Source organism: Bos indicus, chromosome 11, assembly GCF_029378745.1.
Source record: "Bos indicus isolate NIAB-ARS_2022 breed Sahiwal x Tharparkar chromosome 11, NIAB-ARS_B.indTharparkar_mat_pri_1.0, whole genome shotgun sequence".
NCBI lineage: Eukaryota > Metazoa > Chordata > Mammalia > Artiodactyla > Bovidae > Bos > Bos indicus.
The window spans coordinates 47,489,567-47,561,655 of NC_091770.1; the positions used below are offsets into that span (position 1 = coordinate 47,489,567).

At 44.1% G+C, this 72,089-nt stretch overlaps 1 pseudogene; it reads right to left on the minus strand.

Moving 5' to 3' along the window:
* Positions 1–30,536: 30,536 nt before the first annotated feature.
* Positions 30,537–33,830, minus strand: LOC109565561 (thioredoxin-dependent peroxide reductase, mitochondrial pseudogene; annotated as a pseudogene).
* Positions 33,831–72,089: the final 38,259 nt, after the last annotated feature.

Below are 72,089 nucleotides of genomic sequence, written 5' to 3' on the forward strand. Positions count from 1 at the left end.
TGAGATCTGCTAAGTCTGCTAAGTCACTTCAGTCGTGTCCGACTCTGTGCGACCCCATAGATGGCAGGCCACCAGGCTCCCCTGTCCCTGGGATTCTCCAGGCAAGAACACTGGAGTGGGTTGCCATTTCCTTCTTCAATGCATGAAAGTAAAAAGTGAAAGTGAAATCGCTCAGTTGTGTCCTACCCTCAGCGACCCCATGGACTGCAGCCCTCCAGGCTCCTCTGTCCATGGGATTTTCCAGGCAAGAGTACTGGAGTGGGGTGCCATTGCCTTCTCTGAAATGAGATCTAATTAAACTTAAAAGCTTTTGCATAGCAAAAGAAACCATAAACAAAATGAAAATAACAACTTCAGAATGAGAAAAAATTTCTGCAAATGAAGCAGCAGACAAGGGATTAATTCCCACAATATACAAACAACTCATGCGGCTCAATTAAAAAAAAAAAAACCAAAAACGACAATGAAAAAGTGGGCAGAAGACCTAAATAGATATTCTGCAAAGGACATACAGATGGGCATTTATATTTTAATAAGCTCCTAGGTAATTTTTTATGCACAATTAAAAGCATGTCAGAAGCTTTTTAAAAATGCTGATTCTCTGCCTCACTTCTACAGAACTTTTTTTTTTAATTGAAGTATAGTTGCTTTACAATGTTTCAGGTATAGAGCAAAGTGATTCAGTTTTATGTAGATATATAGTGCGTGTGTGTTAGTTGCTCAGATGTGTCCAGCTCTTTGTGATCCCATGGACTGTAGCTTACCAGGCTCCTCTGTTCATGGAATTCTCTGGACAAGAATACTGCAGCAGATTGCCATCCCTTCTCCAGGGGATCTTCCTGACCCAGGGATTGAACCCAGGTCTCCTACATTGCAGGCAGATTCCTTAATCTCGGAGACACTAGGGAAGCCCTTATGGACATACATAATATATAAATATGAATATATACATATATTCTTTTCAGATTCTTTTCCATTATAGGTTATTACAAGATAGTGAATATAGTTTCCTGTGCTATACAGTAGGTCCTATTGTTTATGTATTTTATATCTGGAGAAAGGCCTATGTATCACTTTGTTGTTTTTTGAAGTTCTCTCTTATGATTTTTTAAATGTGAACTATTGACCTGAATTAATTGTCTAAAAGTGTCTTCAGTTCATGTTTCAGAGTGTTAAATAAGAAGGAATAGCTTCACGATTGAGATGTGAGCTCAGATGAAGGTAACTGGTATGGTGTCCTGATTCATCTGTGACTCCTCCCCGTTCAGATATCACCACCTACACAATACAAGGCAATGCCGTGGGACCCTATGGGCATGGGCGGCTTATCCAGGTGAAGTGACATTCTCTGGCACCAGAAACTTTATCTTCACAAAAAGAGTGCTTCTTCTAAAATGTTCAGCTTTCATAAAAGGCTATTTCTGTCACCCGGTTTTGTTTCAACTCTTTTCCTCATCTATAAAGTGGGCTTAACAGCAGTCCCTAGTCTTATAAGTTTGTTGTGAGAATTTAGACAAGACAAAAGCAAGTTACACACACACACATCCACTCATGATTCATTGCACAGAAAAGTTTTTTATTTCACCCAGATGAATCAATTCTTACAAGAAAAGTCACTATCTTCGACTTCCCAGGAGGCTCAGTGGTGAAAGAATCCACTTGTGAATGCAGGAGATGCAGGAGACACAGGTTCAATCTCTGTGTCGGGAAGATCGCCTGGAGGAGGAAATGGCAACTCACTCCACTATTCTTGCCTGGAAAATCCCATGGACAGAGGAACCTGGTGGGCTGTGTTCAAGCTCGAAAAGAGTCAGACACAACTGAGCACATGAGCATCAATAGTCTTCAAGAATTCCTGGAAAGTTAAAGTGTCACTTGACAGGAGGTGAGCAAATGTTGGAGAAGGCAATGGCATCCCACTCCAGTACTCCTGCCTGGAAAATCCCATGGACAGAGGAGCCTGGAAGGCTGCAGTCCATGGGGTCGCTGAGGGTCTGACACGATGGAGCGACTTCACTTTCACTTTTCACTTTCATGCGTTGGAGAAGGAAATGGTAACCCACTCCAGTGTTCTTGCCTGGAGAATCCCAGGGATGGGGGAGCCTGGTGGGCTGCTGTCTATGGGGTCACACAGAGTCAGACACGACTGAAGTGACTTAGCAGCAGCAGTGGCAGCAGCAAAGTAAATGTCTTTTTGTTTTAAGTGTCATTCTAGTAACTTTGGACTGGCAACTTTGCTCTCAGTCATCACCAACATTTTAGAATCAATCTTTCTTTTTTTTTTTTCCTTCTTATTTTGGCTGCACAGCTTGTGGGTATCTTAGCTCTCCAACCAGAGATTGAACCCAGAACCATGGCAATTGAAGTACTGAGTCCTAACCACTGGACCACCATGGAGCTCCCTAGTCTTAATCTTTTGATCGTGATCACTAGGAGCTGATATTGGTTCACTGAGAATAAGCCACTTTCTGATAAGATTGCTTATTGAATTGTTAGGTTAGTAGATGCAGTGTATCTTAATATTTAGCAAGGCATTTGGCAAGCTGTTTTGGGGTTTCTTTTGTTTTTTCATTTTTATGAGACTATTGTGAATAAAACAAAAGCATGAGCTTTTAATTAAATTCTCCAAGCATATCTAAAAAATAATTGTTGATGGCTCTGTGATCTTTCTACAGTGTTGTACACTCTCAACCTTACCTTAACTTAGAATCCCTCAGAACCACCAAGGCAGCATCCTACTCAGTGTAAAAATACCATAAATAGCTGTTAAATGAATGCTTCCAAGGGATAGAATTCTTTTTTTTTTTTTTTTTGAGATATATTTTATTTATTTATTTTATCTGTGGCTGTGCTGGGTCTTTGTTGCTGCTTTCGGGCTTTGTCTAGTTGCAGCAAGCCGGGGCTACTCTTCATGTGGGTGTGAGGACTCATTGTGATGGCTTCTCTTGTTATTGAACACAGGCTCTAGGCGTGAGGGCTTCGGTAGTCACAGCATGTGGGCTCCATAGCTATGACTTGTGGGCTGTAGAGCACCAGCTCAGTAGTTGTGGCACACAGGCTCAGCTGCCCCAAGGCATGTGGAATCTTCCAGAACCAGGTATCGAACTTGGGCGCCCTGCTTTGGCAGGCAGACGCCTAACCCCTGGACTACCAGGGAAGTCCACCAAGAGATAGAATTCTGGTTAACTTCCCTTCACTGCTCTCTTCTTGGCTCCCTTGTTGACTTATAGCTTAGACAATAGTGATGGGTGATAAGGTCAAGGTCACAAATGTTCTCCCATGAAATTAATAGGTAGAAAGATGACCTTTTTTTGCTCAATGAACAGGGGCATAAATGCAGTTGGGGAGATCTGATCTAGCAACATTCTCATAAAATCAGTGTTTGCTTGACCACAAAATCAATTCTAGCCAGTGATGTTCTTGGCAATTGAAACATTTAAAGGTCTTAGCATGTTTAAAGTCATCAGATCATCTTTAGGTAATGATTTCATTGCAGTCAGCACCAGTAAGCCTTTATTGGATCTTACTATAGTGGATTGAACTGTGACCTCTTAAAAGTCATATCTAGCAGAGCCTGTGGTGATGGTGGTGCTTTAATAGGTAAGTCGTGTCCAACTCTTTGTGACCCCATGGACTGTAACCCTCCAGGCTCCTCTGTCCCATGGGATTTCCCAGGCAGGAATACTGGAATGGGTTGACATTTCCTAGTGACTTTTTTCTTTTAGTTATTTTATTTTCAGTTTTAAAATTTCTATTTGGTTCTTCATTTCATCTTCTATTTCTTTGTTGAGGCATTTTTCATTTGCTTCAAGTATGCTTATAACTGCCTGCTAACATAACATGTGTGTGCTCAGACATGTTCAACTATTTGCATTTCCATGGACTGTAGCCTGCCAGGCTCCTCTGTCCATGGAATTCTCCAAGCAAGAATACTGAAGTGGGTTGCCATTTCCTTCTCAGGGGCTCTTCCTGACCCAGGGATCAAATGCACATTTCCTGTGTCTCCTGCATTGGCAGGTGGACTCTTTACCACGTAGCCACCTGGGAAGCTCCAGGACCTGTGTGTGTGACTTTATTTGGGAAAAAGTTCTCTTCAGATATTATTAAGTTAAAGGGATTTAAAAGTGAGATCATCCTGGATTGAGGATGAGTCTTAAATCCAACACCAGGTGTCCTTATAAGAAGGGAAGGCAAAGTGAGGACAGAGCCAGAGATTGCCACCACCAGCCAAGGGAATCGGGACTGCCAAGAACCACCAGAACCCCAAAGAGACAACGAATGATTTGTCCATAGAGTTTTTGGAGGGAGTACAGCTCTGCCACCATCTTGATTTCAGACTTCTGGTGCCCAGAGAGAATAAAATTCTGTTGTTTGCAGCCCCCAGATTGAAGTGGTTTTCTGTAGCAACTCCAGAAAACTAGTCCAGTCACCGTGGTATTTAATCAGAGCTATGGTGACTGGAATAAGGACTGGTCTGGCAAATAGGATGGAGGTCTTTAAGAGAGTGCCAGAGAGGAGAGGGAAAGAGAAGGACATTGATGGAGCCCTGCTCTGAGCCAAGCGCCAGTGGGTTCAATCTATCCCCTCATCAGTCTCACAATGTAACTCCCAGTTACGGCTTCCTTCCTTCTTCTCCTCAGACAATCTCTCCTGAGCATGCACTGGGTGCACAGCCCTCCTCTGAGGCACTTGGGATAAACCAGAGGGACATAGGTAACACCTCTGCCTTCATGGAGTCCATGTTCCAGTGGGGAGGAGGGAGGAGTTCATTGAAAGCAGAAAACTAGACTATGAAACAAAAACCAGAGTGTTTGTTGTTGTTGTTTCAAAAATAATTTTCAGATTTTTGAAAATTTTATTTTATTCATTTATTTTGACTGTGCTGGGTCTTTGTTTCTGCATGGGCCTTCATTAGTTATGGCGAGCAGGTGGCTGCCGTCTAGTTGCAATGCATGGCCTTCTCATTACAGTGGCTTCTCTTGTTGCAGAGCACGGGCTCTAGAGGGTTTGGGCTTCAGCAGTTGTGGCACGTGGGCTCAGCAGTTGCAGCTCCTGGGCTCTAGAGCACAGGCCAATAGTTGTGGCGCACAGGCTAGTTGCTCTGCAGCAAGTGGGATCACCCTGCACCAGGGATCAAATCCATGTCTTTTGCACTGGCAGGTGGATTCTTTACCACTGAACCACCAAGGAAGCCCCTAGATATTTGTTTGTAATACCCAGCTTGGATGAAGACATCAGTCACCACAAACAGTCATAGAAAAGGCTTTGACTTAAGGAAGTGTTAACGTCAAGGGTGAGTTAAGAGACCCTTACTCCACCCTGGAGGAAAACAAAAGTCAGAATTTGCTTCAGTATTGGTTAATAGCAAAAAGAACTTGGAGAAAACTTCCAAAATTTACCTAGACTTACTTTTCTTACTAACCTCTCTGGGACTGTCGCCTAGTCATCACAATCAATGTTTTAGTTTTTACTAGCAAAGGCACATTTAAAGGAAAAGTGTGAGTTTTTTTCTGGGGCAAGGGGCCCTGCAAGAAACCTGGGTGGTTGAATCATGAAGCATGACTATCCTATTGGTGGTAATTTACTCTAATTGAGTACAAAATACCTAGAAGGAATTGAAATGTCTCTTGATTGCTACTTTGTAAGCCCAGAATTTTAACAGATGGTGAAAAGCAAAGAAATCATTTTCAGTTTTACGAAGGGAATTAACAGGAAGACAATAGGCTTCTCTTGAGACAGAATCCTTTGTGTGTTCATTTTGCTAGAATTCAGCTCTTCCTCAAAGGAAAATATAGCACCAATTACAAACCTACCGCTATTTATACTGAAGCCAGTAAATTCCAGTGATACATTTATTTATCAGGAACAGGGATGTTTTGGTTGCATGGCTGCAGGTGTAGACAGCGCTGCAGCCCTTGGTGATGAAGAGTTCATTTGCTATTGCCGACTTTGCTTTTTATCCAGTGAACTCTGTTATAAAGCGATGTCTCGAGAGATTTGTTATTTGAAATTGTGCGGTGCATGAGAAGGTACAGAAAGCAAGCCCCATCTTTATTCCTGGGAGAATCTGTATAGGAGTAACGCAAATAGACAGATTCAATTCAGGAGCAGTGGAGGCTTCTTGTGATGGCTGGCCAAGAAGAACAATCCAGAAGCCACTGTGCAAAACCTCCTGTGTCTTAATGGCCTGAGATCTTGCATGGAAACCACATCCAGGGCCGTGGATTTACCCAAACAAATAGTCGGAGGCCTTCCAAAGCTGTAGCCTAACTGCTGTTTACACTGTAAATAAGAAAGACATAAACAGCTCTCTGATGAGCTGCTGTCACATCTGGGCTGCTTCATGGGAACAGAGGCGTGTTCGGGAGGCTTGGCTGGCAGCAGCTGCATTTCCCCAAGATTGGCCCTCCTGGTAAAACTTTGGAGATGTAGCCGATAAGAGATCTGGACAGGAGCCTTCTTGGCACTCTCTAGAAGGCTGTTCTCGAAAACAACACAGGGCTGAATTCCCTCATCAACTCTTTCCGTCAAACTAGCCATCTGGGAGTGTGTTGTTTAGTCACTAAGTCCTGTCCGACTCTTTGTGACCCCATGGACTGTAGCCTTCCAGGCTCCTCTGTCCATGGGATTCTCCAGACAAAAATACTGGAGTGGGTTGCCATTTCCTTCTCCATAGGATTTTTCCAACCCAGGATTGAACACCCATCTCCTGCATAGGCAGGCAGATTATTTACTGCTGAGCTACCTGGGAAGCCCCTGGGAGTGTGTAGCAGGAATGAACGCTCATACTCAGCATCTGGCCTGGCGCTGAAATCCTGGACACTCCCTTTATCACTTTGGTTGTGCCACTAATCTGCAAAAGCCCAGAGATTAGTCTTCCAGCAAAGGGGTGTGTCAATATGCCAATACTTAACAGAAAGAACATTCTGCAGAAAGCTCTATGCTCCTTGGTATGGAAGATGAAAATAGAGACAGTCCCTGCCCTCAGAGCTGTCAATCTGGTTGAGAGGATAGATTGGTAAGAATTCAGCCAGGGGAGGAAGATGAAGGAGGGTTTCCAGCCAGGGAGGGTGAGCCAGGCCCTAACCCTTGGGCTGTGATTTGCAGTCTGTGAACCATTTTTGTGGGACATGTTCTGTTCCTCCTTTGATTTCTCATGGCATTTATTGTTCATAACTGGTGTTCCCAGGCAGCTTAGTGGTAAAGAATCCACCTGCCAATGCAGGAGATGTGGGTTCAATCCCTGGGTTGGGAGGATCTTTGGAGAAGGAAATGGCAACCCACTCTAGTATTCTTGCCTGGGAAATCTCGTGGACAGAGGAGCCTGGAGGGCTATAGTCCATGGAACACAAAGAGTGGGACACAACTGAGTGAGTGAGCATGCAGGCATGTGGTTCCCAAACTGTGTGCCGAGGGACCCAGGGCACGGCAGCAAGTTCACAGGGTGCTGCTGATGTTTTAGATTTTCTCAGAGAACCATCTGTCCAAATGCATGCAAAGTGCTAGCTCAAGGTATTGCGGTGTCCATGTTAGATTGTGCTGCATTACTTTGGATGATCTATTTGTATAGTTGCTGTGATTTTTCTTTTACAATGTTCCACAAGACAATCAGTTTGTAACAGGAAATAAGGGTGGCAGTATTGTGTTCAACCAACCTGATTCCAAGGTCTGAAAGGTTGTGCAGAGAATTGTAATTATTTAGTAATGAAATGCAAACACTATTTTTTCTTTTTGTCTTTTGAGTGTTAATTTTGCAAGTGGCTACTAAATTATTAAGCCGTAAGTACTTATTAAGTTGTTTGGACCTAATTGCTTAATTACTTAATAAATGGAATTGTTGGTATTTCTTCTGGCTTAAGGGCACCTTGAAAAAATGGCTAAGACACTGAGGGTTCTGTGAACAGAGAAAGTTATGGAAGCTCAGGTGTACAGCATTTACTGTGTGATTTCTTTCTTTCTTTCTTTCTTTTTTTTTTTGGCCACACCACGTTGCATGCAAAACTTCCCTGACCAGGGATTGAACCTGAGCCCCCTGCAGTGGAAGCCGGAGTCTTAACCACTGGACCACCAAGGAAGTCCAATGTGAATTCTTGTTTTCTCTCATCATGTAACATCTTGGGAAACAAGATGGGTTGGATGGGTTCTGTTTGCTTCTTTAAGCAGTTTCTCCTGGGAGTGGACTTGAGAAGAATAAGAGAATATTTTCTCTAGAAGATCCAAAGGAGCTTCGAGAAAGGAGAAAAACTGACCAGCAAGTGAATGGGAGAGAACTGGATGAGTTTAGACAGGAGGAGAACCCAAACAAGAGAAAGGCCAGGGGAAGAATTTATAAATAAAATTAAGTTTAATTAACTCAGCGGTTAGAGGATGGTATCACTTTTATGCAAAGGCATGTCCCCACTTCTCTGCTAGGCTCTTGAACAGTGTATGTTTTTCCTTATTTCATAATGAGGGATACATTTTAAGTAAACTTGTTTTATTACTATTAATAGATGTTTTAAAGTCAGTGCTAATGAGGGAATGAAAAGTGACTTCCATTTGTTTATTTGTTTGTTGTGTTTTGTTTTGTTTTTGTGCTTCATATCTAGAGTTTTCCATGCCTAGAACATTCTTCTTTGCTATTTAAACAAAGTATCATTTTCCCCACTGTTGACAGCTGGATGTAAAGATGAACTTGAGGGGAGTCTTGCCTGGATGAATTTGCCAGCTCCCAGTAAACAGGGATGCCATATGTTATGTTCCTTTGACTCCTGGAGAGTCTCGAATGCTAAATCACTATAGATTCTTCATGGAATGGACTCATGAGGGCCATGAATAGAGGAAAACTTGGGAAGTTATAACAATGGTTTAGAATTTAGTTCATCTTTTGTTGACCCGAGGAAGTCAAGTAACACTCCAGCAGAACCAGTGGGTGGCAACTCAGTCTCTCAGAGCTCAGTGTCTTCATAGCATTGTTGTGAGGTTTACTAGAAGTTGTGTGACAGGATGGTGTGCAAAATAAACATTCAATAAAGTTCCATCTGAAATCAACAAGACAATCGAATATGTGTTTCCATTGCCCCTGACTTGTGTCTTTTTCTCCTCCAGACTTCTTGGTGGTTGACTGGCCATGTGAGCTTTGTATGTCCTTCCTTGCTCTGCTCTCCGATAACTCTATTCCTTTGATTTCTACTTGTCAACCTACTCTCTGATCTTTATGCCCTGGGTCTTGCGTTTGTGTGTTTGATGCCTTCTGTGTGGGACCCTCCCCCGGCAAGTGTAGCAGCTGCCTTGGTAAGGATTTGCTGAGGATCAAGAAGGCTATGATTGTGACCACATCTTCAGAGAACATTCAAACATGGGAATCTCCCTCAAAGCCAGATTGTCTTCTGAACTTGGAAATTCACAATCAAGTAGTGATTATATTGTTGTTTAGTTGCTAAATTGTGTCCAACTCTTTTGCTACCCCAGGGACTGTCGCCTGCCAGTTTCCTCTGTCCATGAGATTTCCCAGGCAAGAATACTGGAGTGGGTTGCACTTCCTCCTCCAGGGGGTCTACCCACCCCAGGCTGTGTCTCCTGCATTGCAGGTGGATTCTCTACCACTGAGCCACCAGTGGTTATATAGGGGCTTCCCAGGTGGCTCAGTGGTAAAGAACCCCCCTGCCAATGCAGATGTGGAGATGTGGGTTCGATCCCATGGACAGAGGAGCCTGGTGGGGTACAGTGCATGGGGTCTTAAAAGAGTTGGACATGACTTAGTGACTAAACAACAACAACTGGTCATATAACTGATTCTAGAGCCAGACTGCCCATGCTCAAAAAAATAGATTCTGGTTCCGCTGCTGCTGCTGCTGCTGCTGCTGTTGCGTCAGTCGTGTCTGACTTCATGCGACCCCATAGACGGCAGCCCACCAGGCTCCCCCGTCCCTGGGATTGTCCAGGCAAGAACACTGGAGTGGGTTGCCATTTCCTTCTCCAATGAGTGAAAGTGAAAAGTGAAAGTGAAGTCACTCAGTCGTGTCCAACTCTTAGTGACCTCATGGACTGCAGCCTACCAGGCTCCTCCATCCATGGGATTTTCCAGGCAAGAGTACTGGAGTGGGTTGCCATTGCCTTCTCCGCTGGTTCCACTATTAATGGCATTCATTTAATGTTTCTGTGTTTCTGTTTCCTTTTCTATGAAATGAGAATAAAAATATCATCTACTTCATAGTGTTGCTGTGAGGATGAAATGCATAATACATGAATGTGCTAGAACGTGTGCCAGGCACAGAGGAGGAGCTCAGGCATTGGTGGCTGTCTCCATCAAGGGTCTGGTTTTAAGCCTGCACCACCATCTGCTGGCTGTGTGACCATAACTGGGTCCTTTCACCTCTCCTGGTCCCAGATTTCTTGTCTGCAAAACGTTGATGGCACCATGTATAATTGCTTTGCCAAGTTGTTGGGATAGGAGACTGGAAAAGTTCTGCACACAAGTAAGATTTCAATGCGTTCTTAGTGCCCCCTTCTTTTTCCATTATACTCAACAGAGAGCATGGGGAAGTTTTCTCTTCCTGAGAGAGAATGCTGAATGCTGGACAGGGTTCTTAAGTCCAGCCTAGGCACCCACCGGCCACCATGTTGGACTCAATCCAAGTAGCTGTCTCAGGGCTTCAGTGGTGTCTCAGCAGTAAAGAATCAGATGCAGAAGACACAGGAGACACAGGTTTGATCCATGGGTTGGGAAGATCCCCTGGAGGAGGGTATGGCAATCCACTCCAGTATTCTTGCCAAGAGACATGGACATAGGAGCCCATGGACATAGGAGCCTGCTGGGCTGCAGTCCCTGGGGTCGCAAACAGCTGGACACTTGAAATGACTGAGCATACACGCAGCCATCTCACCAGGGCGCCCGGGGAGACACATTACTTGCATCTTCCCTGGGTTTCTGAATGAGTCCAGAGCCTGGTTTTCTGTCTCTCCCTTTCTCAATTAGGGAAACAGTCGAGCACTGTCGATTCTTTTTTTCAGGTCTCAACAAGTCCTGTGCTGCCCTGAAGGGAGGAGGAGAAGAGAAGAGACAGGAGGAAACTCTCCCTGTAAAACTTGGCTTTGACTGAATAGCTTCCAGTTGCCTTGAAATCCAATCTTCTTTTGAACTTGAATTTGCCATCAGTCACATTCTTGGAAGGCAGTAAGCTCCAGCCCAGTCCTGACAGTCACAGGGGATAATTCCTTTCCAAGAACCTGGAGTGGTAGAAGCGGGCTGACTGCTAATGTTTCCTTTCACCTGCTCAGGGAGACTGAAGTGTCAGGGGTTTCAGCCCTGAGAGACCCTAGAGACATCCTATTATCTGAGTTTAGGAGAAAAAGTGATCTCTCTCTACCTGCTATCTCTAGAACTGAGGGATAGTTTAATATCTCTTTTATACTTCATTATCAAACTCTCAAATGCCTGGCTTCTTCACCCCAACCAACAAAACCTGACTTGAGACTGTTTGCTTAATTAATTAAACAAATGAATTAATTAATTCTGATTAATTAGTTAATTCAACAAATGTGTATAAAGTACCTACCATGGGTTCTAGGCATTGGAAGAACAGTGGACAAAATATCTGCTCTCCATGAAGTGCACCCCCAGCACTTAGACAAAAAGCAACCAAAGTCAAGATGGATATCTATCAGAGATAAATGCCTGGGTCACAAGCCAAAACATATAGGTTTGAGAGAGAGAGCTCTACCATGTAAAAGACGTTTGACACTGGGTATACCACTTAGGTTCCCTGAAACTCAATCTCTCATCTATAATGGGCATTGTGTGGCCTGCTCATCCCTTGTCCATGCAATGATAAAATGAAGGGAAATAAGTGAAATTATTTTATGCTGCAATATTGCATGCCAGTTGGTGGCATACAGATCTGCTGTACCAACTCAAACTTTTTGGTCAGTTATAGAGGGAACATTTATCGAGCATCTACTATATATCACACATTTGGAATACCAAGATGAATAAGATATGGCCCCTTCTGGTAGATATGTCTCCTTCTGGTAGAGGAGACACACACAGAACAGGTGGTTATACAAGTGTGTGATGAAAGCAGCAATGCAGCCATCCGAGAGAACCCATGGTTACCCAGGGTAGCCGTGGATAGCCCCATCCTCGGGAGAGGAAGATGATGGAACACGAGTTGAGTCTTAAAAGACACATTAAAAGTAGCCAGATAAAGAGAGTGGCATGAGAGGGGGACTTTCCTGCTCACAACATTCCTGTGAACAGAAGAATGGAAACCATGGCAGCTCAGTTTCATGGTTCTCAGGCATTGAGTAGTGGCAGGAAGTGATGGAAGAATAGTTGTTAACAGGAAGCAGCTTCTGGAAGGCCTTATCTACCATGATGTGTTGGAATTTTTTATCTAGACAACAGGGCAACATTGCAAGGCTTTGAGCAAGAACATCAGAGCATCATCTCTAGGTTTTAGTTAATGGCAATTGTGTGATGGATTGGCTAAAGGGATACTTGCAGAAGTAGTGAGATAAGAATATTGCTGTAATTTCATAGCACAAGGAACTATACTCAATATTTTTGTAATAGACTATAAGGGAAGAGAATCTAAAGTATGGATAGTGTGTATAACTGAATCGCTGTGCTGTTACACCTGAAACTAACACAATATTGTAAATCAACAATTCTTCCATAAAAAAGAAAGAATATCACGTATACTTACAGCAGGGTGGTGGCCTGAACTCAGGTGACAAAGAAAGGTTACGGTGGATTTGTGAGATATTTAGGAGGTGAAATTACAGGACTTGGTAATAGCTTGAATGGAGTGAGTGAGATCCAGAGATGAAATGATGCCCCAGTTCCTAGGATGATTTCCTAGGTGGAGGGTGCAACAGGAATCAGAAAAGAGAGACGGTGGGGCAACCCAGGTGGGTGGCCAATTCTCCATGCTCCCAATGCAGGGGGCCTGGATTCGATCCCTGGTCAGGGGGACTAGCTCCCACATGCCATGACTAGGAGTTCACATGGCACAACTAAAGGCTTCTAAACACGGCAATGAAGATCAAAGATCTTGAGAGCTGCAGCTAGAACCCAGCACAACCAAATAAATACATATTTTTAAAAAATACTAAAAGAAGAGAAGGTGTTAAGGGAGAGAAGACAAGTTCTATTGGATTGGATTTCTGGGTGGAGCAAGAAGTCCAGAAGCTGGTTACATACAGGCAGCCCCAACATGCTCTGTACGTGTTAATGTCAGTTGCCACGTATAGTCAATACCTAGTCCTTCCCTGCACCTCTCAGCTGCCACAGCGTATTAACATGAGTAATTGTACAAGGCAATTACTCTACTTCTCTGCCAGCTCTTGGGTCCACAAATCACTACAGAATAACAAATGTGCATCATGATCCAGGACCAATCACATCATAAGATTAAAAAGTAGGTCAAAGTTCAAGCAATACAGACATCAAGTGCAAAGCCCTCAGTCATGCCAACACACCCCTCTGACCCTCTGCTCCCATCCTCACTCCCTCCCCTGGAAGAGTTTCCTGGGGGAAAAAAAAATGGGACTTCAAGCCAAGTCCTGAAACACATGGCTGGACTGTGACATCTTCCACTATCTTCAGAGTGAAAGCTAGAAATCTGCCAGGCTTGCTTCGCAGAGATTTTCCTGTTGTGCAAATAATGATTCTTGTCATACATGACCTGGAGACCACCCCTGGCACCTCAGAAACACAAAGGAAAACAGAAAGGACAGAGGCATATGTCATAGTTCCTCTTCTTGTATCCAAAAGAGTGTTTGATGACTCTTTGGACTGAGGAAAGAAGAGAAAGAAAGTGGGGCTGTAATGCTGTAGGAACGACACTAGCCTGGGAGCCTCAGTTTCTTCATCTGAAAAATGGGGCTATTGAGCCACCTCATGGGCTTTATTGTAAAGCCCAAATGAGATCCTGTGTGTGAGAGAACTTTTTCAACTGTGAACGATTGTTCAAAGCTGAGAGGCAATAAGTAAATCTGGATAAAAGAGAGAAGAGGTGGAGAATGCAGGATCTTGATAGACAAACAACACAGCACAGGGAAGTATGTTCAACTATCTTGTAATAACCTATAATAGAAAAGAATCTGAAAGAGAATACACACACACACACACACACACATACACACACGGCTAAGGGGCTTCCCAGCTGCCATTGCAGGAGATGTAAGAGATGCAGGTTGGAATCCAGGATCAGGAAGATCCCCTGGAGAAGGAAATAGCAACTCACTCCAGTATTCTTGCCTGGGGAATCCCATGGACAGCGGAGCCTGGCAGGCTATGGTTCATGAGGTTCCAAAGAGTCAGACACGACTGAAGTGACTTAGCGTGAACACACACATAATGACTAAATCACTCTGCTGTACACCTGAAACACTGTAAATCAGCTATACTCCAATTTTAAAAAATTAAAATTAAAAAAAATATATATATTACAGGGCTCTGGTTTCCTACACAACTCAGAATCAGTTACAACAGCTTCAGGAACTTCTTGGGTTCCTACTACATGCTGGGCTCTGTACTATGATTACTGTGTATGTGGGTGCTCAGTCACTCAGGCATGTGACCCCACAGACTATAGCCCACAGGCTCCTCTGTCTGTGGGATACTCCAGGCAAGAATACTGGAGTGGGTTGCCATCACCCCTCGCCAGGGGATCTTCTGACTCAGGGGCTGAACCCGCATCTCTTGCGTCTCCTGCATTGGCAGACGGATTACTAGTTTCCATCTGTTTCCTGCTTGAAGCAGGCCAGCAAAAGCACTACAGTACAGTTCAGTTCAGTTCAGTTCAGTCGCTCAGTCGTATCCAACTCTTTGCAACCCCATGAATTGCAGCACGCCAGGCCTCCCTGTCCATCACCAACTCCCAGAGTTCACTCAGACTCACATCCATCGAGTCAGTGATGCCACCCAGCCATCTCATCCTCTGTTGTCCCCTTCTCCTCCTGCCCCCAATCCCTCCCAGCATCAGAGTTTTTTCCAATGAGTCAGCTCTTCGCATGAGGTGGCCAAAGTACTGGAGTTTCAGCTTTAGCATCATTCCTTCCAAAGAAATCCCAGGGCTGATCTCCTTCAGAATAGACTGGTTGGATCTCCTTGCAGTCCAAGGGACTCTCAAGCACTACAGGGCTGTCTTATTCACTGCTCTGAGAGTAACAGCTCAGCTGTTAGCAGCAGCTGGTGCCTTTGTGGGAATGGACTGATCAGAAACCAGGGGACAGAGTATTTGACATTTGGCAGGGAAGAGGCAGAGGTTTGCAGGATGGGCTGCTTCCCAGGAGGCCAAGTGAGAGCACCCACGGCATGGCAGGAAGGGAGCCTTGGGATCCATCAAATGTGGGTCAAAGCTCAGAGTCCCCACCAACCATCTCTGTGACTTCGGACAAATGAGTCATCTGACCTCTACTGACCTTACTTTTCTCTAACACTGGGATATTAACAGCACTCTTCTCACAGTGATGCTATGAAGCTTACATTCAATAATGTATGGACCACCCTTCCAGGCCATGGAGGAGGCATCATCTGGTAGTGTCAGAAAAGCCTGCCTCCAGGGGGCTCCTGATCAGCTCAGGCCCAGTCCCCAGGATCCTGCATGCCTCTGCTAGGGATAATCTGAGCTGTCCTCAATGCAGAATTATATGCTGGGAACCATAAAAGATAGCCCAGGGCCAGACAGACACCTCTGCGCTTTGACCACAGTCTGTATTTCTTTTCTTCCATCTCTCCTGCCCACTCATCTTCTCCTCTTCTTTTGCTTCTTCCTTCCCCTGTTCCTCCCCTCTTCCTTCTTTCTTTCAAAAAATGTTTACTGAGCACCTACTACAAATGAGACATCATTTTAATTTTTATTTACTGCCCCCCGCCTTTTTTTTTTGGCCACACCACAAGGCTTGAAGGATCTTAGTTCCCCAACCAGGGATTGTACCTAAGCCCTGTGAGTAAAGGTGCTGAGTCCTAACCACTGGACCACCTAGGGAATTCCCCAGGCATTATTTTTAGAGCTGAAGTTGTAGCAATGAATAAAACAATGTCTCTATCCTCTAGGGCCTTAAATTCTAGCTGGGGGAGAAAGAGAAAGAAGCAGAGTAGATACTAATTAGGACTGTGGGGAAACAGCTAAAGAAGGGAGATGGGCAGGGACTCAGAAGGTGGGAGAGGGGGCATTTTAAGGAGATTTGTGGGGGACGAACTCATTGAAAAGGTGAGCCAGGTGGTTCAGACGGTAAAGAATCTGCCTGCCATGCCAGAGACATAGGAGACATGGATTCGATCCCTGGGTCAGAAAGATCCCCTAGAGAAGGGAATGGCAACTCACTCCAGAATTCTTGCCTGGAAAATCCCCATGGACAGAGGAGCCAGTCAGGCTACAGTCCATGGGGTCACAAAGAGTCGGGCATGACTGAGAGACTAACATTTAACGTTTAAGCAGAAGCTTGCTGTGAGATTCATTTTCTTGTCATCAGCAGCAACCTGGTAGTGGCAACATGAAAACCCACTCATCCATTCTGTGTGTAGATACAGTTTGGGGTGCAAAGTACACACCCTCATATGTGTAAATGCATATGCGTATGAAGGTGTTGGGTAGGTGGGGTCCCCGACAACCCCATTGTGGGTGCAGCCTGGACCCTATGACTGTCCCTCCAGCTGACTGACAACACTGCCCCCTCCCTGTCTCCTTCCCCACCAGCTTGGGCATGTCCCTCCCCTCCTGCTTGTAACTGCAGACCCACCACCGTGGGGACAACCTCGTCTCTCTTCTCTTAGGTTGTCATTGCAGGGCTGGGGGCTGTGAGGGCCTCTGGTGACTGGATGGAAGAGAGAGGCAGAAACATAAACTTTAGAGTCATTCTCCTACCTTCTCTCATGGCCACATCACTGCCAAGGGGCCTCCATGGATGACATCCACCACCCCTTCTTGCTTCCCACCTTTGGAGAGACCCATTCTTGTTTTCACTCCCAGGCTCCCTTCCCAGCTCCCGGGCTAAAGTTCTTGGGAGATGCAAGTATCTGTTTTTTCTCTCCAGAGAATCTTTCAGCCATCTCTCCATCATCACCACCAAGATATATATTTGCCTTTCCTCACAGAGGCAGAGGTGGGAAAGAAAGAAGATGGGAAGGAGGGAAGGAAGGAAGAAGGAAGAGGAGAATGAAGAAATGGAGAGAGAAAGAGAGGGAAGAAGGAAAGAAAGAAGGAGGGATGGAGAGAGGAGGAGGAGAGAGGAAATGGAAGAACTGAGCCTTCACAGCCCATGGGGTTACCATCTCTATAACCGGCCACCTCCAGCCTCAGGAACTCTGAAAGGACTGGGGTTTGGCTTGGGGCCATGATGCATGGAACCTCTTCTAAGGCCCCCTGCCATCTGTTCTGTAGTTAAACAGGAAGAGAGAAAACCTATCAGAGGCAACAGGTGGCAGAGAAGAAGAAGGGGACCGTACAGGTCAGGGAACTAGTAGGGGGTAGTGATCGAAGGAGCAAAGCAAGATGGCCAGGGCCTTGGGGCGAGGGGTGGGGAGGTGCAGAGGGTAGTCCCGGAAGGTCTCTTCTGTCAGAATCCTCTCCAGTTCTCTCCAGCTCTGGCCTTGCAGGGGGCCCTGCCAGGGGCCACAGGACCCCTCAGCAGATGCTTGGTGGGTGAGCAGGACAGCCAGCTCGGTGGGCTCAGTTCTCAGCCAGAGGGAGGCCCGCCAGCCCCGTACACCCACCAAAGGCGTTGAGTCTCCCACGGGGAGAGGAAAGAATTGCCAAACTCATTTCTTCTCTGAAGTCAAAGAAAACAGTATAAACACGGTGGGCTCTTTGAATTATCCACATGAAATGTTTAATGTGTTTAGCCTGGAGCAGAGGAGACTTAATAAGGAGATGTTCCCATAGTGATTTTGTTAAAAATTTTAATAATCAACTACCATTTATTGTATGGTATCCTATCAGCCACAAGGCTCCAGGCACCTTGCCATGTGCTCTTCTCTCTGAAAGCCCTGGAAGGATGCCCCACCCAGACTCACACACACACACACACACTAATACCACCAGTGTTCCAGGAAATTTCTCTGAGACTCAGAAACATTAAGGAACTTTTTTAAAGTCATAGAACTGGTAACAGAGTCAGAATTGGAAACCCAGGTGGGCTAACTCCAAACCAGGGACCTCCATCACTAAACTAATCTGTTTCTACTTACACTTCAAGGATGAATCAGACAAGTAGATTCAGTCCATTCAGTGCAGAATGAATAAATAAGGCAGAATGGGCCTCTTGAACCATCTATAGCTTAATTACTTTTTCCTAAAAATCTAAGCAATTCTGCAAGAGTTAGAGCTTCTTCAAAGGTTGAGATATTCCATTCAGAAGTTAGCACCTCATGCCCTGTAAGTACTTTAAAAATCAAAAGGATCTTTTGAAATATATTATGTGTTTTATTTCTAAATGATAAGGTATTACCATCACATGACAACAAAGGTACAGATCAAATGATAAAGAAGAATTTATCCTCGATCTCACCTCCCAATTCATCCACTCCTGCCTTCATAGGGAAATCACTAGAGACACATAGAATTTGCCAAAAACAAAATGAAACTAAGTATTTGAAAGCTTCTAAATAGAACTTCTCAAAAGATGGGATGTATATGTTTCAACCATTTTCATTAAAAAGAAGAAACAGACCCTGAATCATTACAAGATTAGGACTTTCCTAAAGAGTTTCCTTCATGGTTGCTTCAACTCTCCCCACTCCTCTCAACTGCCATCCCTTTTCTGCTTCCAGTGCAAGTCCTGCTTTCATTTGCCCCAAACATTAGACAAGGACCTTTCTCCTGGATACTCTAATCACCTCCTACCCTTTCTCTGCTTCTGTTCTATTGCCCTTCTCTCCAATTACCCTCTAATCTTTCAAAAACACGAATCCGACTGTTTCTAGAATAAAGACCTCAATTCTTAACATGGTCTCTGAAGGATATTCTTGGTTGCTTAGCAACCCTCTACCTCACTCCTATGAGAAATGTTATCAGTTAGGCTGTGTTGAGGGTTTCCCCTATGGCTCAGTAGGTAAACAATCTGTCTGCAATGCAGGAGACACAAGTTCAATTTCTGGGTCAGGAAGATCCCCTGGAGGAAGGCATGACAATCCACTCGAGTATTCTTGCCTGGAGATTCCCATGGACAAAGAAGCCTGGCAAGCTACAGTCCGAAGTGTCACAAAGAATCAGACATGACTGAGCAACGAGGCACACACACAGGCTATACTGAAACGCAAGCAACAGAGCAACTGACTCACAGTAGCTTAAGCAATAAAGACCTTTAAGCAACTCATATGTGTTCCTTGTTTAATGTAGTTGCTCTACAATGTTGTCAAAGACCCATGATCTTTCTGCTCTCATCTTCAGCATGTTGGCTGTTGGCCCTCCCATCTGTCACCTCATGAGTACAGGAAGGCTGCTATAGCACCAGATATTACAACCATATTTGAAAGTAGGAAGCCTGGGAATGTTGGTGAGTGGGGCATTGCTTCAAATGATAGTCTTCTTTTTTAAGAAAAAATTATTTATATTATTTTTGGCTGTGCTAGGTCTTCATTGTTTTGTATGACTTTCTCTACTTATGGTGAGCAGGGGCTACTCTTTGTTGCTGTGTGCAGGCTTCTCTTGTTACAGAACATGAGCTCTAAAGCACTTGGACTTTGGTAGTGGTCCACAGGCTTAGTTGCTCCTTGGCATGTGAAATCTTCCCAGACCAGGGATCAAACTCATGTCCCCTGATTGGCAGGCAAATTCTCATCCACTGCGCCACCAGGGAAGTCTGATCATCTCCTTTTATAAGCAAATATGCTAAGTCGCTTCAGTCGTGTCCGACTCTGTGTGACTCCATGGACAGCAACCCACCAGGCTCCTCCGTCCACAGGATTCTCCAGGAAAGAATAACTGGAGTGGGGTGCCATTTCCTTCTCCATATAAGCAAATAAATATCCCCCAAAAGCCTCCCAGCAGACTTTCTCTTACATGTCACACATCGGTACTGTGTCACTGGGCCCTTTATAAGTACAGTAGAACCTGGTAATGTGAAAATATGGCAAAGGAAAATGGCATTACCATGACTGACTTAAATCAGTCATGATTCATCAAGTGAACCACTGGGACATGGAGGGAAGTTTGGAGGAGACTTCTAGGAAAGTGATTATTTTTTAGGACAGCATCTGCACGTGATCTTGTTCTCTTCCTTAGGATGCAGTCTTGCATGGACATAAAGCTCTTCAATCATATAGCCATCTTGTTTCCACCCTGATAAGCAGTGATGCAAAGAAGAGGGGCAGAACTAAAAGCATAGACGGAGCCTGTGGTGGGCAGGCCTCTGAGCTGCACCCCTTCCTTGGTCCTTGCCTCCTGGATTCATGCCATTGGGTAATCTCCTCCCCTTGAGTATGGGCAGAACCTAGAGACTCTCTTCTAATGCACAGAATAGGGTGGAAGTGGTGGTGTATCATTTCTGATATTAGATGATAAAAAGACTGCAACTTCCACCTCAGGTTTTCTCTCTCTGTGTCTTAGCTCACTTCCACTGGGTGAAACAAGCTTTCATGCTGCACACAAAACTCTTGGGCTCCAAAATCACTGCAGATGGTGATTGCAGCCACTATATTAAAAGACTCTTGTTCCTTGGAAGAAAAGCTATGGCAAAACTAGACAGCATAGTAAAAAGCAGAGATATCACTTTGCTGACAAAGGTCCATATAGTCAAAGCTATGGTTTTTCCAGCAGTCATGTACAGATGTGAGAGCTGGACCATGAAGAAGGCTGAGTGCTAAAGAACTGATGCCTTAGAACTTTGGTGTTAGAGAAGACTCTTGAGTATCCCTTGGACAGCAAGGAGATCAAAATAGTCAATCCTAAAGGAAATCAGTCCTGAATATTCATTGGAAGGACTGATGCTGAAGCTCCAATACTTTGGCCACCTGATGTGAAGAGTTGACTAATTGGAAAAAGACCCTGATATTGAGAAAGACTGAGGACAGGAGGAGAAGGGGATGACAGAGGATGAGATACTTGGATGGCATCACCAATACAATGGACATGAGTGTGAGCAAACTTCAGGAGGTGGTGAAGGACAGGGAAGCCTGGTGTGCTGCAGTCCATGGGGTTGCAAAGAGTCAGAATGAGCAACTGAACAATAACAACAAATCTATGGAGAGGCCCAGATGGTGAAGAACCAAGTTGCTCAGTCTAACTGCCTTGGAGAACTGAATAACCACTGCCAAAGCCACTCAGCTGATCTCGGAAGCAGGTCTTTCGGTCTTAGTCATGTCTTAGGATGACTGGAGCCCTGGTTGGTACCCTGGCTGCAGCCCCATGAGAGGTCAGAGGCATCCAACCAAACCACTCTTAGATTCTTGACCTAGATAAACTGTGAGATAATAAATGTTGTTTTCAGCTGCCTAATTTCAGGGATAATTTGGTACACAGCAATTGTTAACTAACACAGCCATTAGATGAAGTCAACTCTCAAGCCTGTTTGTGCATATGTCTTCCAGTTACATAAGACAATACATTTTCTTCTTTATTAAGCCAATTTAAGATGTTTCTCTTATGTGCAGCCAATCAAAATTGATCTAATTGATCAAAGCTGATCTAATTGATCAAAAGAAAACTGCATATTATCTTTCTGTAGCCTGTCTCTCTGGCAGCAACTGAAAACTCTTTCCCATTTTTCTAAAATACTCCAGCCACCAGCCACCATGGACTTCTTTTAATTCCCTGAGTCCATCATGTTCCTTCCCATCTTCTGGGTTTTTACTCACTGTATTCCTGCTAGCCCAAACATTCTCCACTTTATCTTGTTAACTCTTTTTAGTTTTTCAGAGTTTAGCTTGTAATTCATTTCCTGGTAAAGTCCCTAACCCCTCCAAATAATACCATGCCTCTTATTTATCTATTTTGGTTTTGGCTGCACTGGGTCTCCCTTGCTGTGTGAGGGCTTTCTCTAGCTGGGGTGAGCAGGGGCTACTCTCTAGTTGAGGACACAAGCTTCTCATTGTGGTGGCTCCTCTTGTTGTAGGGAGCACAGATTTAGCAGTTGTATCATGTGGGCTCAGTAGTTGTGGCTCTCAGGCTCTGGAGCACAGACTCAGTAATTGTGGCACATGGGCCTAGCTGCCCCATAGCATATGGAGTCTTCCCAGAGCGGGGATCAAGCTCATGTCTCCTGCATTAACAGGCAGATTCTTAACCACTGGACCACCAGGACAGTCCAGTGTTATGTCCTCCCAGCACCATGTACCTTTTTCCAGGCACTTGTCACAGTGCTCATTATGTTTTGTGTCATCCTTTGGGTATTTCTTATCTTCTTTCTCACTGAGGACAGGGCTCATAGCTACTGTAGCTACTCGTAGGTACATAATTACATAAGGTAACACTGGGCCGAGGTGTTCAATATAGTGGTGGAACAGGGCAAGTTCTCAATGAATAATTAATAAGTGAATATATAAGAGCTTTGGAAACATATACTGGTTGCCCTAATGAAGGACCAGGACTAACTAAGAATAGATTTTGGAGTCATCAGTATAAAATAAATATTTTCACTCTTGGAAGAAAGGAGTCTCCCAGGAAAACTATGTGAGTGAAGATGAAACTTGAGGATTTCTATCGTGTGGAGGTTGGGGAGGAAAGAAGCCACAGTAGAGTAGGTCCACAGGTAATGAGGGAGAAAGTCTAAAATGCCAAAGTCATTTAACCATCAGAAGGAACTCAAGTCCTTGAGAAGCAACAAGAGGTGGGACTCTCAGAGTGCCAACTAAGTAAGGGGCACAGTGAAAATCAAGCTGGGTTGTTGTTGCTGTTCAGTCACTAAGTCATGTCCAACTCTTTGCAACCCCATGGACTGCAGCATGCCAAGCTTCCCTGTCCTTCACTATCTCCCAGAGTTTGCTCAAATTCATGTCCATTGAGTCAATGATGCCATCCAACCATCATCATGCAGAGAAGCAGCTCAGAGTGTTGGGCCCTGAGAAGGACATACGAGTGGCTCTTCTCCTGGAGTTAGGGGACCAGAATGGTCTTCCCGCTCCTCACACCTGTCCCTGTACCCCTGCCCAGTGGCAGGAATAAGACAGACAGTAGAACTGTAGCACATGGATGGGCTTCCCAGATGGCGTAGTGGTAAAGGATCTGCCTACCTATGTAGGAGATTCAAGAGACACAGGTTTGATCCCTGGTTCAGAAAGATTCCCTGGAGGAGGAAATGGCAACCCACTCCAGTATTCTTGCATGGAAAATTCCATGGACAGAGGAGCCACACTCTGATGGGCCACAGTCCATGGGGTTGCAAAGAGTCAGACAGGACTAAGCACACACAGGCACATATACACACACACAGAGTTGTAGTTCTTTGAAAGCAGTGACAACCACAGCACGTTGTAAATGAAAAGAGATTCTCTCCCAGTACAGATTCAAGTGGCAGCATCCATCAGTGTCCCCCAGGGAAGACTCTGCCAACCCCAGAAGGGTCATAGAATGATGATGTAATCCGACATCTCTGCGGATTATTCGGCACTGCCTCTTCCTTCTCTCTTTCTCTTTTCTTAAGATTTGATACAGGAGCTCAAATTATTTTGACAGTTATTTTACCTTGACTTTTTTGTTCAGCCCTTGGCTCATACATCTAGATGAATCTGAAATCTACGTATTCATTACAACATCATCTATCTGGCACGACCATGTGAGGGATGAGTCTGGATCTGATGAACACAGTGTCTATCTAAGCTAAGAGTTTGAATCAGAAGATGAAATTTCCAGATGACTAAAATTTTCTGCTTGAGCAACAAAAAAGAAAAGAAAAGAAAAGAAAAGAAATCAAACATTATCAAGTTCAACACCCTCTCACTTTGAATACAATCTGCAGCTCCTTCCTTCTTTTTCTTTCCTAATGGTAAAGGGGATGGTAGGGAAGTAGAAAGATGAGCAAGATAGAGAGAGGAAAGGGAATGGGGACATGGTTAAGAGCAGAAACTCTCTGAAGCAGGTGTCAGCAAACGTTTTGCTGTAAAGGGCTGGATAGTAAATATTTCAGTCTCTGTAGAAACTGCTCACTTCTGACATTGCAGTATAAGAGCAGCCACAGGCAATATACAAATGTGCACAGCTGTGTTCCAATAAAACTTCATATGGTCACTGACATTTGAATTTCACATGATTTTCATGTGTCACAAAATCTTCTTTTGATTTTTTAAGTTTTGTTTTGTTTGTTTGTTTGTTTTTAGTCTAAAGCAGTTTTAGGTTCACAGCAAAATGGAGAAGGAAGTACAGAGAGTCCCATATATCCCACTACCCACATATGCACAGCCTCCTCTATCATCAAGATCCCCGCCAAATGTGGTCCATGTGTTACAGCTGACGCACCTACACTGACATCACCATCGTACAGAGTCCATAGCTGACATACAGTATGGTTTACTCTTGGAGTTGTTTATTCAATGGTTGATTTTTTTTTCAATAATTACAGTAACAATTTTTAGCTTATGTGTGTGCTAAGTCGCTTCAATTGTGTCTGACTGTAGCCCACCAGGCTCCTCTGTCCATGGGATTCTCCAGGAAAGAATACTACAGTGGGTTGCCATGCCCTCCTCCAGGGGATCTTCCAAACCCAGGGATCGAACCCACCTCCTTTATGCCTCCAGCCTTGGCAGGCGTGTTGTTTACCACTTGTATGACCTGGCGAGCCCTTCTTAGCTTATATACCAAACAAATAAAGTAGAGAGTGGGATTTGGTCCACAGGCTGAAGTTTGCTGATGCCTAATCTAAAATGTGAGTGGAAACTACCAAAAGAAGCAAGTCTCTAAGTTTCCCTTCCCTCCCGTCGTCTTCTCTCTACGCTCCTCCTTTCACCCCTACAAAGTTCAAATTTTATCCTGTAACATTCGTACTGTTCCTCTTAGTTTCTACCTTGGTAGTGGTTCAGTCACTAAGTTGTGTCTAACTCTTGCTACTCCATGGACTGTAGCCTGCCAGGTTCCCCTCTCTATGGGATTTTCCAGGCAAAAATCCTGGAGTGGGCTGCCATTTCCTTCTGTTCTCAAACAAATACTTACATTTGCATTCTAGAAATTGGTTCTTAACCACATGTTCACATTCCTGTAACTGAAGGATTAAGGAACATTCAGAGCTTTCTCTAGAGTAAGATTCTTAAGAAAAAAAGATAACAAAGGCAGTAGGACTTATGGGAGAGTAAATGACTTCTAAAAGTCAGCTCTGTTGGGACTTACCTAGTGGTCCAGTGGTTAAGACTGCACTTCCAGTAATCAAAGGGCTCAGGTTCAATCCCAGACAAAGGAACTAAGGTCCCACATGTCATGTGGCCAAAAAGTATAAATAAAGTAAAATAAAATTGGGTCTTAAAATTAAAAATAAAATAAAATGTTTCTTAAAAAATGAAGCTCCATAAAGTATGTGCCTTCCCACATTTTTCTCTATCACTGTATTACAAAGTAAAAATCATTTCTTGCTAACTGTAATGCTTAGATTTGATTTTTAAATTTTCTTACCTATGCAGAATGTTAAGTGATTTTCTCTAAAGCCTAAAAATGTTCAGCCATCCCTACTTTTGGATGAAACAAATGGTCAGTATTGCCACTCACAATCAGGGAAAAGCCTTCATAAGTATACTTATTGTGGGCTGATGTCCTTGTCCTTATATTTGCATAACATAAAGGTCATGGCCATCAGGGAAGAACACAGTGTCTGAAGTGAGACAGGCTTGGGTCCAAACCTAGTTCTGCCACTAATTGTAGGACTTACCATCTCCTTCTTCTTCTTTTTAAAAGATATTTATTTATTTTTATTTATCTGGCTGCACTGGGTCTTAGTTGTGGTGTGCAGGATTTTAATTCCCTGACCAGGGATGGAACCCAGGTCCCCTGCATTGGGTGTGCAAAGTCTTAGCCACTGAAGCAACAGAGATGTCCAGGACTTACCTTCTTGAAGCTTCAATCCCATCCCCTGAAAGCTAGAAATAATAAAAGTCAATTGTTCTGATGTTTAAATGAACTAACAAATATGAAATCCTAGTTCACATTAGTGTTCTTCATCCCTTCCATCTCTGGAGGCTATCCTAACGCCCTGCTGGTCTACCAAGCCCCCTTGTTTAACAATCAGCAACGACCTTCTATTTTTTACCTGAAGGCAGAGCAAGCAATAAAAAAGCATTCAAAGTGAATCTCCTGCATTGAAGGTTTTTTTTTTTTTTAAAGCTGTCTCAGAATATTCAACTTGGATTCAATTACTTACAGCAATAATTAATAGCACATTAGTCCATGAAGCCGGCTTTCTAGAAGTAATAAAGCCAAGCAGAACATGAGCTCACGGCTGCTCTTGGCTCTTAAGTCTCTGCTGAGAAGAGGAGTCTGCCAAGGAATGCTAGGGGGAATTATCAGGGGTGAGGGTTTGCCAAAGCAGAATTAGCCAGGCTCTGATGCGTGCGGTGGGCGCCGGGCAGATGGGGAGACGGCTGAGAGCGAGGCAGGAGTCAGGGAGTGGGTGGGGGCTACAGGGGAGGCTTGGAAGAACCGCAGCAAATATAGGCTGGGGTTGTGATGGGGAGGTGGGGGTGCTGAGCCCAGAACTGTGTACTTGAGTTACAGAGGGGCCTTGCTGTACAGCCCTGATTCAGTTGCTGAAGCTAGAAGAGACTCACCATCAGGTGGTTCTGCCCTCTAGCTGTGCAGATGACAAAGATGTGGCACAGCCGTGTCCAGACCTGTCCATGTTCTGTGAAGGAAGAGCCTCCTTGAATATGGCTCTTCCTAGGGGTCATTCATGGCTTCCCTGGTGGCTTAGACATAGTCCTCCTGCAAAGCAAGAGACTCTGGTTTGATCCCTGGATTGGGATGATACCCTGGAGAAGGGAAGGGCTACCCACTCCAGTATTCTTGCCTGGGGAATAGCCTGGACAGAGCAGCCTGCTGGGCTACAGTCCATGGGGTAGCATAGAGTCGGACAAGACTGAGCAACCATTCATACATCATAGGGGTCATTCAGAGAAGGTAAGTCCAGTGTCTTGGCCTGGCCAAAGTAGAAACAGATGTCCAGAAACTGCTCAGTTCATCTTGTAAATGCCCAGGCAACATTACCTGCTTGTCCGTCACCCTTGGGCAGAAAGGGCCCCCCCAACACACCCACACTCACTTGCTATTGCTTTCTTTTGGGTTGTGAGAGCTGAAGTCAACTGTTAGAGCTTTTAAAAAACAATTTGTTGCTATTGCAACAAATATTTACAGTATTTATTCTAATAGTAATACTAATAATAAGTGTGTTAGTCATTCAGTTGTGTCCGACTCTTCTTGACCTGATGGACGGTAGCCCACCAGGCTCCTCTGTCCATGGGATTCTCCAGGCAAGAATACTGGAGTGGATTGCCATTACCTTCTCCAGGGACTAATAATGAACCAGACACCAATTTGTGGAAATGATCCTTCCACAAAAAGGGTAAGAATTAAATGCCTGTGATTAGCCTGGGGGGATGGAGGGTTCACCTCCTGATTGCCTGCTGGAGAGTCTCCCAGTAAGAAGGACCCCTGCTCTGTTACCTGTGTCTTCAGAGCCACGGCCACCCAGCCAAAGCTTTGCCTACCCGTCTCCCACCCCTCCCCTGGCTAAACACCATCCCCCCACCCCACCTTTCTCCCTTCACCATGTATACCCCTCCACACGAGGAGGGAACCTGGCAATGGGAGAAGGTGGTTGCTTGGTTTTTCAGGGGAAAGAGGTGCCAATTACAGCCTTTATTAGGCTCATACCGCCGTCTCCCTGCCTCTCGACTGCTGCAGACCACACACACACTCAGTTTTCTTGCTCTGGGACTAGAGGCCTGTGTGGTCCTGCCGACTCACTTATAATAAATCTGTGAGCTTAATAAAAGGCATCACTTCTATCTTTTGATCTCTCTTGAGTTACTCATTAGCTCTGGGTAACACACTTCTTGACTGACAAGCCCTTCTCAGGGAAAATCCAAGCTTGGTGGTTCTTCAAACAAAAAGTGGCGTGGAGAGGTGGTGTGTGTGTATGTGTGTGTGCACGCACATGTGTTCTTATGTTGGTGGTGACATACTGTGTGATTTGTAGGAAGGGAGAAGGGGAGGGAATAGCTTGGGTATCCTAGGAGACATCTGGGACAAGGTCTCCATAAGAGATGAACATCACCCAGGGCCAGTGCTGCTGGCAGAAAGTTCTAGAACCCTCAGCCGTTGACCTCTGTAGGCCCCACCTGTTCCAGTCTTCCCTCCTGCTTTCCTTTAATCCTTCTGAGGATCCCATTTCTCCATGGACCCTCTCTATTGACTCCCTGTTAGCACCAAGTCTTAACTTTAATTTAATCTGAGTTTGTTTTCAATGCACTAAGGCCACTTTCTTGTCTGTAAATTCATTGAATGGATCAATACTCCTTTTTCTTTCCCATCTCCTGGCACACCTCAAAATCTGTCATACCAGCCACCATGTGTAGGCGCTAGCTATACTTCCTCTGGGCCAGGTTCTGGGCTGAGCTCTGAAAGTGGATTATCCCCATGTGTCTTCACCACTGTCTGAAGTAGAGACAGCTCAGACCTGCATTAACAGTTGAGGAAAGTCAGGTCCAAAGGATGTAAGTGAGTTGCCTGAGGTCACACAGCTCATAGGTGTGAATCTCACTCTGGAGCCATCTAAACCCACAGGCCCTGCCTCAGCCTCCCCTCCCCTCATGCTGGGCCTCCCTAGGATGCTCAGCTGAGCCTGCATTCTACACCCCCTCCAGCACCCAAGTCGGAAGTCAAGGTAAAGTTCCCAGGGTTCCAGTCTCCCTGGGACTCACGTCATGCTCACTCCCTCTGTGGGACTTCACCTCAGGCCACGGCTGCTCTGGGAAACCACAGCCATTCAGGGGACGGAGGGGTAGACGCCAGACTCAATATCGACTCACTCACTGTGTGTTGGCGTTCTCAGCTGAGAAAACAAAACTACGAGGCCCGCCATGTTTGGTCCTCTTTACCTCACAGACAGCCTTCTCTCCAGCCACCCCCACATAAAACCACAAGCTCAGGGGCCACAGGGCCTCAGAAGACAGAGAGGTGAACTGGCCTGGTGGAGGAGAGTGCAGGGGCCTCAGCCGAGGCAGGCTCAGGCTCCAGCCCTGCCCCTCAGCACCTATTGACCTTGGCCGTGTCTCTCAGCTTCTCTGCTCCATCTCTTCACACATAAAAGGGAAGTAATAATAATGACTACTTCTTTTTTAAAATCTTTTTAATAGTTAATTTATTGATTAATTTCTAGCTTCGATGGGTCTTCATTGCTGCACATGGACTGTCTCTAGTTGTGGCAAGCGGCGGCTGCTCTTCGTTGGGATACTGGGGCTTCTCACTGTGGTGGCTTTTCTTGTTTCAGAGCACAGGCTCTAGGCGCACAGGCTTCAGGAGCTTCAGCACAAGGGCCTAAGTTGCCGCATGGCACGTGGAATCTTCTGGACCAGGGATCAAACCCGTGTCCCCTGCAACGGCAGGTGGATTCTTAACCACTGAACCACCAGAAAAGTCCTCTTTTTTCTTTTTAGTAATTTTAAAAATTATTATATATTTTACATTGGGCAGTTCAGGAAAGGAAGTAATTGCAATGATTCAAGCACATAAATGATTCAAATTTTAAAAAATCCTTTGTGATTACATCTAATCAATAGTAGAAATGTATGTAGACACCAACTCAGCTAACAAAATAAGTAAAGTAACTCTATACACTGTAAATCTCAGTAATGAGAAACATGAATGATCAGTTAAGTTGCTTTGCCATTTTGTTTTTTTTTAAGAAACATGATTCACATTTGCTTCAATCACATACACATTCATTTCAAGTGTTAAATTAGACCACTGATGCCAACAATTTAAACCTATGTCTTAAAAGGAAATCTAGTTTAATACAAAGAAATTTAGGAAGAAAATGTCAAGACCCTGATCAGAAGTATTCCACACCAGTTGTACCACTCTAGTATACAAAGGTTCAAGTAAGGTTGAGAAAAAAGACTTGATTCTTTTTCCCAAGGAAAGCATGATCCAAGAAATAGGTGAGCTACACATTCTATGGAAACCAGCCAGAAATCTATACATTGCCAATAAGGCACTCCTTGCCTTAATAAATAACCACATTTTAAAAACCTATATACATGCACACTAAGTCACTTCAGTTGTGTCTGACTATTTGCAACCCTATGGACTGCAGCCCACCAGGCTCCTCGGTCCATGGGATTCTCCAGGCAAGAATACTGGAGTGGGTAGTCATACCCTTCTCCCAAGGATCTTCCTGACCCAAGGATGGAACCCAAATCTCTTATGTCTCCTGCACTGGCAGGTGGGTTCTTTACCACTAGCACCACCTGGGAAGCCCCCTCAAAAGAAACCTAGGTCATGTTATAAAAACAGAACATATAGAGTAATATTTGTGACTACAAGTGTGATTTGATTTTTGCCTTCTATAAACAATATTCTTTGAAATGCTTAAAGTTCTTTTCTGGTGTGACAAGCTACAGGTGTACATGGGATGGTCTACTGATTAACCTTCTTAAAGTATTTCTTGGAAGCAATCAGATGGAGTTGGATTATAGGAGAATCCAGTGTCCAGCTGGCTAGGCAAACTTCTCAATGGCATTGCACAAACTGGAATGCCTTCACCAAGCTAGGGTCTCTCCCACGCTTGGGCCCACTGGGAGATCATTGACACTCAAAGGCTTGATGACTCCACTGGGGTCAATTATGAAGAGACCTCTTAGTGCAAGAACAGGACCTTCTAACAGATAGCACACCCTAATCTCAGGAAGTTTATTTAGTCACATCTGACAAGAGCATGATGTTCATGTGGCCCAAACTACCATTTTTCCTCAGTGTATTTATCTGGGTCAGGTGGCTGAAGTGGGAATCTACCTGACACTGCAATGATTCTACATTATGAAATTCATTGGCTTTGTCACCAAAAGCAGTAATTTCCATAGGACACACAAAGGTGAAATCTGAAGGATAGAAGAGCACCAAATATTTCCCCTTAAAGTCATCAAGGCTTGGACTTCCCTGGTGGTCCAGTGATTTGGAATCTGCCTGCAAATGCAGGGGACATGGGTTCAATCCCTGCTCTGGAAAGATTCCACCTGCTGCTGGTCAACTAAGCTCATGCACCAAAATGAACAGTAGGCCCTGCTGCTACAAGTAGAGAAAGCTCATGAGCAGCAATGAAGACCCAGCACAGCCAAAAATTGATTAATTTATTTAAAAAAATATAAAATCATCAAGGCTTAGTTCTTTGAATGCTCCATTGATAACAGCTGTACCCTTACAGTAGCATGCATGCTGGGTGACAGCAAGAGCGTGGTATAAGGTCTGCAGAAGCAGAAATGTCCCAAGGAATGGCTGACACATGTCTGACAATCGAAACCCCAGAGCTACCTTTCCACATGGCCACCATCTTCAGTGTCAATAATGCCTATTTTATATTAAGTGAGATAATCCATGTAGAAAAGCCTGGCAAAAGGAAGTCTTTTTTTCAAGGTGAGCTATGATTAGTGTCATGGGTTGAATTGAGTCCCCTCAAAGTTATGCTGGAGTCCTAACTCCCACTACCCATGAATGTGACATTATTTGGAAATAGGGTCTTTGTAGATGTAATCAATCTAAGATGAGGGCATTTGGATGGACCCTAATTCAATATGGCAGATGTCCTTATGCGAAGGAGAAATTTGGACACGGATGTACACAGGGTGGAGAACCCCTTGTGAAGACACAAACCTAGAGGGAAGGTGGCCAGAAGCTGGAAGAGGCAAGAAGGACCTTTGTCTTGAGGTTGAAGAAGGAGCATGACCCTGCTAACATCTTGATTTCAAACTTCTAGCCTTTAGAACTATGAGAAGATAACTTTCTCTTATTTTAAGCCGTCCATTTTGCGACTTTTTTACAGCAGCCCTAAATGAAGCCCAGGCAGCTCAGTGGTAAAGAATCCACCTACCAATGCAGGAGACATGGGTTTGATTCCTGGATCAGGAAGATCTTTCAGAAAAGGAAATGGCAACCTACTCCAGTATTCTTGGAAAATCCCATGGACAGAGGAGTCTGGCAGGCTACAACCCACAGGGTCACAAAAAGAGTCAGACATGACTTACCGACTAAACAACAACAAAACTAATACAATTAGCATTAAAAAGATTTCTGGACTAGGATACCCAAGACTTCTTTCTTAGTTTTGACTTTGCTTCTAAATAGTTTTGTAAACTCGGGCAAATTATAAAGGCATCGATTGTTAGAGCTGAAAAAGACCTTAGGATCAGGGGAAGAAACCGAGGCCCACAAAGGGGAGGGACAGGCATATAACCCCAGAGAACCTCAGTGACTTCATCTGTCAACAAGAGATAATTATCCCCAGCCCACTTACTCTGCCCAGCTGTGGTTGACATGTCAATAAGATCACCTGGGTAGACCAGTTGCCACCACAATCTCAGCAACACACACACACACATACTACTGTCTGCCTTCAGAGGAGCACCCTTGTCAGTTTCCCAGGATTCTGGTTGATTCAGAGAAAGGAGCCAAGCCAATGATGAGCTATTTGAAGCAGATGGAATCCATAGGGTGTCTGGGCACCCATGTGACCATGAACCCACTGGTTAGGTAAGGAGGGAGGAGCTGGGTGAATGTGTCAGTGTGTCCTTTGAGAGGCAGTGCAGAGAGCATCTATTGACATCAGTGAAGGAGAGTTTGGGCTCTTAGGGAAGAAAGTGATGAATGGACACCTGGATTCTGCACCAGGTGTTGCTTCCTGAGTCACTATGCATCCTTGGGCAAGTCTCATACCCTCTCTGGGCCTTTCCATATCTGCCTATACAATATGAAGCTGGGACCTGCTCCCAGATCTCTGTGACTCCAGAATCTCTGATCTTAACCATCATCTTATGCTGCCAAAAGAGATGAAAGCAACTGGTCAGTCCAGGGAGTACAGAGTGTCAGTAGGGCATTATGGACATATGCATACATCTATGTTCTAAAGTCACAGAGCTGACAGCATCAGAAGGTGATCTGGCTCAACCTGCCAGGTGATAGCCCTCCTAAGTGGATGTTGTAATAGCTTCTGGATACTCCAGTGATGTTTTTCTTATTCCTCTTGAGCATACTCATTCTGCTGGCATGAAAAACAGTCTTCCTTATATGAGAAAGTGATGAATATAAAGATTATGCTCAGTTGCTCAGTCATGTCTGACTTTTTGCGACCCCATGGACTGTAGCCCACCATGATTCTCTGTCCATGGAATTTCCCAGGCAAGAATACTGGAGTGGGTTGTCATTTTCTCCTCCAGGGGATCTTCCCAACCCAAGGATCAAACCCATTCCTCTTATGTCTCCTGTATTAGTAGGTGGATTCTTTATCACTACTGCTACCTGGGAAGCCCAAATATAAAGATTAAGAGTTTACAAAACCAATTCAAAGTCAAGCTGGGTTCTGCCATACTTTTTAGCCTGTATGAATTTGGGCAAATCACTTTGCCTTTGCTAAGACTGATGTGGAAACTTTGCAGAGTCACCGTGATGGTGAAGCAATGGAAGACTGTGACAGCTCTTGGCAACCCTGGAACACAGCAAGTGCTCAAGAAATGTAGGCTTTCCCTCCCTTGTGTTCATCTGGAATCAAACAGATTTACCTACTCTTTGTACTTCTGAAATTTCTTCAACTGTCTGAAAACGACTCTCAAGTGGTTCCCAGCCCTTAGCGTTTTCACCTTTCTCTCCATCATCATCTTCATCATTGCCATCAACACCATTATCTTTTATTATCATCATCACCAACAGCTTCCTCACCATCATCTTTAGTCATCAACTCTTTTTTTTTTTTTTTTTTTCTATTGTACCATTCAGCTTGTAGGGTCTTAGCTCCCCAAAGTGAAAGTGAAAGTCACACAGTCAGGTCTGACTCTTTGTGATTCCATCTACTATACAGTCCATGGAACTCTCCAGTCCAGAATATTGGAGTTGGTAGCCTTTCCCTTCTCCAGGGGATCTTCCCAACAGGGATCGAACCCAGATCTCTCGCATTACAGGCAGATTCTTTACCAGCTGAGCCACAGGGAAGCCCAAGAATACTGGAGTGGGTAGCCTATCCCTTCTCCAGCAGATCTTCCCAACCCAGGAATTAAACCAGCGTCTCCTGCATTGCAGATGGATTGTTTACCAACTGAGCTATGAGGGAAGTCTTGCTCCCCAAACAGCAACTGAACCTGAGCTCTCAGCAGTGAAAGCTGGGAGTTCTAACCACTGGACTACCAGGGAATAACCCATCACTATCTTTTATCATTATCATCCTCATCATCGCATCACACACATGAGTTAATACTAGAATTTATCATGTATTCTTACAGGTGTGGCCAGTGGATCCTTCAACAACCAGTGAACTGAATATTTTTCTCGTTTTATAAATGATGAAACTGCATCTCAGAGAACTAAGCTAACTTTCTCAGACTGACGCAGATAAAGGCATCAAAGACAGAAACCTAACCTAGGTTTCATGATGCCAAATCTTAGGACGGTTCCTTTGATGGCACTACTGTTTGGGGTTTTTGGGGGGGTTTTTTGTTTGTTTTTTATTTTTTAACGTGGCTGCATCCAGCCTTAGTTGCAGCCCATGGCTCTTCATTGTGGTGCTCTAGTTGTAGCACTCAGGCTCTCTAGTTTTGGCACCTGGGATCCAGAGAACAGACTTAGATGCCCGGCAGCCTACAGGATCTTAATTCCCCAGGCCAGGGACCGAACCTATATCCACTGTGTTGGAAGGTGGATTCTTAACCATTTGACCACCAGGGAAGTCCTGGAATTACTGTTTTTAGCAAACATATCACCCAGACAGCTCAGGTTATACAAGGAATGAGGTGGGACCCTCCATGTGTTTTCCAATGAGGTTTGATATTCTCCATTAAGTTCTTGTGCAACTGACTTCTCAAACTTAAAGGGAAAATTTTGTGCTTGAGTGTGTGACTGTGTATGTGTGTGTGTGTGTGTGTGAGAGAGAGAGGATGTAGGTATCCCTGGAAACCTCTGGAGCTCTGCTCCTGCCAAGCAGACTTGGGATTCAGCCCACACCTGTGAGATTTGGATGTCTTTTGTCCCCTGAGAGTCTCACTCTGCCTGGCTAATCCAGGCAGAGCTTCCTGCTGCCTCCTTTCAGGACGCAGTTCAGACCAGAATATTAATGGAGATTACAGCAAGGAGAAGAAGCAATCTGAGCGAGGGAGGGGGCTGCCGGGCAGGAAGCTTGGCATCCTGGCGGAATCTTTCCATACATGATCTCGAACCACTTGTTTGGAAGCAGTATGTGATGCAGGGGGGCCTTCCCTGGGGTGTCTGGAGCTCGTCTGTATCCTCTCCCCAGGTTGTTCCGAGGACAAATCGTCTCATACCTTTTTCAGGTAATTGACATGCACGCATCTTTCATCCCCCCATGCATATCAAACTCTGCTTACTATAGAGTGACCTTACAGCCCAGTTGGACTGAGACAGGTTTACATCTACTGTCCTGACGTTTTACTATCTGTCACCATCAAAAGTGAACATGAAAGTCGCTCAGTCACGTCTGACTCTTTGCAACCCCATGGACTGTACAGTCCATGAAATTCTCTAGGCCAGAATACTGGAGTGGGTAGCCATTCCCTTCTCCAGAGGATCTCCCCAACCCAGGGATCGAACCTAGACCTCCCCCAATGCAGGTGGATTCTTTACCAGCTGAGCCATCAGGGAAGCCCTGGTCACCATCAAAAGTGTCCCTATTTGGATTTTCTTCCAAGAATAAGCATCAAAGAAGACAGGGAACAAGAGCTACCACATGTGGGGGTTGCCATGTAGATTACTGGGAAGAGCATTAGACTTGGAAGCAAAGGAGGGTTAGACCACTTTCTACCTAAGTAGGACTCAGATGTGTCATCTGTAAAATGGGCATAATTATACCAACCTCCCAGGGTTTTTGATGGTGAATGGCCTTAGTGGGCTCTGTTCTCTGCAGTCATCACCTTGAATGATCTGTTTTACCTTCATTTTTCAGTTACAATTAAGCCTGTTTTTCTTCAGAATTTTTGAACGTCTGGTCACGTGAAATCAGTGGGGACTTTGGGCCAGCCAGGGTCAGGGCCTGGTCACCTATAGGATCTGCTCAGAGCTATAAATGATCCATGGAAAAAAAATTCAACCCATGTTTCAGTGTTGTGCCAGCTGGGACAGCCACACCCAAGGAACTGCTAATTTGGTGGATGGATTTGGAACTGGAAAATGAGAAAATGATTTACTTGTTGGAAGTTTAGAATATGAGAGGCAATAAGCAGAAAGTGGTATTAGGAGATGGATTAACTGCACTAAAAGACTGAATGTCTGTCAGGGAGGAAGATACTGGAGTCAACCCTGTGAAGTCATTCCCCTGGAGATCCTGGCTTAGAAGATTCTCTTCAGCCTGTTTCCTGAGCCCAGCACTGCTCCCCAAGCCCTACATTACTGAGTTCCAAAAGGTCCCCTCGTGCCACTCTCCCGCTCCCTTCCACTGCTGGTGGTTGACAGGGACACTCGTCAGTCGCCATCTGGCCTGCCTACTATGCTGCATCTTTTCCGACCACACAGCACCTGAGCACCTAAGGCCATGACTACAGACACACCTCTGAGACCACCTCAATAAAACGGATATTGTAATCAAGCAAGTCCCACGGATTTTTTGGTTTCCCAGTGCATTTCAAAGTTACGTTGGGTTTCTGCTTCCCTGGTGGCTCAGATGTAAAGAATCTGCCTGTAATGCAGGAGACGCAGGTTGGATCCCTGGAGAAGGGAATAGCTCCAGTATTCTTGCCTAGAGAATTCCATGGACAGAGGAGCCTGGTGGGCCACAGTCCATGGGGTCGCAAAGAGGACACTACTGAGTGACTAACACACTTTCCCTGTTCTTATTGGTAAAGAATCCGCCTGTCAATGCAGGAGACACGGCTTCAATCCCTGATCCAGGAAGACCCCACATGCCTCGGAGCAGCTAAGCCCATGTGCCGCAACTACTGAGCCTGCGCTCTAGAGCCGGGGAACCACAACTACGGAGCCCACGTGCCAGAACTAGTGCAGCCCACGTGCCCTGGAGCTCATGCTCTGCAACAAGAGAAGCCACCACAATGAGAAACCCTAGCACTGCAACTAGAGAGTAGCCTCCACTCGCTGAAACTAGAGAAAAGCCCGCACAGCACTGAAGACTCAGCACAGCCAAAAATAATTTTTTAAAGTTCTGTTAGTAGACTGTTGTATGATGTGTACAAAAGCATTATGTCTAAAAACTAAGATACATACCTCAATTGAAAAAATCTTTATTGCTATAAAATGTTAACCATCATCTGAGCCTTCAACAAATCATAATTTTTTTTGCTGGTGGAGGGTCTTGTCTTGATGTTGGTGGCTGCTAACTGATCAGATGGTGGTTGCTGAAGGCTAGGGTGGCTGTGACATCTTAAAATAAGACAACAATGAATTTGCCACATCAATTGACTCTTATTTTCATGAATGATTTCTCTGTAGCATGCATTGCTTTCCAATAGTGTTTTACCCACAGGAGAACTTCTCTGAAAGTTGAAGTCAGTCCTCAGAAACCCTGCCACTTTTTCGTCAATAAGTTCATGTAATATTCCAAATCCTTTGTTATCATTTCAACAGTCTTCACAGCATCTTCATTGGGAGTAGATTCCATCTCAAGAAACCACTTTCTTTTCTCATTTCCTAGAAGCAGTTCCTCATCTGTTCAAGTGTTATTATGAGATTGCAGCAATTTAGTCACATCTTCAGTTTCCACTTCTAATTCTCTTAGTATTTTCATCACAGCTGCAGTTACTTCCTCTACTGAAGTCTTGAATCCCTCAAAGTCATCTGTAAGGATTGGAATCAACTTCTTCCAAACTCCTGTTCGTGTTTATATTTTGACCTCTTCCCATGAATCACAAATGTTCTTAATAGAGTCAAGAACAGTTCATCCTTTCCAGTAGGCTTTTTTTTTTTTTTCTCTTAAACATATTAATATATATTCAACTCATCCATAATAAGATAAAGATTAAAATATTTATGATAAGAGAAAAAGCACCAACATGTATTTTCCTCTATCAAAATGCCAAAAATAAACAACTTCAAATGGAGAATAAATTTTATAATATCTACCAAAATAACCAATACATAGGCTCCTTAACCCATCAACTCTGGTTTTAAGAATTTATTCCACATGAATAAAATAATATATATTGCTATTGTTGTTTAGTTGCTAAGTCATGTCCAACTCTTTGTGACCCCATGGATTATAGCCCACCAGGCTCCTCTGTCTGTAGGAATTCCCAGGCAAGAATACTGGAGTGGTTGCCATTACCTTCTCCAGGTCCAATAGGTTTTCCAATGATTCTGCCCAGATCCATCACTATCTCTGGCATCCACAGCATTATGAAATGTATTTCCTAACTAATAAGACTCAGAAGTAGAAATAACTCCTTGCAGAGTGGATGTTGTATTAGCAGGTAGGAAAACAAAATTTATCTCATTATGCATTTCCAGAAGAGCTCTTGGCTGATCAGGTACATTGTCAATGAGCCAGAATATTTTGAAAGGAATCTTTTTTTTTTTTTCTTAGCAGTAGATCTCAACAGCGGGCTTAAAATATTCAATAAACCATATTTCAAACAGATGTACTGTCTGAGTGTTGTTCTATTTAGGTTTTGTTCTATTTATAAAGCACAAGCAGAGCAGATTTAGCATAATTATTAAGGGCCCTAGGATTTTGGGAAATCAATAAATGAGCATTAGCCTCATTATTCCCACCTGCATTATTCCCTAATAAGAAAGTCAGCCCCTTTGAAGCATTGAAGCCAGGCATTGACCCTCTAGCTCATTGACTGCTCTCTAGCTATGAAAGTCTTAGATGGCATCTTCTTCCAACAGAAGGCTGTTTCATCTACACGGAGTACCTGTTGTTTAGCATAGCCACCTTCATTAATGATCTGAGCTAGATCTTATGGATAACTGGCTGCAGCTTCTACATCAGCACTGGTTGCTTCACTTTGTACTTTTACACTACAGAGATGTCATCTCTCCTTAAACCTCATGGACCAACCTCTGCTAGTTTCTCACTTTTCCTCTGCAGCTTCCTCACCACTCTCGGCCTTCACAGAACTGAAGAGCAATAGGGCCTTGCTCTGGATTAGGCCTTGACTTAAGGGAATGTTAGAGCTGGTTTGATCTTCTATCCAGACCACTAAAACTTCTTCCACATCAGCAATAAGGCTGTTTTACTTTCTTATCATTTGTGTGTTCACTAGAGCAATGCTTTTCATTTCCTTCGATAACTTTTTCTTTGGCCCATGAGACCTAGCTTTTGGACTATCATGGCTTTCAACATATCTTCCTCACTAAGCTTACTCATTGCTAGCTTTTGCTTTGAAGTGAGAGATGTATAACTCTTCCTTTCACTTGAAAACTTAAAGGCCTTTAAAGGGTTATGAATTGGCCTAATTTCAATACTGTTGTGTCTCAGGGAACAGAAAGGCCCAGAGAGAGGGAGAGAAAGGGACAATGACCGGCCAATGGAACAGTCAGAACACACACACACACACACATAACATCCATCCATTAAGTTCACTCCTTATATAAGCATGGTTCATGGCTTCAAAACAATTACAATAGTCACATCAAAGATCAATATCACAGATCATCCTCACAAATGTAATAACAATGAAAAAGTTTGAAAGTGAAAGTGTTAATCACCCAGTCTTGTCCAATTCTTTGCAACCTAGGCTCCTCTCTGTCCATGAAATTTTCCAGGCAAGAACACTGGAGTGGGTAGCCATTCTCTTCCCAGGAGATCTTCTAAACCCAGGTTTTGAATCCAGATCTCTCATATTGGAGGCAGATTCTTTACTATCTGAGCCACCAGGAAACCCTAAAAAAGTGTTAGAAATACTGTGAGAATTACCAAAACATGATATAGATCCAAAGTGACAAAATGCTGTTATAAAAATGGTGCCAATAGACTTGCTCAACACAGGGTCATCACAAACCTTCCATTAAAAAAAAAAAAAAAAAGATATCTACAAAGTGGAATAAAACAAGGTACCCCTGTACTCAGAGCCACAGGTGTTTCCAAATGCAGAAAGTATTGCCAGGCCTTGTTTAGGCTGTTTTCTCTTCTGAACGGGTCCTGGTTTTCCCCACCATGTGAACGCAGTCACCTTTTTTATTTATTTATTTATTTTTTTTAATTTTATTTTATTTTTAAACTTTACATAATTGTATTAGTTTTGCAGTCACCTTTTTTAAAAAAATATTTTTTTAAATTTGTTTGGCTGTGCTGGGTCTTACTTGGTGGCACATAGGATCTATAGTCATGACTTGTGAATTCGTAGTTGCAGCATGTGAGATCTAGTTCCCTGACTAGGGATCGAACCAGACTCCCTGCATTGGGAACTCAGAATCTTTGCCACTGGACCACCAGGGAAGTCACTGCAGCCACCTTTCAACACCAAAAATAAAGATTATTGATCCTCAAACCTTTTCTTGACTCCAACTCTCCGGGCCGTGTGAATCATTCCTCCCCTACTACTTCACTGTGAGTTTAGTTTTCTTTGCAAACATGGCCATACTTTAAGGGTGTTAGGTAGTTAGAATAGAAAAAGGAGTCCAAATTGGCAGCAGCTAAAAGACAAAGAATGAGATAAAGCACGAGAAAGGGGAACAAAGGAAAAATCCGTGGACCTGAGCGGGAACCTCAGGTGAAACAAACATGCACCCTTCCTGATTGATGATGGAGGCAAGCTCTAATTTGCATAGGGCAAGCTGGGGTGGGGGGAGGAGACAAAAAGTATAAAGGAGACAAGATGAGGTGAGGTCTCTCCTCCAGGGTCAGCCTGCCCTCATGCCTTGGGGGTGTACTATCCTCTATTTACCAAATAAAACTCTGAGCTGTAACCAAGCTGTAACACTGATCTGTCATTTCAAATCTTTGCTGCAATGAGACTGAACTGAGGAAACTGCACACTCTTCCAACAGAGGAAACTGTCTCTGTGTGTGTCCCCTCCATCCTGTGAGCTCTGGAAGGGGAGGTGCTGTCCCTACCCGGCTTTGCATTTCCAGTGACTCACACGATGGGATTCAAGTTAACCTCTTTAAGACTCTTCTCAGGACACAAGGTGCTTTGACTCTTTTATTAGTTAGGGTTCTGCAGAGAAACAGAACAAATATATTCATTATGTACAGAGATGTAGAGCTTGCCTTGTGGCTCATTGATAAAGAGTCTGCCTGCAATGCAGGAGATGCGGTTTCAATCTTGGAGTCAGGAAGATACCCTGGAGGAGGAAATGGCAACCCACTCCAGTATTCTTGTCTGGGAAATCCCATGGACAGAGGAACCTGGAAGGTTACAGTCCACGGGCTTGCAAGAAAAGTTGGACATGACCTAGAAACCAAACAACAACCGAATATAAAGACAAGGGTGACACACGACCCAGAGAAGTTGACACATGAAATGAACCATCACAACTCATCTGCAAAGCTGGATATTGTTTAAAGGCAACCAGCATCCATTCCCTCCCACTTCTAGCCTCTTAAGTACACTGTAGACTCAAACCTGAGAGCTGTTTCCCAGATTCCTTTGCCAGCAAGGATATTATTAAGGTTCAGGTTCTGCCAATGGATCAAACTGCAAGAGATTTTGAAGCAAGGCAGAGACATCCTCCATCCAGCACCAGGGACAGAAGAATAAACTCCTGCAGATGTAGTTTTACAGTGGCTGCTAGATTCCTATCCTCTTATGTCAGCTGTGCTGGCAGCACTGTAAGCAGATAGGGGTGAGGGCCCCTGTGAAAGAGAACCACACATGGCTTTCTTGACAGAAGAAAAGCCATTTTTGGCCTAAGGCATTTCATGATCTAATCCTGGCCTCTCACTGTTTCCATTGTTTCCCCATCTATTTGCCAAGAAGTGATGGGACCGGATGCCATGATCTTAGTTTTCTGAATGTTGAGTTTTAAGCCAAATTTTTCACTCTCCTCTTTCACTTTCATCAAGAGACTCTTTAGTTCTTCTTTGTTTTCTGTCATAAGGGTGGTGTCATCTGCATATCTGAGGTTATTGATATTTCTCCCTGCAATCTTGATTCCAGCTTGTGCTTCATCCAGCCCAGCATTTTGCATGATATCATCTGCATATAAGTTAAATAAGCAGGGTGACAATATACAGCCTTGATGTACTTCTTTCCCAATTTGGAACCAGTCTATTGTTCCATGTCCTGTTCTGTCTGTTGCTTCTCCACGATGGCAACAATGGAAACGGTGAGAGACTTTATTTTGGGGGGCTCCAAAATCACTTTCAGATGGTGACTGCAGCCATGAAATTAAAAGACTCTTGCTCCTTGGAAGACAAGCTATGACCAACCTAGACAGTATATTATAAAGCAGAGACATTGTTTTGCCAACAAAGGTCTGTCTAGTCAAAGCTATGGTTTTTCCCAGTAGTCATGTATGGATGTGACAGTTGGACTATAAAGAAAGCTGAGCACTGAAGAATTGATGCTTTTGAACTGTGGTGTTCGAGAAGACTCCTGAGAGTCGCTTGGACTGCAAGGAGATTCAACCAGTCCATCCTAAAGGAAATCAGTCCTGAATATTATTTAGAAGGACTGGTGCTGAAGCCTTAAACTCCAATACCTTGGCCATGTGATGTGAAGAATTGACTCAAAGGAAAAGACCCTGATGCTGGGAAAGATTGAAGGCAGGAGGAGAAGGGGACAACTGAGGATGAGATGGTTGAATGGCATCACTGACTCTATGCTCATGAGTTTGAGTAAGCTCTGGGAGTTGGTGATGGACAGGGAAGCCTGGTGTGCTGCAGTCATGGGGTTGCAAAGAGTCGGACATGACTGAGCAACTGAACTGAATCCTTGCCTTAATGCTTGTCCTTGAACAAGTCTTGCTGATTAACAATTTTAAGGGAACAAAAGAATGCAGGAGCAAAGGAAAAGCAGTCAAGAAACAATAGTTGAGTGATAAAACAGAGTCCTAGTTCCTCCTGAAAGAACATACATCACAGTCTGATACTTACCTTTGAGTTCTGCAGGCAACTCCACCCAAGTGGAGGAGGGAATGATGATGTTGACCTTGTCTGATACTTGTGACTTCAATCAACTACAGCTTAAACTCTGTCGACCTTTGTCCCAGTTCTATGCTGAAATCTCCTCTGCTCAAGCACCTTCATGAATATGCACGTACCCTTAGCTTAAAACTTCCCCAATTTAGATGTTCTGGGAGACATTGCTTTGAGAAAGATCCCACAACAAGTAAGTTCTCCTTACTTGCTGTGAATAATAAATCCTTCCTTCTCCCCATCTTTGGCTTGGTTGTGTCTTGGCCTGACACCTACAGAGGTGAACCCAGTTTTCAGGTGATAGTGGTAAAGAACCCACCTGCCAAAGCAGGAGACAGAGGAAATGCAGGTTCAATCCCTGGGTCAGGAAGATCTCCTGGAGAAGGAAGTGGCAACCCACTCCAATATTCTTGCCTGAAGAATTCCATGGACAGAGAAGCCTGACATGGGGTCACATTGAGTGGGACATGACTAAGCAGCCAAGACTAACAGCACTGTATAGAAAATTGATCTAGAAAATTGATTCATTTACTTAGCTTAATGAAATTTGCTCCTGAAAATGCTCTTGAGGTGTATTAATGTTTGTATGATTCTATTTTTTAAATTTTGTATATCTAGATCCAGAGTCCAAATAATTTCAGGTCAATACAATGATATTTCTTCTGGGGTTCAGTGCAAAAAGGAAAATAAAAACACTTTAGAGATTTCAAGAAAAATTGGTTTATTGCAGAGAATGAGGTATTTGAAGTGAGGAATAAAGCCTGGGGCCAGCATCTACTAGATTTTGGTTGGGCTGCCTTTGCAGGTCACAATCCAGAGGTCAGAAAGCTACAGAGACCTGCTGCTGTCACCTGAAAACTGGGCTCACCTCTTTGTAGGTATCAGGCCAAGACACAACCAAGTCAAAGATCAGGAGAAGAAAGGATTTATTACTCACAGCAAGTAAGGAGAACTTACTTTGGGATCTTTCCCAAAGCAGTGTCTCCCAGAACATCTAAATTGGGGAAGTTTTAAGCTAAGGGTATGTGCATATTCATGAAGGGGCTTGAGCAGAGGAGAATTTAGCATAGGATTGGGGCAAAGGTTGCCAGAATTCAAACTGTAGTTGACTGAAGTCACGAGGATCAGAAAAGATCAACATCATCATTCCATTCTCCACCTGGGTGGAGTTTCCCTGAGAACTCAAAGATAAGTATCAGATAGTGATGCATGTCCCTTGAGGAGGAACTAGTACTCTTTTATCACTGAACTATTGTTTCTTCAAGGCTTTCCCTTTGTTCCTGCATTGTCTCTCTTCCCCTAAGATCCCTAATTATTGAGACCTGTTCAAGGGCAAACACTGTGGCCAGGCTTAGGTCACAAAATGCCTTAAGCCAAAAATGGCTTCTCCTGTGTCAAGGAGAAGAAGGTGACAGAGGGTGAGACAGTTTGGATGGCATCACTGACTCAATCGACATGAGTTTCAGCAAATTCGGGGAAATAGTGAAGGACAGAGAAGCCTGGTATGCTGCAGTCCATGGGGTCACAAAAGTTGGACACAACTTAGTGACTGAACAACAAATGTCAAGAAAGCCATGCTTTTGACTTCCCTGGAGGTCCAGTGGTTAAGAGTCTGCCTGCCAGTGCAGGGGACATGGATTCAATCCCTGGTCCAGGAAGATCCCACATGCCACAGGGCGACTAAGCCCACGACTACTGAGTCCTTGCATCCTAGAGTCTGTGCTCTGCAGGAAGAGAAGCCTCTGCAGTAAGAAACCTGTGCACCACAACTAGAGAAAACCTGCACACAGCGACAAAGACCCAGCACGGTCAAAAATAAGTAAATAAATAAATAAAAATTAAAATAAAGGAAGTGCGCCTGGTTCTCTTTCTCCAGGGACCCCCCTACGCTATCTGCTTACAACACAGGTATACAGTTTTCCTTCTTATTTCCATTTTTATTTTATTGAAAAAAATTAATCAGGATAATGTTTTCTCTGTTTATACTATAAAATTTAACAATGAAAGATGACTTGCTTATCAATCAGGAGGTTATTTTTGTGAAATTGAATCATACTGACCACATCTTCTAATATTATCATCTGTGTTTTGTGATTTTATTTTTACAAAATCTAATTGTCCTAGTGAGAGTCTAAATTTTTCAGTTTTGCCAGGAAAGTTTAATTCTCCTGTCAGTTTTTAATCCATAACAAATTTCACCGTATATGGCTTTATCTGTTGACAGTTTAAGCACATGCTGAACATTCTTACATAGACTAATTTTTCTTGGATCAAATTTTTGCAGTTCTGATGTTTACCCACAAGATGTGTGTGACTTTATGATATAATAAGCAACATAAGCAATAAGACTAAAATATATTTAGTCATCATACCCTTGTAATTTCCTAAGTTATTAGGGCAATTAAGAGCGTCTTTTGTTTTAATACTTGGGTTTTATCCTCAGTTCCTAAAATAGCTTCAGAGATCTAAAGATAAACAGATATCTTTTATTTGTGATAACAACCGCCCCTCAACCACACCTGAGTTTATGTTAATAAGATAATTTTTAGAAAGCCCCTAGATAACCGCAGATGGGGGCTGGTTGCCAGAGGAGCCAATAGAGTGATTACAGGGTTGCAAGTTCAGCCTCTCCTCCTATCTCTGAGAGACGAAAGAGGCCAGTTGTTGAATTAATCATCAGTGGCCAGTGATTTAAGCAACCATGCCTATATAATAAAGCCTTTATAGAGACGTCCCTGGTGGTCTAATGGTTAAGAGTCTGCCTACCAGTGCTGGGGACATGGGTTTGATTCCTGATCCAGGAAGATTCCACATGCCACGGGACAAGTAAGCCTGTGTGCCACAGCTAGTGAGCCCACTCCCTAGAGCCTGTGCCCTACAATAAGGGAAAACACAAGCCTCAGCACTGCAACTAGAGAGTAGCCCCCGCTTGTTGCAACTAGAGAAAGCCTACATGCAACAATGAACACCCAGCACAGCCAAAAATAAATACACAACTAATTTTTTTAAAAATCCTCTGTAAAAACTCCAAAGGATAGAGTTTGGCAAACAAGAAACATCCATGTGACAGGAGAAGGGTGAACACTGACCCCATGGGGACAGATGCTCCTGTGCTCAGAATCCTTCTGGACCTTGTCTTGCAAGTTATGAGAGACATGGGGACCCACCACTTGTGTTTGAAGTTGGAAGGAGACAGGCTTGTGGGACTGAGCCCTTCACCTGGGGAGTCTGCACTAATTCCAGTTAGCATCAATATTAAATTGAACTGTGGAACACCAAGTTGTAGGTATTGCAGATCCCTCTTCTGTAGGGGTTACAGAATTGCTTGGTGGAAAATCCACTTATTTGGTGACCAGAAATGAAGCACTCTGTGAAAAGTGTTGCAGTAGAAGAAAACAGAGGAGTTTTTTTTGTTTTTTGTTTTTTTTTTCAGTGTTATGGTTCAGTTTTTAGAGTTTACTGTTTGGGGGCTTGCCAGGTGGTGCTAGTAGTAAAGAATCCACTTGCCAATGCAGGAAACTAAGAGTTTGATCCCTGAGTCAGGAATATCCCCAGGAGGAGGAAATGGCAACCCACTCCAGTATTCTTGCATGGAGAATCCTATGGACAGAGGAGCCTGGTGGGCTACAGTCCATGGGGTCGCAAAGAGTCAGACACAGCTGGGCACACATGTGTTCTATTTTAGTCGATGTCAGATTTATTTATTGGTTATAACTGCTACAGGTAAATTCTACCAGTAATCAATTCACTATAAGTGAATTAATTGTACACAGATCAATTCTTTGCATGGTTTCTTAACTGAAGCAAAGTAGATCAGAACAAAAAGGCAGAGGATGCATGGGCATAGTCAGCTCACAGTATTCCTATCTTCAAAAAAATTCCTGCTTGCCTGATTTCCTTAACTGTATAATACACTTGTCCTGAGGATTAAGTTAAACAATAGGTCAAATGCTTAGCACTATATCTGCAGCATTAAGCACTCAGTAATAATTAATCACTGTTATACTAACTCTAAGTGTTTGTGAGTTAAAAATAAACTTGGAATCCTGTGAGATGGATGCTATTATAATCATCCCTATTTTACCACAAGGGAGCATAATGGATAGGTGGTTGGGTCACGTGATTCTAGAACATGAGACCAGGTCTCCTGACACTGGTTACAAAATCCTTTCTCCCACCCTACACAGCTCTGCAGGGGAAAGAATGATTCTGTCCCAAGAGGAGGCAGACAGCTCTGTGTTGTGCCAAGTGGACACAATGGTGGTATACATGTCAGATCATTGCGGGAATTCAAATCAAACACTGCCAAGGACTTTCTTGGTGGCTCAGATGGTAAAGTATCTTCTGGCAATGCAGGAGACCCAGGTTCAATCCCTGGGTAGGGAAGATCCTCTGGAGAAGGAAATGGCAACCCACTTCAGTATTCTTGCCTGGAGAATCCCACAGAAAAAGGAACCTGGCAGGTTACAGTCTATGGGGTCCCAAAGAGTTGGACACTACTGAATGATTAACACTTTGGATAATGCAGGATAATCTCTCTATTTTAGGGCTTCCCTGGGGGCTTAGATGGTGAAGGATCTGCCTGCAACGTGGGAGACCTGGATTCAATCCCTGAATTGGGAAGATCCCCTGGAGGAGGGCATGGCAACCCATTCCAGCGTTCTTGCCTGGAGAATCCCCATTGGCAGAGAAGCCTAGTGGGCTATAGTCCATGAGGTTGCAAAGAGTCGGACATGACTGAGTGACTAAGCACAGCACAATCTCCCTATTTTAAGGTCAGTTGATTAGCAACCTTAATTCCATCTGCACCTTAATTCTGCTTTGTCATCTAACCTAACATATTCACAGATTCTGGGGGATTAGCACATGGACATCTTTGGGACCCAATATTCTGCCCACCACAAGCCTATAGAAGTCTCCTTGGGGACAAGTAAGGCATAAAAGGGCCCATCATTATGGAAAATTGGTCAGTTCCTGCATTTCATTCTAGCTGTTGGGCAAATTCCTGGGAGATGGTGTGATGTGGCTTTGGTGTCAAGCAGATCTGAATTAGAAGTGTGGGTTTAACACTTACTGATTAGTTACTCAGGCACTGAATTATCTTATCTTCAGGGTGACAATGGTAATACTGAGGCACATATTTTAGCAAGAGTTCAATAAAACAACACCTGTGACTCTGCCTAACACATTCCAAGTGTTCAATATCCTTCTACTGTCACCCACTTTACGATATGTAGGATCTCTTATCACGTCTTGACACTTATTTACTTAGCAAATATCTATGGAGCATGAACTATGTGTTGAGTATTGTATTAGGTGCTGAAGGGTAACCAGCACCTGGATCTGCCTTATCTGACCTTCAAAAACACAGCGGGGACAGCGCTGGATAATGGATCATGCAAGGAGCAGCAGCAAAGAAACCAGAGGGTGGCGATGCTTCCTCCAAGATCTGTGTCTGTCACCTTTTACTAGGCAAGGCCCAAGAAACCCCTGAATTACAGGGCAAGGCTGCCGGGAATGGGAGAGAGTAGGTGTCAAGAAAATGAGGTTTGAATTCAGACCTAGATTTTTTTTTAATACTTTTCATTATGAAAATTCCAAATATTAACAAAAGAAGAGAATATAAAACTGTGTTGTTTGATTCCACAGCCACCAACCACATGTGGCTATGGAGCGCTTGAAACATGACTAGTCAGAAATGAGATGTTCTGTAAGTGTAAAATACCCACCAATTTCAAAGAATTAGTTTTTAAAAAACATAAAATATCTCATTAATAATTTTTTATATTAACCACATTTGGTATGGTGGAGCAAATAAACTGTATTACTATAACTAATAACACATTTTACTCCTTTTTATTTTTTTATTTTTAAAACAATTTTATTTATTTATTTACTTTTGGCTGTGCTGGGTCTTTGTTGTGCAGACTTTTCTCTAGTTTTGGTGAGCAGGTGCTACTCTTCATTGCGGTGCACAGGATTCTATTGTGGTGGCTTCTCTGCTACAGAACATGGCTCTAGAGCATGTGAGCTTCAGTAGTTTCAGCACAGGGACTCAGTAGTTGCGATTCCCTGGCTCTAGAGCACAGGCTTAATAGTTGTGGTATATGGGCTTAGTTGCTCCAAGGCCTATGGAGTCTTCCTTGATCAGGGATCTTACCTGTGTCTCCTGTACTGGCAGGTGGATTCCTTATCACTGAGCCACCAGAGAAGCCCCATTCCTTTCTTTTTTTTCCCTAAATATTTATTTGGCTGTACGAGGTCTTAGTTGCAGCATGCGGATGCTTAGTTATGGCATGTGGGATCTCCTTCCCTGACCAGGGATTGAACCTGGGCCCCTGCATTGGGAGCACAGAGTCTTAGCCACTGAACCACAACGGAAGTCCTACCTCCATTCCATTTTAAATGTAGCTAAAATATTTTAAATTATGTATATGGCTCACCTTAAATTTCTATTGAGTCAAGCTGATATAGAATAAACCCCCATTTTGAATGAATCATTCAACTTCAACAATTTTCAATTTCTGAACACTACTGTTTCATTTATATCCCTACCAACCTCCACCCCACTGAATTATTTTGCAACAAGTTCCAAGTATTATTCGTATGTCTATATTTCAGAATGTACTTCTAGAATGACTATTTTTTTAAAATAGTCTCATTATTACACTTAATAAAAACTAACCTATATCAATTATATCTCACTAAAGCTGGAAAAAGGAGAAGGCAATGGCATCCCACTCCAGTATTCTTGCCTGGAAAATCCCATGGATGGAGGAGCCTGGTAGACTGCAGTCCATGGGGTCGCACAGAGTCAGACACGGCGGAGCGACTTCACTTTCACTTTTCACTTTCATGCATTGGAGAAGGAAATGGCAACCCACTCCAGTGTTCTTGCCTGGAGAATCCCAGGGATGGGGAAGCCTGGTGGGCTGCTGTCTATGGGGTGGCACAGAGTCCGACACGACTGAAGTGACTTAGCAGCAGCATCAAAGCTGGAAAAAACTGACAGTAATTCTTTAAGGTTATGATATAGAGATTCCTGGTTTCAGTAAAGATGGGATAGACTGATTTCTTCCTCTTTCTGCTGCTGCTGCTAAGTTGCTTCCCCATGTGCGACCCCATAGGTGGCAGCCCACCAGGCTCCCCCATCCCTGGGATTATCCAGGCAAGAACACTGGACTGAGTTCTTCCTCTTTCTAGTATAGCTAAAAACCCTGGACTTAATTATACAAATTGGGCTTCCCTGGTGGCTCAGTGGTAAAGAATCTGCCTGCCAATGCAGAAGATGCAAGAGATGTAGGTTTAACCCCTGGGTAGGGGAAGATCCCCTGGAGGAAGAAACGGCAACCCACTTTAGTATTCTTGCCTGGAAAATTCTGTGGACAGAGGAGCCTGGCGGGCTACAGTCCACAGAGTCACAAAGAGTCGGACATGAGTGAGCACACGTGTTTGTGTTAACAAGCAGTTGGAAGCATACTTGAAGCAAATAAAAAATGCCTCAGCAAAGAAGTAGAAGATGTATATAATGAAGAACCAAATGGAAATTTAAAAACAAAATAAAATAACTAAAAGAAAAAAAATCACTAGATGGACTCAATAGCATAATGCTGTAACAAAGGAAAAAAAATCAGTAAACTTCAACATAAAATAAATTATCTAATATGAACAACACAGAGAAAATAGACAGAAAAAGAACAGAATTTCAGGAATCCCTAAGACTGTAACAAAAGATTTAGCATCTGATGTCACTGGAACCACAAGACGAGAGAGTGGGGGCTGAAACACATTCTACAGAATAATGTTTGACGTTGTCCCAAATTTGGCAAAAGACATAAACAGGTTCAAGAAACTGATTAAACCCCAAACAGTACAAACCCAAAGAAGTTTATGCCAAGACTCATCACAGTTAAACTTTTGAAAACTAAAAGCAAAGAAAAATATTGAAAGTATCAAGTGAGAAATGGCACCTTCAACAACAGATTTCTCATCTACAGTGATGAAAGAAAACTCAGAATTCTATGTCCACAGAAATATCATTCAATAATACAAGGGATATTAAGACATTCTCAGATGAAGAAAAACTAAGAGAATTTGTCACCAGCAGACCTGCCTTAGGAGACAGCTTAACTATGTTCTCTACAAAGAAAGGACTCAGGACATCAAGAAAGATGAAAGAATATGGGAAAAGTAAAATATGAGTAAATACAGAAGATTTTCTTCTCCCCTTGAGTTTTCTGAATTATTTCATGGTCGAAACAAAATTATAACATTGTATGATCTGTTTCTCAAAGCATGTACAGTAAATATCTAAAACAATTATAAATGCAAGAAGGTAAAGGGACCTAAATGGACATAAGATTTCTACATTTCACACAAACAAGCAATAAAATGCTTACACTAGTAGACTGCAATATTACATATATGTATATATGTGTATCGGAGAAGGCAATGGCACCCCACTCCAGTACTCTTGCCTGGAAAATCCCATGGACAGAGGAGCCTGGTAGACTGTAGTCCATGGGGTCGCTAGGAGTCGGACACAACTATATAACTTTCAAGTAGACAACCTGAGCGACTTCACTTTCACTTTTCGCTTTCATGCACTGGAGAAGGAAATGGCAACCCACTCCAATGTTCTTGCCTGGAGAATCCCAGGGACGGGGGAGCCTGGTGGGCTGCTGTCTCTGGGGTCGCACAGAGTTGGACACAACTGAAGCGACGTAGCAGCAGCAGCATATATGTGTGTGTGTAATATGAAGAGCAACTACTAAAAAAAAACCATACATAAAGATACATCCAAAAACACTGGTGATACATGAAAATGAAATTCAAAAAATATATACACATAATCCATACAGGGGCAGGAGAAAGGACATAGAAGAATGGAAAACAGAGGGAATAAGCAAAAAACAAAAAATGATTCATAAGCCCTAATATATCAATAATTAAAATAAATGTAAGGGGTCTGAATACACCAGTTAAAAAAGAGATTGATCCAGGGGATTAAAAAAATATGTGACCCAACTATATGCTATCTACAAGAAACTCACTTCAAATATAATGATGTAGGTAGGTCGAATATAGAACAATACCCTGGGAATTCTTTGGCAGTCCAATGGTTAGGACTCCGTGCTTTTACTGCCAAGGGTGCAGGTTTGATCCCTGGTTGGGGAACTAAGATCCTACAACCACTTGCTATGGTCAAAAACAAAACAAAAACAAAAACGGGATATCTCCAAAATACCATGCAAACATTAATCAAAAGCAGGGCCATGCTGAAATCTTAACTTCAGGCTTCTGGTCTCCAGAATTATAAGGGAATGTAGTTCTCTTGAGCAGCCCAGTTTGTGGTATTTGGTTATAGCAACCACTGCCTCCTTCAGAGCTAAGCATACAACTCCCTCTGGGGAGCCTTCCCCTGCACCACCTTGCCAACCAAACCAAACCTTGCCATCCCAAACCAAACTCATCACTCATCTGTTTCCTTCACTAGTCAAGGGGGTCACTTCCACAGGGGACACAGCAGAGGCTTTGTGAGGGCAGGGAACATGCCTCCCTTTCTTCTGCCATTCATTCCTTCCCAAACTAGTTTTTGATCACCTGTTTCTGGCCAAGTATTGTTTTTAGCCCAAAGGATACATCATTGAACAAGACAAACAATACTGTTACTTTCAGGGAGCTTGGGTTCCAGTGGCTCAAGGGAGACAAAAGCTTCTAAGCATGTTAATCAAATAAAAAATGTCACTTCAGATAATGATAAGTTTATGAAGGAAAGTGATGGGCAAGAGAAAGATGACTCTGGAGAAGGGAGAGGTGGGGACTTAGGGAGAAGGCTTGCAGTACCCTTACAGAGGCAGCAAGAGAGACCTGAATGGAGCCGGCCATGCTGTGTGAAGCCCATCTTCTTCATTAAGGTCTGCATTCCTTGGCACTTGGGATGGTGTCTGTAGAGCTTGTCATTTTGTTCCTAGAATCTGTGATGTAGTTGAACTGGCACTGACCCCCACCTGGAGCAGGTGCCCAACAAAATCATGTCTTATTGAAGGAATGTCTGAATGGGGAATGTTATGAGAAAAATGCTAGAAACCACAGAAAGGTCTTGGTATATCTTGGGTGTTCCAAAAAACACCCCTGCCCCCCGCCCTTTTCTCTCATTGTTAGCAGCACACATGAACTTGGAGCCCATTGGCCCCGTACAACTTGACCCTCACATTACCAAAGATGCCCCTTTCCAAGAGACTGCCCACCAACATGACTCCATTCTGCAAACCCCACATGCAGGTCAGAGCAGACTTACTGGCTCCTCACAATACAAGCATTTCATGCTGGCAATAAGCAGTCATACTGATACAAGAGTTATAAATTTACAAAACCCTCTCACATCCACCATATCCCTTCAGTTTTTCCAAATTCCTTTAATGCAGATGGCACCATCTCTGCCATTTTTATGGACAAATATCCACTCTCAGAGAAGCAAAAGGATTCCCCAAAGTTCACCCACGGAAAGTTGGAGGAGACTCTGACTTCCAATCTCTCACACCTCTGACTACACTACAAGGCCAGGCCGGGAAGAAAATCTAGTTAATGACTCACCTGCTGAGGGAGGTGTCATGAAAAGGAGACACCTGGTTGTGCAAAATCAGACTATGCAATCCAGGGACTTCCCTGGTGGTTCAGTGGTTAAGAATCAGTCTTCCAAGGCAAGAGAAGATCCCTGGGTAAATAAGATCCCACATGCTGCACAGCAATTAAGCCTGTGCATGAAACAAAGACCTAGCACAGCCAAAGAAAATGAGAGAGAGAGAGAGACTATGGGGTCCTGAACCACATATTGTCAGCAAATGTTGTTATTATTATTGATGGCAAAAGTTCCAGAAGCAGTGAAGTCCTTTGTTGTCTAGAAAGATACTGCCAAGTTAGGGGTCAGAAGCCCTGCAAGCAAGACATCGCTCCCCCGTCCCCCGCACAGCCACACCCCTCTGCCCCCAGCTGGCTGGGTAACCTCAGGTACATCAGTGAACCTGTTGCTTGAATGGGCTTCCCAGGTGGCACTAGAGTTAAAGAACCCGCCTGCCAATGCAGGAGATGTAAGAGACAAGAGCACTCTTTTGTTTATAAAACAAAGTAACAAATTAAAAAACAAAAGGGAAAACAAACAAAATAAACAACAACAAAAAACAAAAATAAACAAAATAAAAGAACTGAGTTTCCTTCCTTTCCTCCATCACAGGGTGACCATGAGGGTAAACTAAGGAAGGGAAGTGGTTCTCAGGTGTGAGTGGAGGCCTATGAGCCCCTGGAGTTTTGCCCAATATTTGAGTAAAGATTTCCATCCAGAGAGAGGGAGAGACAGACAGGAGAGAGATCTCCCTTCCAGATAGCCCAGAGATGAAAGGCAGATAATGGGCTGGTTCTCAAACCCTGTAGCTGTGGCAAAAATCAGTGACCCACTACACTGCAGTCCTCCAGGATCCTCAGGCAGGGGACCACGGGGCAGGGGATGGGAATGGTTCCTCTCATTGTCAACTCTGCTGATCCACAGCCAGCATTTGGCTTCCCACCTTCACATCTCTGGGCCTTGCTGGTGAAGAGGTGTCAGTCTCCAAGGGGAGGTGTCCCACAGGAGACATGGCATAGGGGCCACTGAAGAGGAAGCCAGGATGGCCACCTGGCCATGTTGCCTCCTCCCTCCAGTGAATCAACAGGAAAAGAGGTCACTGTACTGTCTGGAGTGATTGCTCCTGACTCTCAAGAGGTAATCAGGCTGCAGCACATAGTGGAGGTCAGGGGGAATATGTCTGGAATGCAAGGGTTTCCCTGGGGTCCTCTTAGGACTCCTGTAGGCTGTGATAAAATTCAGCAGAAAACAACATCAGCCCAGTGCAAGCAGATTTGCTATCTGCCCAGGCTCTTCAGGAAGAAAAAGTTTCAGGTCACCCTCCCAGGGTTTTCCCAGGTGGTTCAGTGGCAAAGAATCTGCCTGCCAATGCAGGAGACACAAGAGACCCAGGTTCATTCCCTGGGTCAGGAAGATCCCCTAGAGTAGGAAATGGAAACCCACTCCAGTATTCTTGGCTAGAGAATCCCATGCACAGAGGAGCCTGGCGGCTACAGTCCATAGGGTCGCACAGAGTCAAACACGACTGAGCAACTGAGCAACAACAGCAACAATATCCTCCTAAGCAAGGAATCTCAACCACCCAAGGTATTTGCCCAGGGAGGATGGAGTATGGAATGGACAGTGGAAAAAGAGAATTATGAATACCAGCTATTACAAAACCAGTTTCAGAACAAGCACTTTAATATGTGCACACCTTACCTGCCTCCTGAGAAACCTGTATGCAGGTCAAGAAGCAACAGTTAGAACCAGACATGGAACAATGGACTGGTTCAAAATTGGAGAGGTTCTTGCATAGGTCTATGGGGTGGCCCCTGAAGGAGAAAAACTCCAAGCCAAGTTAAAGGACATACAGTGGCTAAGGATGTGGGCACACTGGGACATGCCCATGAGTTTCTCTCTGGAGCTTGGGCAAGAAGGAGCCAGCCTGCCATTAGGGACCCTCTGGCAGCCCGCCAGGAGAGAGGGAACATAGGCAGAGGTCAGGTGAGCAGATTGAAACAGGCATGTACCCAGTCTATTGAACAGATGCTGGCGGTCCCATCAGCAAGCTGCCAGGCTCCATGCTAGATCAAACCCCAGCCCCAGCACCTGTGCTCCGGGCAGCTGGCCCTGCTGCGACAGGTAGGGACCCAGGAGCCAGGTGCTTCCTCCCACGTGACAGAGCCCAGAGCCTACAGCTGTCAGGGATTAGGGTGCACTGCCATGGGGCGCTAAGGGGTTAAACTCCAGGCAGTCCTTCTGCACCCAGCTGTCTCCTCTGCCTTTTTGTCTGCTGCCTTCCTGCTGCTCCATTGGAGGCTCTAGGATTGCCACAGCCTCTTCATCAGCCCGGTGATACCTTTAGGATTCATTTCTAATGAACACAGTCAGCCTCCAGGGTTTTGAGCATCCTGACCCAGGAGCCCAGCGGCCTGATGAAGTAGAAACAAAAAGAAACTCCTGCGTGGCAGACTCAGTATAACTGTTTTAGCTGCGCTCCTGCTATGTGCCGAGTGGGTTGATAGTTACAGTCTCAGCAACTCTGTGAAGCTGGTCTTAGCATCCACATTTTCTAGGGACTTCTCAGAGGCTCAGAGGAATTAGGTAACTTAACAAACTTTACACAGGGAATAAAAAGCCAACAGGAAAATCAAAACCCAGTTAGTGTGACTTGAAAGTCTTTTCTCATCTCAATCCCAGAGGTTGCTGTTGGTTAGATCTCCCTCTTTTAGCCCAGATGGGGCTGGGGTGGGGGGCAGAGGGGGAGAAGCATGATGTATCACAGTCGTTCTCAAAGTATGGTCTGAAATTGGCGGCCTCGGCATCACCTGGGACCTGGCTAGAAATGCAGAGTCTCAGGCACCCCCCACCACCGACCTCCTGAATCAGACCCCTGGGATGGGACTTAAAAGTGGACATTTAATTTCCAAATAAATGGGGTTTTTAAAGTACCTTTGATATTAATTTCTCATTCTGATATTAATTTCTCATTTAAATGCTTTTTTCTCTGCAATTACCTTCTATGTTTTTTCAGTCTTTTTAACTTTATAGAGGCTTTCAATGGCTTTGTCAAAGATCTCTCTTGGTAAATGTCACACTGCACTTGAAAATATGTGGGTTATTTTTCAAATATCTCTTGATATTGATTTCTAACATAATTCCGCAGTGATAGGACAACAAACGCTGTATGATTTCAACATCTTTAGACCATGAAATTTTTGTACCTTGTTTTGCGTCCCTGGATATGTTCCAGTGTCTCCTGGTTTATAGTCTATGGGAACTTGAGTAGACTCTGTATCCTGCTGTTGTGTGAAAATTGTATAAATCTTAATTAAGATGAATTGGTTCATAGGTCTACTATATTGGTAGGTCTACTAATTGGTTCAGGTCTACTATATCCTACTTGTCTACTCCTTCTAGTAATTTTTGAGAGCTTGACACTGAAACTCCAACTAAAAAAGCTTAATTTATCTACTTAAAAAATAATTGTAATCTATACTGGAACTATATGTAACTTTCTTCTGTATTTTCCAAGTCTCCTGTAAACATGTTTTCATACTTTCATAACTTAAAAAATAAAAAAGAAAGAAAAAAAAAAAAAGAAACCTTAGGTGGGGCCCAGGCATCGCTGTGTTAATGAGTCCTGCAGGTGGTCCTGATGTGTGCTGGAGGTGGAGAACGAGGGTCTAAGGCTTCGGCCCTTTAGGCCTGGGCTGCGGTGCCCTGGCTGCGTGGGGCTCCCAGGTGGGAGGGCTGAGCGTAGGCCCGGTGGCAGGACACTAACCAGGATGAGTGGTCCAAACCACCTCACGGTGGTCCATTCACAAACCACCTCTCCTGACCTCAGCTATTTTAGCCTCAACCAAACACAAGGATGCATATCATCTCCCTCTTGCCGTTTTTTCTTTTGAACTTTTTATTTTGTATTGGAGTATAGCCAGTTAACAACGTTGTGATAGTTTCAGGGGACCGGTGAAGGGACTCAGCCATACATATACATGTATCCATTCTCCCCCAAACTCCCCTCCCATCCAGGCTGCCACATAACATTGAGCTGAGTTTCACGTGCTATAGAGTAGGACCTCGTTGGCTATCCACTTTTAAATATAAGAGTTGTACACGTCCATCCCAAACTCCCTAATTATCCCTTCTCCCTATCCTCCCCCCCAACTGCCCTCTTATTTTTGATGACATTTTGGGATAAGCACTGGCTGCAAATCCCAGCTCCACCACTTCCTGGCTGTGTGACCTTGGCCAAGCCACATTCCTGATCTGAGCCTTACACTCCTTCTCTGTAAAATGAGATGGTTGTGTCTCTACCTTTGAGAGTTGAGTGCCAGGAGCTCAGTGCCATGCCTGGCATGTTGTTGGCAGATGTTACCGCTGTGGCTGCTCAGGGTTCTGATGACTAGCCCAGGTCTCCTCTCCAACTGCTTGAGGTCTGACCCCCTAAGGAGGCCGAAAGGAGTAGAGTCCCGCAGCCCTGCCTCTGCTCCCGGCAATGAGAGCATTACTCCCTCAGGAATCCTGGAGACGACTTGGGTCTGGGGAGGCCCTGCTCATGCCTGCTCTGGCGGCATGATGCTGGATTCATTACTCACCTGCTCTGGGCCTCAGTTTTCCATAAAGAGAAGATATGCTCAGAGTTTTGTGTTTTTTTAACTTTTTATTTTGTATTTGGTTATCGCTGATTAACAACATTATAATAGTTTGAGGTGAACAGCAAAGGGACTCAGCCACACATAGACATGTATCCATTCTCCTCCAAGCTCCCCTCCCATCCAGGCTGCCACATAACATTGAGCAGAGTCCCCTGTGCTGTACAGGCGGTCCTTGTTGGTCACCCATTTTAAATATTGTGCTCAGAGTTTATCCAGTTGGTTTCAGGATTCCTGGAGAGAGGCTGCCAGGGCCATCTGAGCACTGATGGAGACTGATCAATCATTCCACAGAAAGTACAATATAAAAGACAGACCACACCAAATGCCCTCATAGATTGCAACATTTCAGAAACATTAAGCGTGAATTTCCAAAGTGAGGCAGTACAGCAGTGCTGAGCAGGTTGTTGGCAGAGCCCTTGGCCACCTTCTGAGTAAGACTGATAGCTTCTCAGAGAAGTTCCATCACAGACTCCTGGTGGCAATTTTCCCACTGGAAACCTCTCCTGTGAGCCCTACAGGGGTTCGTTTGCCTCTCTTTGAATATAGTGACTCCCCTATATACAAACTTTAAGTTGTGAACTTTCAAAGATACAAACATGCATTCCATCAGCATCAGGCATAAGTGAAATTGCAGCTTGCCTTCCATCTCTTGTTGCTGATGACCCTTCAGCTCTACCATCTCCCACCTCCTCTCCCTCCTCCAGTCAGTAACTCTTCTTGCCTCTTCACTCCATGCCAGCCCCTGTGTGCCAGCTGTTGTACTAGACTACTGTACTTTTGAAGGTACTATAAGACTAAAAACGTTTTCTTGTGTTTGTATTGTTTGTGTAAGAAGTATTATAAACCTATTACAGTACAGTACTATATAGTTGATTGTGTTGGTCATTAGGCTGACTTTGCTGGACTTAAGAATGTGCCCTCAAACAGAACACATTCATATGTAGGGGATTTATTGTACTTCCAGTGATGGGAGCTCCTCTCTTAGGATAAACTCTTGTCTTTGGTCTCTCATGGCCTCCAAGGCCCCAGGATAAGTCTAGGCCAAGAGCCCTCTGGGTATTTGCAGACAAGTCCCAGAGTCTCCACCAGCAAAGTCTCGTGTTTGTCTTGAGTCCTCGGCCCTAGCACCTATAACCATCTTGTTCCCAGAATATTCTGGCATAGTCTAAAAAATAAAGTTAATTAAAATCACATAGGGAATTTCATAACCCTTCCCAGGCTTACACACCTAAGGAGCAATAGTAATAACATCCCCACCCATTCCTACGTGTTTAGAGCTTTTCCTTCAAAGCAACTCCTCACTATTTACAAACTTACAGGAGTCAAGAAGTGACAGTAAAGGTGGCAAATGGATTTCACTTGCACACTGAAGCATGATTCCCTGGATTTTGGGGTGCCCCTGATTTGGGGGTTGCTTTGGAAGTTATGTGCTTAGCAAGTCTATTTTGGTTCATCAAGGACTCCCAAGAGTCTGTCCCAGACAACTTTGTCCCTAAACTCTAACAGGCGGATCTTACAGTGATAATGGATGGATGGATTCTTTGATTCATTGACTCAATATCTGAGAATATGAAGATGAACAGGGTCTATACTGTCAAGAAGCTGATGGTTTGTGGAGGGGAAAAATACGAATAATAACATGTGTGCGTATTCATGCTTGTCCAATTCTTTGCAACACCGTGGACTATAGCCTGCCAGCCTCCGCTGTCCATGGGATTTTCTAGGCAAGAATACTGGAGTGGGTTGCTCCAGGGGATCTTCCTCTTCCAGGGGATCTTCCCGACTCAGGAATCGAACTCCTGCTGCTCCTGCATTGGCAGGTGGATTCTTTACCACTGAGCACCTGGGAAGCCCATACATATATACACATTCTTTAAAAATTCCTTTTCCATTATGGTTTATCACAGGATATTGGATATAGTTAGTTCCCTGTGCTATGCAGTAGGACCTTGTTTATCCATTCTATAAATACTAGTTTGCATCTGCTAATCCCAAACTCCCAATCCATCACTCTCCACCCCTCCTCCCCTTTGGCAACCACAAGTCTGTTTTCTGTGTTTGTCTACACAGCTTCTGAAACAGAGTAGGTGATTCATGTATATTCATAGGAGTCATGTGTATCCTGTTTGGCTGAGTCATGTAGTGTTGAGTTGGAGTGAAATACATTTTAAAGGCAGATATAATTTTTTATTTTAATTTCAGAAATATACATGTGTGTGTGTATTTTAGATGTGCAAAACAGTTATCAACAGAAGTGATCTTTTATTTGTGTGTGGGAAGTAGGGAAGGTCAAGGGTTACGAGTAAAAGGAAGGTTTACTCTCTACACTTCCCTGATTTTTTCTTTCACAATGCAGAAAGTTAGAAAGATTGTAGGAGCCTTTCACTTTTACATGACAGATTTTTATTTTGTAATAAATAAATATTTTGCTTGAAAAAAATACATATACACCAAAGCATTACCAGAAAATGGTATTGATTTCAAAGCCCAAACATTTCAGAGTTCCAGTTAAGTGTATGCTAACTTGGTCTTCACTGAAGTATCTATCTCATCCTCAGAGACTGTACATTACAGTTTACAGAGATGCCTCTCTTAGATCCACAAGCAGTCTCAGTCCGTGGCAGGTGGGGGCTCATGAGGCCTGATGATTAATTGTGTTAAGGGGGAACTCTAACAGGTGTTTGAATTTTAAGAAGAGAACAGAAAAGACAGTTATTGAAGACCTACACTACTAGTTATAATGAGGGTAACACTCCTAATAACAAAAGCTATTATTCCTGCTGTTGTGTGATTTGAAACTCCCTGAGGCTGCCTCGGCTGGTGAGGAAGCAAGCCCATTCTGTCTGCTTCTGTCCTTCCAGCATTTAAAGGTATCTGGAGCTCAGAAGAGGCTCAGTGAACTTTTTTGGAAATATAAGTTGAAGAAATGAATGAAAATTCTGTTTAGATTCCAAGTCACACTCACCATAAACACAATTTGCCCTGGTGACGCTGGCTCAGGAGTTTTAAAGCAAAGGGACACAGCATGCCAAAAATGACCATTTATGACTTCCTCTGGATATCCTGGCGATTGGTCCTGATTCCACATCCATGCTGCTGCTGCTGCTGCTGCTAAGTCGCATCAGTCGTGTCCAACTCTGTGTGACCCCATAGATGGCAGCCCACCAGGCTCCCCCGTCCTTGGGGTGATGTTTAATAACCCAAGGGTTAAGGAAGGCTTAGAACTTTCCCTTTAAAAAATGTCTACTTCATCTTTCATTTTATTGTCCTGAATTTCATAATCAAATCATTCTCTGCATCCTGATATTTGGATGATGTCCTTTAGACTTCTAAGTAGAGGCCAGAGCTTCCTATGTCTTGCCCTCAATTTCTCTAGGCTCTGCTTTCCTTCCTTCTTTTTAAAAAATTTTTACTGGAGTAGAGTTGCTTTATAGTGTTGTGTTAGTTTCTACTGTACAGCAAAGTGAATCAGCTAAACATATACATATATCCTCTCTTTCATGGATTGTCTTCCCATTTAGGTCATCATGGTCTCTCCTCTCTTGCCTTAGATGATTCTGAGGTATTGACTGTCTGGTTGAGGGTGGGGTGGGGAGGGGTTTCCTCCTGATTAAGGGATGACCACTAGGAACAGATGTGAGCAGCCATGGTGTAGACAGCATGATTCCTACTCCAGCCTAAGACCTAAAGTAACAGGCCAAATGGGGTCCTCAAATCTCAGCCCAGCTCACCATTCCAAGCCAAGTGGCCAGTGTGCCTCTAGGCCACAGAACCCCAGGATCCTAAACACATCTAACGGTTTCACGTTTTTCCATTTAGTAACAGGCTTGTTGGTGATTCATTTAAATGGGGGCATCTTTGGGATCTCTGGCTGTCCTAGGGTCTTTGGTGAAGCATCTTCATCCACCTGGTCCTCCAACAACCCCAAGGCTGCCATAGCCTGGCTTCACTCCTCTGCTTTGCTCCTGAGGAGCTTTGTAGAAATCTTGTCTGTGTGGAGGAAACCCCACAGGACCACCCATATTTGAGGAAATCTGAACCCCAGTTTTGTAATCATTGCTGGTTACAAAATGAGAGTACCACAGACTTAGCGATTAAAAGAACACACATTTGAGGGACACCCCTGGTGGTTCATTGGCTAAGACTCTGAGCTCCCAATGCAGGGGGGCTTGGTTCAATCACTGGTCGAGGAACTAGATCCCACATGCTTCAACTAAGAGTTCTCATGCTGCAGCTAAAGATCCCACTTGCCACAACCAAAAAGATCTCACATGCTCACATACTACAACTGAAAAACATAATAAACAAACAAATAAAAACTCGCACACCATAACAAAGACCCCACATGCCTCAACTAAGAACTGGTGCAGCCAAATTAAAAAAAGAAAAAAACTCACACATTTCTTACCTCACAATTTCTGTGGGTCAGGAGATGGGACGTGGCTTACCTGGGCTGTCTCCTGTGGGGTCTCTCATGAGGCTGCAAATGAAGTAAGCATCTGCCAGGGCCGGGTCTCTGAGGCTCCAGGTGGAAAAGATCCTCTTCCAAGTTCATGTGGTTGTTGGCAGGATTTAGTTCCTCACAGGTTGCCAGACTGAGAGCTTCGGTTTCCTCTTGACAGTGATCCAGATAGCCCCAGTTTCTTGTTTCATGGGTCTCTTCATAGCACAGCTTATAACACAGCAGCTGGCTTTGCCAAAGGACAAAAGGGAGAGAGTCTGCAAGAAGATGGAAGTCACAGTGCCATATCACTCATGGGAGTGACAGCCTTCAATGTATTTGTTGGTTAGAAGTAAGGTTCACTCTCCCTCAAAGGGAGGGATCGACAGAAGCATGAATACCAGGTAATGGCCAACAAGGTGGGGGGTGGCTAGGGGAGGGAGTCTGTTCACCACAGTTCAGTTCAGTTCAGTTCAGTCGCTCAGTCGTGTCTGACTCTTTGCAACCCCATGAATCGCAACACTCCAGGCCTCCCTGTCCATCACCAACTCCTGGAGTTCACTCAGACTCACGTCCATCGAGTCAGTGATGCCATCCAGCCATCTCATCCCCTGTCATCCCCTTCTGCTCCTGCCCCCAATCCCTCCCAGCATCAGAATCTTTTCCAGTGAGTCAACTCTTCGCATGAGGTGGCCAAAGTACTGGAGTTTCAGCTTTAGCATCATTTCTTCCAAAGAAATCCCAGGGCTGATCTCCTTCAGAATGGACTGGTTGGATCTCCTTGCAGTCCAAGGGACTCTCAAGAGTCTTCTTCAACACCACAGTTCAAAGACATCAGTTCTTTGGTGCTCAGCTTTCTTCACAGTCCAATGCTCACATCCATACATGACTACTAGACAGACCTTTGTTGGCAAAGTAATGTCTCTGCTTTTCAATATGCTATCTAGGTTGGTCATAACTTTTCTTCCAAGGAGTAAGTGTCTTTTAATTTCACCACAGGGGTGACCAAAACTGTATAAACCCTAGAGAGTACACATTTCTATCACAACCGCTTATCTCTGCCATCATAATGCAAAATCAGCCATGCATGCAAGCATGCTTAGTCCCTCAGTCGTGTCCAACTCTTTGAGACCCCATGGATTGCAACCTGCCAGGCTCCTCTGTCCATGGAGATTCTCCAGGCCAGAATACTGGAGTGGGTTGCCATGCCTTCCTCCAGGAGATCTTCCCAACCCAGCCATAGACAGGATGTCAACAAATGAACCCGTTTGAATAGAACTTTATGAACACTGAAATTTGAGCTTCTGGTAACTTTTACATGTCACAAAATACTAGTCATCTTTTGATTCCCTACCTCCCCACTCCCGAATTATCTAAAAATGAGCAAATCAAGTTTTATTAATATGCGTTGCTCCAGCATCAGATGCTTTTGGATAACCTCTCTGCATGCAGTCAGTTTCTATTGTTGGATTTTAGAGATTGTTTGGTTTAAATCTTTCCCCTCCACTTCTTTTTTCTTTCTTTCTTTTTTTGGGCCACCTCACAGCTTGTGGGATCTTAGTTCACTGACCAGGAATGGAACCAGGATTCTAGAAATGGAAGTGCAGAGTCTTAACCACTGGTCCACCAGGGAAGTCCTTTCCCTAGACTATTTTAAGAGAGGTAAATAGTCCCTGAATTTGTTGAACCTCAAATTCCCTCCTCAATTTTACTCTGGGAAGTCAGGCTTAGAGAAATGCTTCTTTGTCCTGAACTGACTTGTCCTGGGGCTGGAAAGCATCCTTTGACCAGAATATACAGGCCGCTGATGAGGACCCTTGGATCAGAGGAGCAAAGTGATTGCTCCCCACTTTGAGGCTGCAATTGGGCACTACATGTCCTACCTCCCAGTCCAAGGCACTCTCAAGAGTCTTATACAGCACCACAATTGGAAAGCATTGATTCTTTGGTGCTCAGCCTTCTTTAGGTCCAACTCTCACATCTGTACATGACTACTGGAAACACCATAGCTTTGACTATACAGACCTTTGTCAGCAAGTGATATCTCTGCTGTCTAAACTCGAGTGCTATTTTAAAGTGTTAATGGGATCATGCCTCCCCTTTCTTGAAAGCCTTAGATTAAAACCCCAATTCTTCCCTGCAGCCCACAGGCCCTGCCTGCTTCTCCCACCATTCCTCCCCCAACCTCCACATTTGCTGCAGCCTCTCTGGGCTTCCTCTTTGTTCCTCTAGCAACCAGGCCCCTGCCCACCTCAGGGTGCGCCTGCTGTTCCTGATGCCTGCTGTCTTACAGGCTCTTTACTGGGGCTTTTGAATTATCGGTTCCTCCCATTCAGGTCTTGACTTAAATGTTGCCTCCTCCAAGGGGCCTCTGCCAGCCTCCTTTCTAAAGGAGTCACACGCACTCTGGCTGCCAGTCTGTTTATTCCTTCTGCATCCTTTATGACCCCTGCAATCATCCTCTATATTTACAGGTTGATTGTCTTTCTCTAATTTACTGCTGCATCACCAATACTTACTGTAGAAGCTGGTACATGGGGCAACTCCTCTAACATTTATTGAACGAACCAATAAATGGGCTTCCCAGGTGGCTCAGTGGTAAAGAATCCACCTGTCAATGCAGGAGATGTGGGTTCGATCACTGGGTTGGGAAGATCCCCTGGAGAAGGAAATGGCAATTCACTCCAGTATTCTTGCTTGGAAAATCCCACGGACAGAGGAGCCTGGTGGGCTACAGCCCATGGGGTCTCAAACAGTCAGACATGATTTAGTGACTAAGCACACCCACAGGAACCAATAAATGCTTCTCTTCTCTTATCAGGAATAACCACAACCCAAAAGTCCTTCAGAGAGTGAATGCTTGAACAAACAGTGGTATACCCACATCATCGATACTACTCAGCAAAGAAAAGGTACACACTGTTGATACATGTAACAACTTGTGTGGGAGCTTAGGGGAACTAAATTGGGTGAATAAAGTGAACAAAGGCAATTTCAAAAGGTTACATACCAACCTAGATAGCATATTAAAAAGCACAGATATTACTTTGCCAACAAAGGTCCGTCTAGTCAAGGCTATGGTTTTTCCAGTGCTCATATATGGATGTGAGAGTTGGACTGTGAAGAAAGCTGAGTGCTGAAGAATTGATGCTTTTGAACTGTGGTGTCAGAGAAGACTCTTGAGAGTCCCTTGGACTGCAAGGAGATCCAACCAGTCCATCCTAAAGGATGTTCATTGGAAGGACTGATGCTGAAGCTGAAACTCCAATACTTTGGCCACCTCGTGCGAAGAGTTGACTCATTGGAAAAGACCCTGATGCTGGGAGGGATTCGGGGCTGGAGGAGAAGGGGACAGCAGAGGATGAGATGGCTGGATGACATCACCGACTCCCGCACATGAGTTTGGGTGAACTCTGGGAGTTGGTGATGGACAGGGAGGCCAGGCGTGCTGCAATTCATGGGGTCGCAAAGAATCAGACATGACTGAGTGACTGAACTGACTGACTGACTGACTGACTGACATACCGTATGATTCCAGTTATATAACACTTGAAATATCAAAATTATAGTGATGGAGAACAGATGAGCGGTTGCCTGGAGATGAGAATTGGGTGAAGGAGAGTGTGAATCTGTTAAGGGGCAGCATGAAGGAGCCCTGGTGTGTTAAAACAGTTCTGGATCTTTTTTTTTTTTTTTTTTAAACATTTATTTATTTGGCTGTACTGTGTCTTAGTTGTGGTATGAGGGCTCTAGCTCCCTGACCAGGGATCGAACCCTGGGCCCCTGCACTGGGGGCTCGGAGTCGTAGCCACTGGACCACCAGGGAAGTCCCACAGTCTGGATCTTGATTGTGGAGGTGGTTACACAAAGTTACATGTGGGACACAGTTGTGCAGAGCTATTAAACATATACACAGAAAAGTATTTGTAAAGCTGGTGAAATAAGTTCCGGGCATTATAACAATGTCAATTTACTGGTTTTGATACGGTACTATAGGCAAGCAAGATGTTCACCCTGAGGGAAGCTGGGGGAAGGGTGCCTAGACATGCCTATTCATTTTTTCCCCAACATTTTATGAATCCACAATTGTTTCAAAATAAGATATGTTCCCTACAATTAAAAAAAAAAGAGAGACACAGTTCCCTGGTGGTCCAATGGTTAAGAATCCACCTGCCAATGCAGTCGACATGGGTCTATCCCTGTTCCAGGAAGATCCCACATGCCATGGATCAACTAAGCCCCTGAGCCACAACTCCTGAGCCCATGCTACACCACAAGACAAGCCACCACTATGAGAAGCCCAAGCACTGTAAATAGAGAGTAGTTCCCTCTTACCGCAGCTAGAGAAAGCCTGAGTGCAATAGCAAAGACCCAGAACAGCCAAAAATAAATAAAAAGACAAGCTAATATGCTTTTAGGGTTTCTCTGGTAGCTCAACTGGTAAAAAATCTGCCTGCAATGCAGAAGAACCTGGTTAAAGATCCTCTGGAAAAGGGATAGGCTCTTCACTCAAGTATTCATGGACTTCCCTGGTGGCTCAGATGGTAAAGAATTTGCCTACAATGAGGGAGATCTGGATTCAATCTCTGGGTTGGGGAAGATTCCCTGGATGAGGTCATGGAGACCCATTCCAGTATTCTTGCCTGGAGAATCCCCATGGACAAAGGAGCCTGGTGGGCTACTGGCCATGGGATCACAAAGAGTCGGACACAACTGAGTGACGAAGCGTAGTGTGGTACATGTGTGTGCACTATGAATATGCTTTTAAACCTATTTTTATAGGCAGTGTTGCCATTGAAGTATAAAATATGTGGTATGGAGAAGGCATTGGCACCCCACTCCAGTACTCGTGCCTGGAAAATCCCATGGATGGAAGAGCCTGGTAGGCTACAGTCCATGGGGTATCAAAGAGTCCGACAGGTCAGAGCGACTTCACTTTCACTTTTCGCTTTCATACATCAGAGAAGGAAATGGCAACCCCCTCCAGTGTTCTTGCCTAGAGAATTCCAGGGATGGGGGAGCCTGGTGGGCTGCCGTCTATGGGGTCACACAGAGTTGGACACGACTGAAGTGACTTAGCAGCAGCATTCAACTATAAGCTTTTTTAAAAAATAATTAATCAATGTATTTTGCCTTTAATATCAATGAACAATTCTTTTCTTTGGGGACTGGTATTTCTCCCTGATTAATACTTGACATGGATGGTGCTTTACAGATCATACAGACTTCCACAGGCATCATTTCCCTGGAGACTATCAGTCCTTTGATCGGAATCTCTGTTTTATGGATGAGAAAACCAAGGCTCAGACCTTAAAGTCATGCACCTTCACTGAGAAGTGGAGCATGAGTGATTCAGGACCCAGTTCTCCTGATTCCAAATTTCCCCTCTTCACCCTTTCCACCAATGACATACATTTGAATACCTGTTTGGAAATCCTTTGTTGTTCAGTTGCTAAGTCGTGTTTGACTCTTTGCAACTGCACGGACTGAAGCACGCCAGGTTTCCTTGTCCTTCACTATCTCCCAGAGTTTGCTCAAATTCATGTCCATTGAGTCAGTGATACTATCTAACCATCTCATCCTCTGCCACTCCCTTCTCCTCCTGCCCTCAATCTTTACCAGCCTCAGGGTCTTTTCCAGTGAGTCAGTTCTTCACATCAGGTGGCCAAAGTATTGGTGCTTCAGCTTCAGCATCAGTCCTTCCAATGAATATTCAGGGTTGATTTCCTTTAGGATTGACTGATTTGATCTCCTTGCAGTCCAAGGAACTCTCAAAAGTCTTCTCCAGCACCACAGTTCAAAGGCATCAGTTCTTCATTTCTCAGCCTTCTTTATGATCCAGCTCTCATATCTGCACATGATATCCTAAATTAATCTACATTTCTGCTGATATTCAGACTCTGTGACCTGTACCCATTCTCTCTCTCCTATACAGGGCTGTGGCCTCCCAGCTTCCACCAGCCCCAAGAAGCTAATTAGTACTGCTTTTGAAAAACTCAACGTGGACTAAGAGAGAAAAGAAAAAATGTGTTGGTTGTTGCTCATCTGCGGATGTTTCCCTTGCAAAACCACATCAAAGCAGCGAAGCCCACCGTGGACTTGGCCAGAAACCAAAGCTCGCTGGCCAATCTAAGAAGCGGCAAGTTCAGTCAGGCAGAAAACCATTTTATCTTCTGGGCCCTGATTCCTCGCTGAAAACTGATGGAGGTGGAACATCCCCCTAGCAGCAAAGCCCTCTCTAAGCCCCGAGTTGGCTTAGAGAGCCCCCCACTTAGGCTTGCCCCACGCAGGCCTGATTGCGTTGGAAGATGAGGCTGCAAACAAACCCCACAGAGTATCACTGGGTGCCTACTGGACGTGGAGCACATGGTGAATGTAACCTTGGGAACAGCCCATCACACTTTGAGTGCTAAAAAATGAAAATGTGTTCCATCTTCCTGAGAGGCATTACCAAACCTGTGTTCACTTGGGGAGGAAGAGAGAAACCAGAGGGGTCATCCTGTTAGCCACCGAGGGCGTGTTCTGCAGGACATTGCAGGAAACTCACAGTAAAGATGCCCCCTCCCCATATAGCTCTCTGGGGGATCCCAGCATTCAGAACACATCGAACCATCTAAGATCTCCCAAGGAGGAACTTAGATTTGATTTTTTTTTTAGGGTTCACTTTTTAAAATTAATCTTTATTAGAATATAGTTGCTTTATAATATTATGTTAGTTTCTCCCGTGCAGTAAAATGAATCAGCTGTATATATACATATATCCCCATCCTTTTGGATTTCCTTCCCATTTAGGTCACCACAGAGCATTAAGCAGAGTTCCCTGGCTATACAGTCGGTTCTCAGTAAATTTGATTTGAAGGAAGTGTGAGATTCACAAGGTACAAGTATGGGGGTGGGTGGGGGCCAGGGGCTGCAGTCTTGAGGAGGGCGTTTCAGCAAGGGGCATCAAGGACACTCAGCCCTGGGTGCTCCATCTCTCCAAGTGTGATTGTGTTCCTATCTCAAAAACCCTGAGATTCTTGGTGGCTGGACCATGGCTTTCACCTTTATAGTCCAAGTGTCTAGTCTGGTAGGCTACAGGTGTCTCAAAGAGTTGGACATGACTAAGCAGACTAATGCTTTCACTTTTCTAGCACTGTGCCTGGCACATCATAAGTACCCATATGCTTTGAGTGAATGAATGGATTTGAGTAATGGAATTTTTTAATTTTAAGAAAGCACAATTTTTAATTAATTAATTATTGGCTGTGAAGGGTCTTAATTGTTGTGTGCAGGCTCAACAGTTGCATCAGGCAGGCTTAGTTGCCTCATAGCATGTGGGATTTTAGTTCCCTGACCAGGGATCAAACCCATGTTCCCTGCATTGGAAGGCAGATTCTTAACCACTGGACCACCATGGAAGTCTCTGAGTAAGGGAGATTAATCAAGGATTTCCAAGCTATGGAGGTGACACAATTTTACCTGTGTTTTAGGACTATCACCTTGACAGCCCTGTGTAAGCCGTGGCTATAGAGTAAGAGTTTGGGGATTTTAGATGGGCATTCTAAATCTGAGAAGATATGGCAAGTCACATCAATCTTTCTTCACCCCCTCCCAATTTTTTTTTTAATCCCCTGTTGGCCATGCTCCTTGTCATGCAGGAAGGATCCTGGTTCCCCAACCAGAGATTAAACCCACATTCCCACAGTGGCAGCACAGCTTTAACCACTGGACTGCCAGGGAAGTCCCCTCACCTCCCAGTCTGATCATGTAAATGAAGAACCCAGTTAAGACATAGAAGAAATGAAAGGTCTTGAGCTCTTTGGAGATCTGAGGTTTCAACTAAATGTGGCAGTCACCTTCCCATTCGCTGTGCCTTACAGGGACCTTGGACTTGATAAATATATGTTGATTCATTAAACAAAAAGACCTGGGGAATAGCATACCTATGGAGGTATGGGCATTTTCAGTTCATCGCATCTGTTCTCTCTCTCTCTATGTTGGAAGAGTTCTCATCCTTATAAATTTTGATGAGAGAAGCCCACCTCACAACAAGGAAGCAGAAACTCATGAAATTGCTTGCCCAGCTTCCTTATAAGCCAGAGCACTGGCATGGGACCCAAGCAAGCCAACTAGAAGCCCCCGCCTTCCTTGGCTTTAATGAGGTGCCAGTGACACCATCTCATACTCAGCGATGAACTTCCTACAGGGCACATATCCCCCGGGCAGACAGGACATCACCAAATATATCAGCGATGATCCAGAGGGCTGATGACAGATCCAATCCTGCCACTAAAAGGCCATCATAAGTGACAGCCCTGCCTCCACACCTAAGAGAGGCCTACATAAGTGAGGAGCGGAAAAGACCCATCACAGCCATTCAACCCAGGAGCATGGCCTTCGAATGACAAGTAAAGACTCCTTGATTCCATGTTTCAGACTCTAGACAATGACTCACTGTCAAAAGCTTAAGGACACTTGAAAGTTTTTTCTTATACCAATGGTTTCTGAATGTTCTGAAGAGATAAAACTTTGAGTTTATTTCATACTAGACGGGAGGTTAAAAGCATAATATAGAGGCCAGAAACATAGATCCCAGAATCAAACAAACTAGCATTTGGTTCTAAAATCCTGCAGTCCAATAAATAACAAATAAATGTTTAAAAAGAAAAGAAAAATAAATAAAATAAAATCCTCCAGTCCAGCAGTGAAAGAAATTATACAAATGAATTTACTTGCAAAATAGAAACAGACTCACAGACTTAGAAAACAAATTTGTGGTTACCAGGGGGGAAGGGATAGTTATGGAGTTTAGGATCAACACATACACACTGCTGTATTTAAGATGGATAATCAACAAGGACCTACTATATAGCACAGGGAACCCTGCTCAGTGTTATGTGGCAGCTTGAATGGGAGGGGGGCTTCGGGGAGAATGGATACATGCCTGTGTGTGGCTGAGTCCCTTTGCCGTTCACCTGAAACTACCACAACATTGTTAATTGGCTTTGGTGAAGGAGTTGGTCACTCAGTCACGTTCCACTCTTTGCAACTCCATGGACTGTAGCCCACCAGGCTCTTCTGTCCATGGAATTCTCCAGGTAAGAACCCTGGAGTGTGTAGCCATTCCCTTCTCCAGATAATCTTCCTGGACCCAGGGATCAAACCCAGGTCTCCCTAATTGCAGGCAGATTCTTTACCATCTGAGCCACCAGGGAAGCCCCTAGTAGGCTGCACTTCAACATAAAATAAAAAGTCTAAAA